A 72,089-nucleotide genomic window follows, 5' to 3' on the forward strand; every position below is an offset into this window, starting at 1 on the left:
TTAATCAGCATACTTCTCTGACATGGTATTTGTCTCAGAAATTGATAACTAATCTAGTACTTGCAGGAATTCTGAGGCAGGTCTCTCTAGAGAAAAAATCATAGAACCATATAATAGTTAGGGTTGGAAAGGACCTTAAGATCATCCACTTCCAACCTCCTTGCCTAGGGCAGGAATGCCTCAACTAGACTATGTCACTCAAGACTCTGTCCAACCTGGCCACACTGAAATTCATCCCATACTAAAAAAGATGCTGACAAAATGCTTTCCTGAATTTGTTTAGAATAATCAAAAAATTATTCAGGTTGAAAGAGACCTCTGAGAGCATCTAGAAACAGGGTTCTCAGGGAAGTGGTGGAATCACCATCCATGGAAGTATTCAAAAATCATGTAGATGAGGCCCTTAGTGACATGCCTTAGTGATGGATTTGGTAGTTCTGGGGTGGCGGTTGGTCTTGATCTTAAAGATCTTTACCAACCTAGTTAATTATATGATTCTAATTATATGATTCTAGTCCACCCCTCAGCTCAAGCAAGGTTAGCTAGAGCAGGTTACCCAGGACCACTTGAGTTCAATGTGTCTTGCCTACACATTTGTTAGCATCACATCAAGCAGCATCTGAGAACAGTCAGCACTGAGCAGCTTCATATAAGTTTCATGTCAAATGCCTCTGGGATCCCAAAACCAGGTACATGTTGTATATTATTGGACTCCTGTAGAAGTCCAAGCCTTAAAGACAACACAGCTAAAGATCCACTCTTTGTTTCCTCTGATTCGTCCAGTTCACCAAAATGTACTTTGGCTAGATGTTTAATACTTTCAAGCATCAGACAAGGGAGATGATGGAATATCTGTAGAAGTTTTTAGGTAAAAAAAAAAAAAGGATTTGAGATGGAGGCTGATTCACTTCAAGTGACAGTGTGAGGTGGCTGTGGTTACAACGCAATAGATCTATAGATCTGTACTTAGTGGCACAAGCATTCCCTTCAATACAGCAATCCTCTTGTAATTCTATGCAAAATTGAACAGACTCAGTGGAAGTAACTAAAAGACAAATAGTTCTCCCCTTCTAAAACTAACTAAAACATGGTGGTTAGGAAAGGCTGGCTTTGAACTTTGTCAGACAAAAGAACATGGAGAGGCTAAGACAGGAAAGACTGCAAACTCCACAACTTATAAATGAAAGGATGCACACACATCCCCTGGATACCTGAGGTTTGTAAAGGGTCTTGGTGTACAGATCATGGAGAAGAGTCTGCCCTGAAAAAATTGAGTTAACTTACTATGAGTTAACTTACTATGAGTTAACCTACTAAGCCCAAAAGGATATACAAAGAATTTTGCATCAATTTGCCAGCGTTATTGTTTAGCATGGTAGACATCTTCTTTTCATCATGCTGACTGTTGTAATTCACATCCTACGGCATCTGACTGCCACACTCACTCACTGCCTAAGACGCCTGGCCACCTACCACAGAGCTGCAGATTTCAATCTAGTCTAGTGGAGGGTGTCCCTGCCCATGACGGGGGGGGTTGTAACTAGATAATCTTTAAGGTCTCTGCCAGCCCTAACCATTCTATGAATTCATGATTTTACAAGCAATGCACAACTTAAAATTCACTAGCAATGTTCAGCATTTTTTGATTGCCTTAACCTGTTTTCTATCGTGCTAACTTCACTTTCCCTGCAGAAATGAGAATTTGTAGTGGCAACATGAACACCTCATTAGTGACGTGATATAAAATGACTTAGAGGTGTGCTTAGATCACTGTAATTCCTTCTACTCCTGCATAACCTGCAGTATACTTGTACTTACATGACTGAAAATAAAGGTTGTTTTTGTACAATTAATCAGAAGACAAATAATGAAAAAAAAAGTTCCATGCACTAATTCTGAGCATTCTTTGGCACCTAATGTAAATAACAGAAACCCACTACACAAAAATATTTATGTCCTACTTGTCTTGATGTATTACCTCTCAACATCTCAAATCCTGGCATCAGCACTCATAAAGCTTATCAAGGGAAGCTCATTGAAGCCTCTGTGTTACCCTCTGTCTTTCCCATCTTTCCCTGTGTTTGTGCACACATTTCAAAACAAAAGAGTATTTTTATGTATATCTGTATTATTGCATATAGTAGTACTGAATCACATTTGGTTCTTTCACGATTTATGCAGACAATAATTTTACAAAATAGGTACATAATGGTCTATAATGGAAGACTTAGATGTCTGTCTTGATTCTATCCTTAGATCATGGGATCTCAGAGAATAAAAATCGGAAGATATAATCAGTCTCTTTCATAGTATCTTTTCCATATTGTCTTCTTTAGGTCAAGACTACACTCCGTCTGCAGCAAGAGATTTAGGAGAAAATATATTTGTAAGGGTTTGATTATATATTTAATCAAAATGTGTACAACTCGAATTCCCTGGACAGAGTTCAAGAGACTATGAGCTCCACAGAGAGCTCAATACATCAGGAACAAGATCAATGTTAATTAGAGCAAGATATATAAACTTCTTACAAAGCATTAAGACATATGATAAGGGATAATTTTAAGAGACTGGTATAGATAACTTGAGTCAGGGGAATTGAGTCCCCTTTTGTTAGGGTTTCCATTAGTAACATAAACATTTATTCTGAGATAAAGCAACATCAGGCAGCAACTCAAATGCAAAAAAAGAAATTAAAAAACACTTCCATCTTGTTACATGCTGCTGTAAAAAAACAGTTGTGCTCCTGCTGCTGATGATTACTATAAGAATCTATGAATTGTAAAGAAATAGTTTGTTTTCTTTTTCTCATACAAGAAATAATGACCCATCACTGCAATACTGCAGTTACTTTAAAGACTTTTCACTCAGGGATGAAAATAATTTTTTGTAGAGTAATATTATCTCAAGACATGCTTAATAAAGAAAACACTCTGAAAAATGTGCTTAGATTGAAAATCCTTTTGGACAGGAAACTACCTTTTTTCTTAGGAAATTAAACACACAATGGAAGTAAGTAATAAATCACAGGTAAAGGCCAAAAGGTCTAAAAAACCCACAATAATCCTAAATGCATCATGAGTAACTTAATGCCAGCTTATTGACATAAAATCCACAATGATATTATATTTTAGAAGCTCCTCAGCAATGATCAAAATTCAAGCTACACATGGTAGTCCAGGAAGTCCCTAATCCTCCACAAATATTTGGAGTACAATAGAAAACATAAGAAGAAAAACAGTTTGCATAAAGTCATGAGAATTTACACAAGGTGACCTGATGGATGTAGGTCCACCTCTTTTGATACCAATTTTATATATTTTATTAGCTAGATATAGTTTTGTTTTATTGTTCTGGGGCTTACACACTCATAAGTCAACACAGGCATGTACCCAGAGCCACAACTCCTTGCTGTGCTGACTTTGAATAACTGCTACATTGATCAGATACCAAGGAACTGCACAATTACAGAAAAATTACAGTAGCTCATAATCTCTTTGTAACAATCCATCCTGCCTCGTAAACTTTATATGTTAAAAAGGGCTTCAGAGGGTAAAGCTCTTCTGGGAACAGTGTCTAAAAAAACATAAAAACACTGTCATTGGCAACAAAAAGCAAATTAGGTTCAGAGGCAGACGATGGAAAGAGCAATACTGAAGCTGATTTTTAAAAATGTTGGTCTGGATTCAACATCTTTTGGCAGCATAAAAATTCATTGTCTGAGCTGATATTTACTGTAAGCTGTTTTCTCTTCTTTTTTTTTTTTTTGACCTACCGAAGCATCAGTTCAGTTACAAGATGATGATCATTTTCATTCAGAGTTTGAAAAATGATGTCAAAGAGAAGAGGCGATTAGTTGGGTTATAACTTATCCTGAATGAAGTCACAACTTGAAGTAGAAATACAAGCATTTAAGCTGCAACCCCTTCAGTGTGATATATTATTAGTAGCGCTGATAACAGGATTTATAAGACCACTGCAGATCACCTCTGTGCTATAAATAAATGGAGATTCAAAACGGATATGCAATTCATGTGCTTGGTAATTTTAACACTATTGACTCTGCTTCAGGACAACATTATTGGTTTGGGGCTCTCAGATCACTTTTCAAGGTGTCCTGAGAAAAAGATGGCCTTCATTTTTATCCACTGATACTTATTATTTTGCAAAGCACATAAGTACTCTTTACCAAAAGAAGAAATGCTTTTATTTTTATTGTAAAGTATTTATAGCACTCTTTGTATATAACTGTACTCATTCAAAAAAAATTATAGAAGCTACTGAAATTTTAAACTGATATTGTTCCCTTATATTTATTTTGTGATTCAAGAAAATTTGTAAAAGTAAATTTAAATTATTATTTATATGTAAATATATTTATAGAAAAAATATGTCTTGCACTTATTTACAAAATAAGAAAAATCTGAGTATTTTGATAACGTTTGTATTATTTAATAAACCTATGGATTTTTTTCCTCCATGAGAAACATCAGTTCACCAATTTGTGTTGCTGTGATCTAATCTCCAAGACTTTATATTTATCATTACCAGAACTGACAAGTCAAAATAACTTCACCTAAAAGACTTGTCATAAGCTTTCTGGTAGTAACTTCTGGGAAAGGAGAAGGCCAAAGAATGGCACAGGAAAATTGACTTTAAATTAGAGTTGAAATATCATGAAGACTCTTCATTACCTAGCAGTTACAATCCTATTCCAAAACAGATCACTGAAGTGATAACCGGAGAACTTCTTAATTAAAATCTTATTGATGTACTCTATCTACAGAGATAATTAAATACAACACCAAGTTTTGCATACAAAAACATATTTATCTTGCCAAGAAAATAATTGAGAAAAATTACTTAGTAGCTAAAACTTGGTGTAGATATTTTTGTCAGTAGGCTTCTATTATCTGCATTACATGCTAAAGAGGTGCAACAACTGCAGATATCTTTTTTTTTTTTTAACTCTCTAAGCAACAAAATACAGAATAATAAAATAGATGTGCCCCTGTCAATAAATTAGTTCAGGGAAAGTAAGTTCAGCTGGACTGTGAAATGGTCTGGATAACTGACATTTTATGTGCTACCCATATTCATCAACAGAAGCTGTAATATGTTTCCCTATTTTAAGCAATCAATGAACTACTAAATGTACTTTTCTATTTTTAACACATTTCTCAAACACTGCATGCAGATCTACCATTGCTGAAATGTACATAAGCCTTGCAAAAGAACAAACAACCATTTGCAAAACACTGAGAACCAGCAGTATTTGTACCATTAGTTCAGATTTCATTTTCCCTGCTAGCCAGCAAAATTAAAGGGAAAAGATTCATTGTGGGATTAATCCATCTTTCAAGGGTTATTTTAAATAACTAGTCCCAGAAAAGTACAACATCAGGAAGCACTGAAAACATATTCAGCCCACAGAGTATTCATCGGTAAATAGGAAACAAAAGTTTAGCAGGAAACAAGATTAAACTACTGCTACACAAATGCATGAGTATCTAATTTAAATTAACACCAAGATGCAGACATGGGAACATCTCAATACTATTCATACCACATTTTGCTCTGATGACAGTCACACTCTAAGTTCAAATATTGGAGAATATTTCCTAACAGCCCTCCTACAATATTGAAGGTCCAGAAAACCCAACAAATGCAAACTAGAAGAAAAGCTTATGCTTGTATTTTAAACAGGTAGAGATGGAGGGGATGCTAAATCAAGTAGTTTTGAAACATTGACATTCTGCCTCAATACTGTGAAAAAGTATCTGGATCTGTAGATAACCTCACTGTGAATTTTACTGGACTGTTTCAAATATAGTCAAGCAGAAATCAAACACATTTCTTCCTTCTTGTTAGGGCTCACTGACTGTGATTATTTTTAACAAATTAATAATTATGCTTTATTAGAAAAAAGGAAAATAAGAAAAAATACAAAGAAAGAAAGCATGAATTTATTGGTGCAAACTAATTCACTCATTTAAATTTACAGCTGGTAAGTTCATTACCAAATAATTTTCAAGGCTTTAAACATGAAAGTCTCTCCTGAGAACTTCTTAGTGTTTCCAGCAAAATAATTTTCTTAGAAATTTTTCTGTCTGGTAGCGTATCCTGATGGTCCGTTATAACCAGAAAGAAACATACGGTATGATAGATATATAGTCAGAGGTACCTTTCTCTGGAGACTGTGTTTTGCCTGTGTCCTCAATCTTCAAAAATAAAACACTATGTGTTATACTACCTATTCAAATGTTGTAAAAGCAACCTAATTGCGGTTTCCAACATCCACTAATGATAGGGACGGTGAAGCAATTATGTGAAATCCCTAAATACCCATTGAAGCAGTGCCTGACATTCAGAAGTAGACATTTGGAAGTATATTCTCCAAGATTTTGAAGTAACGAGTCATATAGCCAGCCCATTACATATTTAAGTGTTCAATCATAGTTAGAAATCATCATCAGAAGCAACTAAGATCAGGTACTCCTTCCTAACACTTTCTTTTGCAATTATTAGAACTGTCACAGATGGAAACAATGAATAAACAGAATATTCTACCTCAATGCTACAAAAATATATATATATTATTCTACTTTACCTTACAATGAAGTAAAGATTTACTGACATCAATAGAACAATCATTTTTCAAAATTAAGAGAATTTCAATGTTCTTGAGAAACATACTAATATGTGTATGTATAATCCTACATCTGGGATCTGGAGATAAGAAGAACACAAACTCTCACATGGAAGGGAAAGCATGAGGTGATCTAAGAAAATAAACCAAAAATATGAAATCTTAGGAAAACCCCACTATATCACAAGCAGAAGATAGTATGTAATAATTACATAACAAAAGCTGCAGAAAAACAGACTGCAAAAAATATTCATACAAACTATCACTAGACAGAAACATCAAGACTCCATATAAAGCCTCCTAAACATGAAAGATCAAAACAGGGCTGGAGAAAATCACATGTGATCAAGTTAATATTTTCACAACCCCCAATTCTAAACTTTGCCAACGGCCATTTTAAAAGTTGTACAAAGGAAAATATTGCCAAAAGTAAGCAGAGAAAAGATGCAGACTGCTTAACCTTCAATCTATGTAAGTACAAAAATACAGATGACACTCATTCCAGAGCATGCCTAATCCTGAACTGATTTAAATGGATGGTGAAAATCACAAATGTGTCTGGGGCCATTAAACACATGCTAAGCTGTAATAGCTTTTAAAAGTACAGAGATTTATTTCATGGGGTACAACAATAATCCTTGGTTTTCCAGGAGAAACAGAAAATTTATTCATCCTACTCTTTCTAACTTTTGGAAACCCAACTAGATTGCAGAGTTAATTCCCTGAAGGCGTTAGCCTGGACAGACTATAAATAAGACTCCAAGAAGCTGTGGAGTATTATCTGGAGAAAACAAAAGAGGTTAAAAGGCTTTGTCTACTATCATACCTTCCTTTGACAAGATTCACACCAAACCCTACTAGATGCCTGTACCTGAAAACAACAGGTAAGTAAACTGTTCCCAGGTTTTCAGATGTGATGGACTTTGGTCAGCTTAGGTTGATGACAAAAGATCATTACTAACCACTCCATATATACCCCTGTTTTGGGAAGTGGTTTCTTTTGTATTTTTTCAGCCATTTCAAAACAAAGTGGATGTGCCATATGCAGTCCACCTGAAGTTGTTGGGATACTTTATTTAGTTGATTATTGAAGAAAATACTGAAGGATAGCTGCAAAGTATGAAACTATTCCTATTGTGTCACTCAGTGGTTAAATATTAAATTTAGTTAATTTTTTCAGCTCTTCATTTACATACCTCTTTCCAAGCACATCAACCATGGAATTAATGTACTGGTTCAAGCACTCATACATATGTGTTCTAATACACACAGTCCAGCAAGCACGTTTATTTGGAGCAATTCAAACAAGTCTGTGACATAAAATTCATTGAAGATTAGCAAGCTTTGGGCGCAGAACATCTGCATACACCAGAAAGATGGAATTCAGTGAGTACACACTGCATGACGCTCACATATGCATTTTTCTGAGAAAATCTTGAGAAACTTTAATAATCTCTGACACACCTGATGCTTTACAAAACTCCCACAGACTATGAACCCTCAGAAATTCTTTCCTCTGCTGTTGTTATATATGGACCTTCTTCACCTATGTATTTGGCGCAGTGCAAAAGGCTTACAATCTCTGGATCCAGAAAAATACTCCTAAAAGCTCCATGAGTATCAGCCACTCAAAGTTATCTGAGTAGGCATTATCTACCCTAGCTGAAGACCACCATTGTTAGACACTTGCAGCATGAATCAAGGTTCCCATACACTTTAACAGAGTTTTTTTCTGTTTACATGTAAAACTGGGTACAAAATTGCATAGCTTTTCTCTATTTCTATCTCCTAGATTTGTGAATAGTGAAGCTATTCCTGTGAATTTTCCTGACTAAGGAGTTTATTTAAAAATATTCAAAATATAATTCCTATTGCTGTTAGCAAAAGCAAAACGAGTATACAAATTTGGAAAACAAAACCCAAACATTTTCAACTACATATTAGAAATCAGACAGCAGCCTCAAGTGGGTTTTTACCCAGCGTCCAACACATTATACCTATTTCAGCTACTTTAAGCTGAACCATGTTTTCTTTATACCATTTCCGCACGGCACAAGCCATACCTAAATATTTTGTCCACAACTTAAGAGGAGTCACTACAGTTTGAGAAGAAGGCCAAATATGAAAGACTAATCATATTCAGAAATTAAACGTACTTTGTATCTATTTAAATATTTTTTCCCCCACAGCAGGAGTTATAGCTATGTGTACCTGAACTATGCAAGATTCATTTTTGCAGGCAATAGAAATAGCATTGGGTGAAAATGTAGACAGTTTGTCCCATAAAACTGGCCATTTTGCAAAACCATTTGCACATGGAAAAAAAAAAATCTGTGGGAAATGAGAAAAAAAGACTGGGTATTTTTCATGTCTTTCATCTTACAGAACAACTTTTTTGGCTTGCCTAATTTTGTTAAAGTACTAAAGATGAATTGCTCCTAAAAATCCAAGTGAGTGATTTGCCTTCTTTTCATAGAGAGCTGTTGAGGGTCTGGCAGCAATTTTTGGGTAATAGACTAGAGATGCCCATTTCTGTAAATTATTTCCTTAATGATCCTTTGTTTCACAGTTTGACTAATACTGCTGCTTTCATCTTCTAGTCTCTGCAGTAGCTTTTATATAACCAGGCATAAGTCAGGAGACCCTAGCCCTTCCATGCATTTTGATGGTGCATGCCCTAGGAATTGATAAATAGAAGTGAAATTTGCTTTGTGAAATTACTTTCAGAAAGACTAGACTCAGTAAAGCAAGGTCTTCCAATACACACTGAAAATGTGGAAATCTGTTCTCAAGAAAGGCTTATCTACTGAGTACTTGGTTTATTCTACTGTTGGAATTTCACTGAAAATCCCTAAAAATATTAAGCATAACAAAAATTTGTTGGTTTTCAGAAGTAGGAGAGCAGGGAGACTGTAAATTCATAGACTTACAAATTTACTAAACATTAGACATTTTTTCATACTTATACAAGACAGATATATAGAAGTTAAAAGCCCAAAAGAAAGGAAAGAAGAATAAAATACTAATTTTGTTGGAAGAATTTATACTATTTTCTGTTGTTGTCTTCAAAGACAGTGGACAATCAAAAACCAGCTCATTAACCAGATCCTTTAGGCACCTTTTAAAATAAAACTCAGTTCAAGTAATAATGTTCTCTGCCTTTTCTGTAGCCCATCTTAAAGCTGATTTCGTATACTTGTATTAGTCATTTTCACACATGGTCTTAGTTGAACTATTGTTCCATTAAGTTTCTCTTCTGAACCCTGTATATTTGGAAAATATTCTCTGAATGAGGAAAAAATGCCTTGAAAAGTTATTACTATACATAAGATATACATCTAATGTCTGTATTTGTTTTCACAGTTTTAGCACTCATTTTTAATTCTGTCTGTTTGGAATTTCATGAAGGGCTAGGAAAGAGAGATGCAGAAAAAGGAAAATCAGGTAAGCAGAGTGGTAAAGATAGTAAGATTTGGATTACTTAAGCTTCTGTGATTGCCAGTACTGCATGTCCTGCTGGATCTAGCAGAAGCACACACTAGATCAGAAACAGCACTTACAGCAAAGGCCTTTCCAAGCCATTTTTTCTGGTCCCAATAGTATCTCTCAGTGTTAAGAGCACATTCTTCATTCCACGCATCAATAACCTTTAGAGACTCACCCCAAGGAATCTCCAGCTGCAAAAAAAAAGAGCTTATTGTTTCCTCATGAACTTTTCATTGATTATACTCTGTATTAACAATTGATAAATCTCATGACTTCACACTAAACTTCCAGCTCTAGTTTCAGCACATTTCTGTTGGTCCTCCAGAATTTTAATCTGAGCTTTCTGTTTGCTATGTTGCGACAAGCCTTAATACTACTCTTGCAGTTAAAATAACTGAAATTTACCTGAATTGGCATTTCTATTCTCGATAGTCATTATGTTATTTATGGGTTCCAATTTTAAAAAGCCTGTAAACTATGTGCTGGACATTTGGGAGGATGACTACCTTATGAGTTCAATATCGGGCAAACATTGCATAAAAGGAGATAAAAAGCACATTCAGTCCATGTGTCCGGCAATTTTACAGATAAGAATTACCCAGATGTTTCACAATTTTAAACTCTTAATTTAAATAATTAATTTCAGCCTTCAACATATTCTGGTATCAAATTCTAATTTTTGCCTGTGTTCCTGTGCTTTTGAAGTTGAGCAAGGAGGAAAATATACAGGAAACAGTAAACCACTAATCAAAACCTTTTTCCCAAGCCAGAGAGGATGTGGAGTTACATCAGGCAATAGAGATATCAAAGTAGTCATTCATATGGATTTTAAATACCCAAGATGCATTGAGTTTGTTTCATGGAAAAGAAGTTTATTTTCTTCCCACACCTCGGTAACTAGCAACTTCTGCTGACCAGTACAAAGAGAAGGTTAAGTCCGTGGCCAAGTTTCAGTGTATGGTCCAACACCTCTACAGACAACTCACATGTCTAGGAGTACTCAAAAACTGTTCCTCACCGGCACCTTACCTTTTAACAATACACAAGACTCCAGACAGAGGTACCTGGATGACATGCCTGTGATCTATAGAAAGATAAACTAGATTCCCTTTTTAATCTCTAATGCTTGATTATTAAAACTTTCATACACTGCAGAGGGGAGTGGTAGGAAGAGGTAGAGGAAGTGGATATGTCCTTTGAGACCAACAAAGCTCAGCTGCCAGCTTCAGCCTTGCTGTGATGACAGATAGAAAAAGAACAGAAAATAAAATGCCTAAAGTCAAAATAGCTTGAAGCTTCTAGAGCTTAATGAAATTCACTTCTGAATCCTGAGGTTATTGCTTTTAACAAACTCACAGAGAAGCATCTAAAGAGGATTTCAGAGGTTTCATTAGTCCATAGACAGAGATTTACAATCAAGTCTCTTTTTAGGGGGAAAAAATTGCCAGTTGTGTAAGCAGTTCAAAAAAAGTTACAAGTAATAGCCACCACCATTTTTTGAGGGGAATCAATGGGGAAAGCTGATGGGTGATGGTTAGAACAGGGCACACCTAACGTGAATAAGATGACCAGGATTCTGACAGATTCCCCTGAGCCTCCAAAGCAAAGGTGGAATCCCTGGAAGGGCCGCTGCTTCTTAAAGAGAGATCCTTACTCAGATATACAAACTACCTGTTGAAAACTAGTCTTAACACCACTGACATCAAACCAGCCTGATTTCCTGACCTAATAGAACTGAGGCAACAAATGGAGGATATCTTTATATGTGCAAGACTTTTGATGCACTCACACATGGTATTTCCATATGCAGTGAGGGTAACAACTACATGAGTCCACTTTTAAACAGGCAATCTTCTTGTAAAAATGTTTTCCAGTCATTATGTATGTCCTTTCAGATAATGAATACAGAGAGAGTTTATTTGATCCATTTTTGGTCCAAAGACTATTAAATATTTTTATTAATATTTGGATAATAAATTATATGTTCAGATTTGGTAATCTGTTACTTTGAAAAATTGTCCCATGCTGAAAGTTCTGAAAGTACTTTTGGAGTCCAAAATTCTAAATGAAAAATTATGTTGATAAGTCAGAAAAAGTGCTCTGGAAAATAATCAAATATAATATACTCCTTGTCATGCTTGTCACAGTGAATCATGCAAGGTAAATTACATTCCATAAATGCAAAGTATGTAAATATGGAGCAATTTTGTAGTCAAAGTATCCTCCTTGCTGGTTGGAGAGCTGTATCTAAATAGGAGGATCCTACATCACCTTTCTGACACAGTCCTTAGTAGTGTAGGTGGTAACAGTGAGATTATATGACAATATATGGAAATCAATACTGAAATCCAGGCAAAGCAATTTAAAAAGAAACATCTATTGAACATAACTAGGAGTTGGGTCAGAGTATCCTCCCTGCCTTTCATGCTGCTCTACACTCACATATTGATCTTATAAGATCTACTTGCTTATCACCCTTGAGCCACCTTCTGTTTTGTGGAGGGACTTCACTTTTCAGAGATTAGTATTTCTTTCGACAATGAGGAAAGAGTTGACATGATGTTGATGCTGATACAAGCTAGAGATTACATGTATAAACATTGTGAAGGGTTACTGAAAATGTCAGCTGGACTAAAATTATAAAAATAAAACCCAGGCTTTCAGCTATCCTGGTGAGTATTCACTGAAATCACTATTAAAATTGAGTTCACAATTGAGTGTAGAAGAGAGCGTCTGCAGAAAATAAACAGAACCAAATGGTTCCCAGGCCTATTTGAGAAGAAAATTAGCTTTATTCAGTTGCGCCCTTTCCCCTTAATCTCTGCAAAATTTTATACAGTTCTTTGACAACAAATTCTGACAATATACAATCATATATTAGTTGTGATAACTCAAACTCTGAATTCACACTAAACTTAGATACATCCCATTCAATCTAACTTAACTCATAAATACAGGAGATATCAAATATACTTAAACTGAAAAACTGTCTCATTCATGTTGCTTAAGCCTGGAATCCCTCTCATCTTGACAACTTCGACAGAGTATCTTTTATCCATTGCTTGGAAAAGACAACAAAAAGTGAAACATATCTTCAGGTTAGAAGGTTTGAGCAACTGATAAAGAATATCATAAGATATGGCTACTTCCTAAAGGTTCAGTATTTCATCTTCATTTAGGAGTAATTTTGCCTGACTAAGTGAACATGAATCAATTTGCCCAATAAGTGAAGCATCTTTAGGAAAATAATGGTAGAATCCTGACAGTGGGAAAAGAGAGCATCTTTTAAAATTACTCTGCTGCTCAAGGACATGTGAATGTGGGAGCCAGAACCATTACAGGCACTGACAGAAGATAACACTGTTTATACTTAGAGCACTTATTTTTCCTATGAAGAACATGACTCTTTTTTCCTATTTTTCTATTGTACTTTTTTTTGACCACCCACATACACCAAAAACAGAATTGAATTTGACTAACTGAATTAATGCAATAATAAACACACAGCACCAGAATATGAAATACAAGAATATTGTGAAGCACCATGAGTACAGCCACACTGGTGGAAAGAGGGAGAGGTGGGAGGCACAAAACAACACATCTGGACTAGGAAAGATCTTCAGGGATAAGAAATTTTATCAGGCTAAACAGAATTCTTTACACACACACACCTTTTTTTTGTTTTTTTTCTTTTTAGCTGGATCATAGCTACAAATGCTACATCCTGAGAATTCAAAGGAATAAAAAAATTCAAGCAGCACTTGACTAAAAGCAGATAAGTTATGGGTACTTAGGTTTCATTTCAGAAAACAAAAAGTCCTGCAGAAGCTTAGAAGTTCTGAGCCGAGGCGATTATACTATTCTATCCCAAGATTTTCTACTTTAAAAATACCTAACAAACTGCAGCAAAGGACATATAAATTACAATAGGCTCTGGTATTTTCTACTCTCTGAGGAATTAGTAGATAATTAATAAGGAGAATGAAAACACTTCCAAGAAGTAACGTTGTCGATGAAAAACATGGCTACATTTTAGATTTAAGCATCTTAGGTTTTCTGAATATTTATGCAACAAAGCTATCACAAAACCAGTTCATAATGAAAAAGCACCTGCTTAGGCACTGCCATATCAGTATTATAAGGAATTTAGAGTAGAGAAAATCTTTTCAACTATTTCAGTGTCTTAAGAAGGGAACATCATGGTCCTCTGTCAAAACAGCAGCATCAGCACGAAAGGGCAGTGGGAAGAAATGCAGGATTCAGTTTGGTTGATATTCTGTGCAACCAAAACAAGAAAACATGCACCTGTCTGCCTGAGCAGACATTTCAGTATCGGGGCATTAAAGGCCATTGGTTCAGAACAGACATAAAGAACTCCCTTCTTTGCCAGGCAGAAAAAAAACAGCAATTATCACTTTGCAATAAAGACAACATGAACACTCTTATGTCAGTGCAGAAAGATAACAAAACAGAAGACAGCCATATTAAGAGATTATATATTCTGTACGTATTTAGGCATTTGGGCTTCCACAAATCAAAAAAGACACAGTTTAAGTTGTGAACCAGAGCTTTTCTTGAGATGAAAAAAGCTTAAATGACATGAAAACATGCCAGTGTAATGTTAGTCTCTCTTCTTAAAAAAATAAATAAAACATTAAAAAATTAATTCATTTTTCCATCTTAATCAACACACATCCAAGCAGGCCTCACATGTGAGTATCAGGCTCATTACAACACAATTTAAATTAAACATTTAATATGCAAAAGAACTAACATTAGATGTTGCATTAAAAAAAAACACAAAAAAAAACACCAAAAAACAAACCACCCTAGAGTAGGTTTTGGGAACCCAAACAAGTGAAAAAATATATATCTGAGAAGAAGCGCAGTACTGAAATTTCACGGAATTGGAAATTTTCTTCTCTAAACAGCATACATGGCAACAAAATTCCACCAGGAAGTTTTACAAGTTGAGAAGAGAATTTTGAATTTTTTTTTTTAAATCTACTTTGACAAAAACAATTGTTCTAAGACCAAAAACCAAGTTGGATTTCACACAAAATACTAGAATTATCTAAAACTAATAGAGCAGTTGGAACCAGGTGATCTTTAAGATCCAAGTCATTCTACGATTCTTTAAAAAAAAAAAAATAGTATGAAAACATTTACAGAAATAGAACTTATTTTAATAAGAACTTTTTTTGAGAAACCCATGCTTTCACCCAAAGATTGTTTCAATACAGAGTTTTCAACTACCCTATCTAATAAGAAGTAATCTTTGATGAAGAGCAATTTTTATATGTCCTCAAATAAGACAGGCTGCAGAGGAGGAAGAATATAGCAGTACACATCCAGGACAAAAAAAAATAGCAACTCAAAGGCAGTTCAGTTGTAAACAAGTATAAAAGAACAAATATATGTACTGGTGCCAATTTACACTACTTTGGGTCAATTGCTGAGGTGAGCAGCTCGAGAGAGGACGCCTTCAACACCGGAGCGGGGGGGAGATCAGCGTCCAGGAGCTGAGCTCAACTCAGAGCGACGAGAGCCACCGAGGGAGCCTCAAGTCCTCGACAGGACCTGCCCGGGAGCCGGCAGCTCAGCTGACGAGAGCGAGCAGCTGACTCACAGGGGGCGGAGCCTGGAGCAGCGGCACCAGCTCTGACTGGGTAAAAACCTGCCCCAGGGAGCGCGAGCGACCAGGAGTGCGGCGAGGCAGTTTGAGCTGGCAGGCGAGCGGGATGGTGAGCACAGTGGTGAGCGCAGTGGTGAGCGCAGTGGTGAGCACTCGTCGTATGATCAGGGCCCGGTCTGGGAGCTCTGCTCTGGCTGCCCCGGCGGTGGCAGCGTAGGCACCCAGACAGAGCCGATGAGAGGGGAGGCTGCAGTGCAGAGCTCGGGGTGTAGAGAGTGCCTGCGCCGGTCTGGTGAGGGGAGGGTGCGCAATGGGCAGGGCTGCACTCGGTGCTCCCTGGTGGAGGTCCTCCTGCAGCAGGGGCTCAGCTGCGGGATGCTGTTAATAGACTGCGAGATGTCAGGGAAGCTGAGAGGAAGCAGGAATGCTTGCTGCCGGCCCAAACTGTGCAGGGACCTCGAGCTTCACCTCTAGCTCATGAAGGAAAGAAGGAGGCCGTTAACCTGGGAAGCTGGGAATTAGTGACAAAAAAAAAAAAAAAAAAGAAGGAGAAGGACAACCAAAAGCGAGGGGCTTCCCCCTAAATCCCCTGTCCCCACGCAGAACCGCTTTGCTGTCCTGCAGGGGGCTAATGAGGAAGCACACTCGAGCCAGAAACAGCCGGCTGATGCACTGGTAAAGAAGATCTCTACTGGTGCTGCCAGGAAAAAGCGGGGGGTCGTAGTAGTAGGGGACTCTACACTGAAAGGGACAGAAGCACTTGTCTGCCGGCCAGACCCCGTCTCAAGGGAGGTGTGTTGCCTACCGGGGGCACGGATCAGGGATGTGGCAGAGAGGCTGCCTGCTCTAGTAAGTCCCACGGACTATTACCCACTCCTGGTGATACATGTGGGTGCTAGGGACATAGATAGTAGTGGCCTGGGGAAAATAAAGAAGGACTACAGAGCCCTGGGGGAGGTGGTTAGGGGCTCTGAAGCTCAGGTGGTCTTTTCATCAATTCTTCAGCGTACAGGGGAGGACCTAAAAAAAGCTAGGAGGATTAGCCAGGTTAATAACTGGTTAAAAGGGTGGTGTCATAGTCGGGGGTTTGGGTGTCTTGAACACGGGACCCAAGCTTGTAGGCCAGGTCTAGTGGGGGCTGGTGGAGCTGCTCTAAGGGAAAGAGCAGTTTTGGTAGGAGGCTTGCCAGACTGGTCAAGGAGGCTTTAAACTAGATGTGTTGGGAGAGGGGGCATCATTCCATTCCAACACACCCAGTCAGTTGCCAGAACCTATAATAAATGCTTGGAGCGATGTAGAGATGTCCCAGCCACTCCAGCCAATAAGCCAGCTTCAGTTGGAGCTCGGCTCAGATGCCTCTATACAAATGCCGTAGCATAGGGAACAAACAAGAGGAATTAGAGATGTGGGCACGTCTACGGGGGTATGATATAATAGGCATTGTAGAAACATGGTGGGGTGGCTCCTATGACTGGAGTGTTGGAAGGGAAGGTTACAGGCTCTTTAGGAAAGACAGGCCTGGCAGGCAGGGAAGGGGAGTTGCCCTTTATGTTAGGGATAGGCTGGAGAGTATGGAACTCTGTCTGGGGACAGGTGAGCAGTCCACAGAGAGTTTGTGGGTCAGGGTAAAAGGGAATATAGCTATGGGAGACATTACTGTGGGGATCTGTTACAGACCGCCTGATCAAGAGGAATCTGTGGATGAAGCACTCCACAGACAGATAGGAAAAGCCTCACGCTTACAGGCCCTTGTTCTCATGGGTGACTTCAAGCACCCTGACATCTGTTGGAATGACGGTATGGCCTGGCACAAGCAATCCAGAAGGTTACTCGATTGTGTAGAAGACAACTTCCTTCTGCAAGTAATGGAGGAGCCGACAAGGAGAGGTGCCATGCTTGACCTCGTGCTCACCAACAGGGAAGGGCTCATTGGAAATGTGATGCTCCAGGGCAGCCTTGGATGCAGCGATCATGAGATGCTCGAATTCAAGATCCTCAGGACAGTGAGAAGAGCATGCAGAAAGCTCACTGCCCTGGACTTCAAAAGAGCAGACTTTGGCCTCTTCGGGAACCTGCTTAGGAAGGTTCCATGGGATATAGGCCTAGAGGGCAAAGGGGCCCAAGACTTTTGCTTGACATTCAAGGATCACCTGCTGCAAGCTGAGGAGTTTTGCATCCCAACCAGAAGGAAGTGCAGCAGGAGGGCCAGGAGACCTCCTTGGATGGATAAGGAGCTCCTGAGGAAAATTCAGTTGAAAAAAGAGGCTTATAATAAGTGGAAGCAAGGACAGATGGCATGGGAAGAGTACAGGGATGTTGTCTGAGAAGCTAGGGACCAGGTTAGGAAAGCTAAGGCTCAGTTAGAATTAAACTTAGCTAGAGGTATTAAAGATAACAGGAAGGGATTCTACAGGTACATAGCAAATAAAAAACAGACTAGGGAGAATGTAGGCCCCCTCAGGAAGCTCTCGGGAGAACTGGCTACCCTGGATTTGGAGAAGGCTGAGGTTCTGAATGACTTCTTTGCTTCAGTCTTCACTGGCAAAAGGCTCTGACCAAACCACCCAAGACTTGAAAGGCAGACGCAGGGACTGTGAGAATGAAGACCTTGGGCCCACTGTAGGAGAGGAACTGGTTTGAGACCATCTTAAAAATCTGAACGTGCACAAGTCCATGGGTCCTGATGAGATCCATCCACGGGTCCTGAAGGAGCTGGCAAATGAAGTTACGAAGCCACTGGCCATCATATTTGAGAAATTTTGGCAGTCAGGTGAAGTTCCCAATGACTGGAAAAGGGGAAATATAACCCCCATTTTGAAGGAGGGGAAAACGGAGGACCTGCGGAATTACAGACCAGTCGGTCTCACCTCTGTGCCTGGCAAAATCTTGGAGCAGATTCTCCTGGATGGCATGCTAAGGCACATGAAAATCAACAAGGTGCTTGGTGACAGCCAGCATGGCTTCACTAAGGGGAAATCCTGCCTGACCAGTTTGGTGGCCTTGTATGATGGGGCTACAGAACTGATGGACAGGGGTAGAGCAGTTGATGTCATCTACCTGGACTTGTGCAAAGCATTCGACACTGTCCCACATGACATCCTCATCTCTAAATTGGAGAGACATCAATTTGATGGATGGACCACTCGGTGGATAAAGAACTGGCTTGATGGCCGCACGCAAAGAGTTGTTGTCAATAGCTCAATGTCCAGTTGGAGACCAGTAACAAGTGGCATCCCTCAGGGATCACTGTTGGGACCGGTCTTGTTTAACATCTTTGTCACTGACATGGACAGTGGGATTGAGTGCGCCCTCAGCAAGTTTGCCGATGACACCAAGCTGTGTGGTTCGGTTGGTACGTTGGAGGGAAGGAATGCCGTCCGGAGGGACCCTGACACACTTGTGAGGTGGCTGATGTCAACCTCATGAAGTTTAACCATGCCAAGTGCAAGGTCCTACACCTGGGTCGTAGCAATCCCAGGCACAGCTACAGGTTGGGCAAAGAAGAGATTCAAAGCAGCCCTGCCAAGAAGGACTTGGGGGTGTTGGTTGATGAGAAAATGAACATGAGCCAGCTTCAGTGTGCACTTGCAGCCCAGAAAGCCAACCGTATCCTGGGCTGCATCAAGAGGAGCGTGACCAGCTTGTCAAAGGAGGTGATCCTGCCCCTCTACTCTGCTCTCGTGAGACCTCACTTGGAGTATTGTGTGCAGTTCTGCTGTCCTCAACATAAAAAGGACATGGAACTGTTGGAACAAGTCCAGAGAAGGGCCACAAGGCTGATCAGGGGACTGGACCACCTCCCATATGAAGATAGACTGGGGAAGTTGGGGCTGTTCAGCCTGGAGAAGAGAAAGCTGCGTGGAGACCTCATAGCAGCCTTCCAGTATCTGAAGGAGGCCTGTAGGGATGCTGGAGAGGGACTCTTCATTAGGAACTGTAGTGACAGGACAAGGGGTAACGGGTTAAAACTTAAACGGGAAGTTTAGATTGCATATAAGGAGGAAATTCTTTCCTGTTAGGGTGGTGAGGCAGTGGAATGGGTTGCCCAGGGAAGTTGTGAATGCTCCATCCCTGGCAGTGTTCAAGACCAGGTTGGACAAGGCCTTGGGTGATATGATTTAGCGTAAGGTGTCCCTGCCCACGGCAGGGGGGTTGGAACTAGATGATCTTAAGGTCCTTTCCAACCCTAACAATTCTATGATTCTACTTACTACATATAATGACATCTTTTCCAAAGTTGTCGTCCTTACATTAAGACTAGATGCTTTCTGAACAACAGAATACTGAGCTCACTACCGGCACTACAGTGCTTGGAATATCACAAATTATGATGCAAGAATATCCAGCTGATGATGAACTGGTCCCTAATGTTCTTATTCTTCATTAATCTAGTGTACATAGGAACAGGTTTTGTAGAAATAGGTTTGTACTGTCATAATTCTGATCCTCTGATTTATCCTCAAAAGCTTTATTCCCTTCCTTGTAAGGATGTAGGTGGATATTTATGCTCCCTTGGTGATCTGGAGGTACTTTAGAGTTTGAAGCTCTTGCCCATCATGGTCTTTTACAAAAGTAACTATTTCTCTGAGCTGTGACTGACGAGCACCAGCAAATGCAAACTAAGAGGACCTTAAAATCAGTTTAGAGATTAAAAGCTAATTTCCTATATGGGTAGATAAGTTTATATAAAAACATAAAAATCATACATGCTGAAGTATAATTAATATATCATAGAATGGTTTGGGTTGGAAGGGATTTTAAAGATCATCTATTTCCAACCCCTGCCATGGGCAGGGACACCTTCCACTAGACGAGGTTGCTCAAATCCCTATTCAACCTGGCTTGAGCACTGCCAGGGATGGGGCAGCCACAGCTCTCTGGGCAACCTGTTCTAATGTCTCACCACCCTTACAGAGAAGATAACAAATCTCTCCTCTTTCAGCTTAAAGCCATTCCTCCATGTCCTGTTACTACATACGCTTGAACAAAACTTTCTTGTGGGCCCCCTTCAGGTACTGGAAGACTGCTATAAGGTCTCCCCTTCAGGAGCCTTCTCTTCTCTGGGCTGAACAAGCCCAGCTCTCTCAGCCTGTCTTCACAGGAGAGGTGTTCCAGCCCTCTAGTCATCTTTGTAACTGTCCTCTGAACTCGCTCAAGCAGGTCTACATTCCTCTTGCACTGGGGACCCCAGATCTGACCACAATACTGCAGGTGGGGTCTCGCAAGAGCTGAGTAGAGAAGAATCACCTTCCTTGACCCTTTAACCACAGTCCTTGTGATGCAGCCCAGCATACAGCTGGCTTTCTGCGCTGTGAGTGCACACTGCCAGCTCATGTTGAGCTTTTTGTCAACCAGCACCCTCAAGTCCTTCTCTGCAGGGCTACTCATATAATTTCCATTATAATTTGTAGGCTAAAAAGTCCTGCAAAGAAGCTGTGAAGTAAAATTTATTTATTACCAAATGGTTGCAGTGGTATTCAGCAACCAAGTTTACTGGTTTACAATACAGTATTTTGTTTCTAATAAAATGAGATGGAGGACTTTCTTAATCCTTGAGATTCCAGGACAGCCCTGAAAGAGGAAAAACTCTTGTGCCTGTATAAAAACCCCAAAATACCATCTGAATACAAGTTAACATACAGTTCTCATGTTGCACAACCAACTAAACCAACAAATATTTCATTGTAATAACCCAACATTTTGTCTTCAGTAACACAATCTCCAGAGCCTAATTTAAGTTCTGAAGAGTCTAAATTAAGTTCTATTTATCCTTTCTTATTTCTTAGCTTAAGAAAGGCATAACAAACCCATCTTCTTAGAATTTCAACTGAACAGCTGTCATGGTTTAATCCCAGTCTGCAATGCAGAACCACACAACAGCTTGCTCACTTCCCTCCCTTTTTCCTACCCCCACTCCTGGAGGGATGGGGAGGAGATTTGAAAGAATGTAACTCCCATGGGTTGAGATAAGAACAGTCCAGTAACTGAGGTATAACACAAAACCACTGCTGCTGCCACCAATAATAATAATGATAAGGGAAATAACAAAGGAAGAGAATGCAACCGCTCACCACCCACCGACCGATACCCAGCCCAACCCGAGCAGTGACCTAGCCCTTCTGGATAACTGCCCCCAGTTTATATACCAGGCATGATGTGGAATACCTCTTTGGTCAGTTTGGGTCAGGTGTCCTGTCTCTGCTTCCTCCCGGCTTCTCCTCCTCCCTGGCAGAGCGTGAGACTCAGAAAGTCCTTGGTCAGAGTAAACATTACTTAGCAATAGCTAAAAACATCAACGTTATCAGCACTATTCCCAGATTGAAAGTCAAAAACAGCACTGCACCAGCTACTAAGAAGGAGAAAAATGACTGCTACTGCTGAACCCAGGACAATTTGTTTTGTGTGTGTTTTGATGTTTAGGGATTAGAAGCTCCTGCAGGCATTCATTGTCAATATTGCTGTATTTGAAACTGGTCAGTGCTCTCAGCCCACTCAGGCTATTTTTATCTTCCAAAATGTAAACTGCATATCCAACATACCAAAGAGCTGCTTTATCCTTGTCCCAGACTATTTTTCTCGTAGATCTCACCTTGACTTTGAGAATTAAATTGAAGCACAGTTTTTGATTTGTTATTGTTAAGACAATTCAGTTATTTTTTTTATGTAGCAGGCCTCTTCCATACTCTCCCCAAATTAAAGTAAATAAAGAACTAAAAAGAAAATGCTCAAGCCTATATAAATAAAACAGCATTGATCAATAGGGAGAGAAGTGTCTTTTACACTTGATTTATGTCACATTCACTCACCTAGTCATCCCACATGCAACAAAAGAGTTTTATAGACAACAGAAGCTTCTGAAGATGAAGGTGAAAATGTAGTCTCTAATGGCTATCACTTCACAGAGCACCAGGCAACACGTTGCATGGTTTGGGGTGCCTATAAGACAGGGTCTTCATGCATGAAAACGCTTCTACAAGCGAGTATCAGCAGCAAAGTACTGGGAAACAAGTTAAGAAGCCTTTTCTTTGAAATGTGACACCTCCAAGTAAAAATGTTTCTTTCAAAATTCTTTTCTATCCTCTTTCCATGTGAGAAGAATAAATATAACTGAATGAAAGAGAAGGATTTCTATCAATTGCTTTTCTTGTCTTTGTTTATGCAGTATATCTGCAGTACCTCTCCAGGGAATGGGGAAGCACATAAAAACCAGAAAGGGTGAATTAAAATGCAAGAAAGCAGAACTGTACACTTTTTGAAAAAGGAAGAATGTTAGAATCTATGCAGAAGCTGTTGCAACTGTATATGTTAACATTACATTTTAGATATGCAACACCCAAGACCAAAAAAATGCCATATGTTTATTCAGCTGAACTCCCAAAACTTTGCTGTGAACGTAGACATGTCCTCTCTCTCTATACTGCATCCCACGAAGTTCCTACTCTGACTCATCTACAGTTAGAATCCAGTCCTGTGATTTTAGACCCAAATATACCTATTATTGATGAATCTGAATGAAAAGTTTTAGTTTAACAAGGTCTTATATTTACAGAGTGTTTCCAAAACACAAGCTAGTTTAAGCATGGGTTAAAGGAGAAGGTATAGAGTTATATAATAATAATAATAATAATAATAATAATAATAATAATAATCATCCCACAGCAAAACAGCCCAGGGAAAAAAAATCCTAGTGCAACCAAACCAGTCAGATAAAAAAAAAAAATGTAAACATCTGTCTCCAGTTTTTTCTTATATGGCAAATTATATTTTATTCTTGCAAGCAGAGCAACTACAGTAACCTTTTCACTCTGGAAACTGAGTATTATTAGCTAATTCATCTCCTAAAATTTGAAGACATGATAGAAAAGTTCATCCAGATCAAAGCTACCTGTAACATAAACAAACTTAAGTCTTGTAAAAGTCAGTCTGTCAACACAAAATATTCCCCATAAAAGGGAAAAAGCTGGAGATGAATTACATCTCTAGCTACATTTCCTCAAAGAACAATAAGGCTATGGAATATAGAATCGAGAATCTGAATAGGAGCATATTTTAATGTAATTGTTCAGGTTAATTTTGTACATAAAGAAATACTGTAATTTATATTTGCATGATATTATGTATACAGGGACACATAAATGCTTATTCTTCAGTCTAAAATAGTCTATTGCAGAAAGAAAAGTCAGTTCTTTATCTCTTGTACAATAAATGCAATAAATTGCTTGGTTATAGTCTGTCATTCAACTGCTTGGAAAAGCATAATAAGATTTTGTGCCAATATATTTTGATACAAAACTCTAACAACACACATTCTTTGCCTGGTGTCCCTTAACTATTCTGAAACTTTTGTTCCTTCTTTCCTTTCTGCATTAATATACCACCATTTATCTAAAATTTCAACCTCTTCAATAAAGAGTATTTTAAGAAGTTTTGTAAAACAAAGATTTTCAATATTCAAATGCTTTTCTAAATTAATTTATACTGCCATTTTTCCATAAGTAGTTGGAAAGCAGTCTTCATCACCAGTTTTCCATCATTTGAAATCTAGCAAGTTCTTGAATTCAGGCTAAACAAAGGTCAGACTATGACTCATTGCTTTTGATCTGGGAAATGTTGCTTTTTGACATATTCCATAATTGTTAACAGCTTTTAACAGAAGCTATCATGGTGTGAAGAATTAATAGCCACGTTTCTAGTGGTTTAGGATTCGTCAATAGCGCACAGTTCCAATGAATACACTATCCAATGTTTCTTTGTACTCAGTCCACAGTTGACAAAACAATGTTGCATTGCTTTATTTCATTGCATTTTTTATGTACTATGTAATGTCTGCTTATTTTCATTGCTTGTTCTGAGGTCATAGGGAGAGGTTATAAAGGAAAACTTAAAGCAGAGTACAGAAGTGCCAGTTCTAGATAACTTTATTTTGAATCGGAACAGACATTAATCAGCAGAAAATCCCCAAATGGGTCTGTAGGTAGAAGTGTGTGGAAACATAGCATAACAGCAGGGTAAAAGTTGTTCTTAGTAGTACCCCTAAAATAAGGAGAGCAGACTAAGGCAAGATTGATCCCCCACTTTCACAACCTCCCTGCAAAATGAAAACTTGATAGGTGCTCCACAAAGACGCAGAATGCATTCTGTACTTCTTGTCTTTTATTCTGCAGCTTCAGCTCAAGCCAATTTCTCTGTACATACTAGAGCAACAAATCACAAACCTGGCCTCCTACTTTCAGGTCCAGCATCATACTTCTGCAAACGGAGAACAAGTATGCCTCACAGCTTACATTCCCAGTACAAATGAGTCAGTAGAATGCTGTCTGGGTACGCTGTAAATTAAGCTCATTTTATCTGCACTTAATAGCCCTGAAATGGAAGTAGTGGAATAAAAGAAAGATAACCCTGACTTTTAAGGTTTTACTTTAACATCGTTGCCAATTTCCTAGATAACAAGCGTGCTTTGAAAAACAGCAAATCAAAGACTACTTTCATGCCTACCTGTAGTCTTTGCAAGACCCTCAACATCAGACTTTCCATGATAAAATACCTACCACTGTAATAATATCACAGCAAAACACCAAGACACTTGCATTTTAAGAACTGAGTTTGGCAGATTATCACAGTGTCGTATTAATTTGCCACCTCTTTAAAGCTTAAAGCGTCCTAATATGAATTGCTGCAGAACAGCCTTTAAATGACAGGGAGGTTTACATTTGTAGAAGCAAGCTGTCCCCTCGACCAGTGTACAAGCTTCTTCTAGAGGGAAAAATCTCTACTTTTAAAATATGCTTAATCTTGATAATGCCGGATTATCTCTTAAAGAATCATCAACTGAGACAATAAAGGAAGAAGTATGAAGAAAAAAATAAAGTACAAGTCTTTTACTGCTTTAAGATGGGGAAAAAGTTCATTAAAATCATGGGTGTTCTTGTTTGCTAAACAAAAGGAGAAAGATTTCTAGTATCAGGTTTTTATGCTTTTTCAACACAGCACTAGATTTCTGAAGTTTGTTGCTTTAATGCTTCAAAGATTTGTTCCATTACACCATTCTCTTAAATGCCATCATGCAAAGCTTAAGTGACAAAACACTTCCTCATTTTTATGAGTGTGACCTCATCAGTTACAGTTCCAGACTTACAGTTGTTTAAATCATTGAGTCATTAGATGTTACCGTGGAAGAGTATTTAGTGCAAGAAGCCTTACAGTAAAACAGATTGCCTTTTATTCATCCCTTTACATCCTGTTGCATACATTCTCTATTTTAATCACCTAAAGAAATTGATGCTTTCAGAGATTAAATGAACAATCTTTTGAAAATAAAAGCATATTAAACCCAGGAGGCCTACACTTAACTCCAATCTCACTGGGGGGACCTTATGCTTCAATGATTACTTTTTGAGCCTTCAGGCTTTTTCTCCTTCGTGACCATACACCTCAAAGACTTACCTCCCTATCTTATTCCCAGCCACACAGTTCACCAACTTCTGTGCAGATTTTCACCTACTGTTTTCCTCTTGCTGTTGGTGCCTGAGCATCGTCCTTTACCTCCTGTTCTTATCCTTCCCATTTCCTGACAACTGTGATTTTTTTCCTTTGTATTTTCCCCTCATGCTCCCTAGTCTTGCTCATTTGAGTCAGCCTGATCTTATTTCACTTTCTGTGACTAATGCTGACCCTTTGGCATGCCCTAGAAATCAAGGAACTTCAGGGAACCAGAAGAAATACCTAGGTATTCTGTATTTTTAAAGTTTTTAAAGAAATTTGCTATGTTCAACAACTGATTTTTTTTTCCTTTTTTAAGAAAATGAACACACAAAATGCCACATGCAACATGTATAGGCTGCATAATTTTTTAAGCAGAAAGAATACTGACCCACTCATATTTTAAGACTTTAAGAAACTAATTAGTTGCCAACCTCATTCTAGAAAAATTAGAGACTGGGTTGTGAGGAAATGAAGGTCTTGTAGCATTGGCAGGTAGTAATATTAACAAAAATATAACTCTACACAACAAGAGCACTGCTTCAATGAAAATTCTGTCTTTATTATCTAATCATTATTATAAAACCGCATTATTATGAATATAAGTAGATGTACTTAATTTGTCTCCTGGTTTTTAGAAAGAGCAGATCTAATCTTTAGCTTGAGGGTTTTTCACACTCCTTGGTTACAAATATTGATTTAATTTTTTTCTGTGGTCAGTTCTAGCCAAGATGAAAAATTAATTCCCTCTACCATCTCCTGTCTATTACTTTTTCCATTTTTCCCCCCTTCATATCTCCTCTTCATCTCACAAAAGCTCAAATTCCTAATTCATAAAGGACTTTAACTTACAAAGCTTTCACAAATGAAAAAAATATACACATGTAGACGTCAAACATATATAGATTTAGACACAAAACAACCAGGGAAGATCCCACTTAATCTGGGCATCCCTACGCTGATGCAAACACCACTGATTTTGTGAAGAGGATGTGTTTGTAACATCTGCTCGAGATAAGAGTTAGGGCAACAGATGACCCTGAATGCAAATAAAATCTTTAAAATCTTCCCTTCCAGGTTCTCAAAACACTCCACTTGGCACTGGAACCACCATCACCCACAAAATTTGACAAAACTGATGTAAAATTTTGAGAAAACCAGCAAATAGGATACATAGCACAAAGACAATCCCATTTCCAAACACTGTCAATCACTTTTCTAAACCAGTTTCTCTTTCCTCAGATGTCTGAGAAAATTCCCCTTCTTCAGCTCATCTGAGACTCCAGAGCTGTTTCAGCTAAATCTTCATTAAACAATTCAATAAATAATTAAATAAACCAACCAAAAATCAATCAAAAAAATAAAATCCACAAGAGTGATGTCCAGTTACAGGACCAGAGCAGTGGGTACAAGTTGAAACACACAAGAGACAATCTTAACATCAGGAAACACTTTTTTTACTGTGAGGTAGACTAAGCACGGGCACAGGTTTTTCCCAGAGATGGTGTAGAGTCTCCACCCCTGGAAATATTCAAAAGCCATCCAGGCATAGTCCTGGGCAATGGACAGCCTGGTCTAGGTGACCCTGCCTGGGCAGAAGTGCTGCAGTAGATGACTTCTAGAGGTCGCTTCCAACAGCATCTGTTCTGTGAGTGGTACCCTCCACAACGCTATCAAAAATATTCCAGGCTCATTTTGATAGTAAAGATGCAGAAGTATGTTTTCGTGAAAATTTTAGTTAAAATACTTTTCATCAAGACATTATTCAAAAGGATTTTGCAAGTTTAAGAAAAGTGTGTGTTGTCTTGCTCCTATTCCAAGCTGCAAGCCAGAACAGCCTATAGCAGCAAAATATTCGGGGGGGGGGGGGGGGGGGGGGGGAGGGAGTAGGCAGAAATCATTCCAAAGTACATATAACAGTATTGAAAACATCAATCTTTAGCATTGTTTAGACTAAAGACTAGATCCAAGTCCTTTAGTAAAGGATATGGAAAACAGTAAACCAATTTATATAAACAAATACATTGCCAAGATTTAAAACCAAGCAAAAAAACAGAAAGAAGTCCCAACAAACCACACCTGAGCACAGGAAAAAGCATATATTAGTCTCAAATTTCTGATACAACATATCAACCATATCTAATTTTCATCACTGGCTTAATACTTGTTTCAGAGCTGTTCTACACCATGTATTTTTTTCCTACAGATATACTGTAATTATGTACCCATGAATTAGGAACAGAGATTAGGGATCAGTTCTGTAGGCTACTAATCCTTATAGCTTTTGTTTCATAACACTCACAATATAAAGAGTTGCTTACATGGGAAAATTAACACTAAGGGATACAAAAAAGACAGAAAAGGTAAAAGAAAACTAAACTCTGGATATCTAGTTGTTCTAAAACACAATTCCTATTAAAAAAAATAAAATCAGAGTTCTGAAATTAAACATAGTTACATTAGATAAGCAACTACCTCTAGGACAAACACAGAGAAAGTACAATAGCGTTCTAACTCCCTCTACTGGACTGGATACATTGTATAATAACATAATTGTAAAGCATTTTTCTTCATCAGTTTCTTGGACAGATTGGGCAATTTCTTTCAATGAATTACTTTTCCCTAAAAGAACATCTGAGAAATACCTGAAATGCTAGCATAACTTCTGGACATCCTTTTTTTTTCTGAAAGAAACCCTCAAACTGAAAGAAAGTCAGCAAACAAAATCATATTTTCTGCAGCTGTTCAGAGTTTACAGATAAGTTTTCTTATGAACTGTTCTAGAAATAGATAACACAAGTCACTAACTGTTGTTCATAAGTTTTCTTATGAACTGTTCTAGAAATAGATAACGCAAGTCACTAACTGTTGTTCATATTTTTCCCCTATCAAACTTAAGCATTTCTTTTTTTGCATCTGCTAGATAAGCTATAGCAGAAATGGAAACTGAAAAATTTAGTAGAAGATGCAAGTCACCCTTTCTTATGAAGCAAAATCAGAGTACTGTTACATAGCTGACATTTTAAAATATGTATTTCTGTACTCTAAAAGACTTTCAAAAAGTCAAAAACAACAAGAAAGCTTCCATTATCTTCTCGTGTAAACTCATCCTCATCAGCAACCTAGATCATAGCCTTTTCTTCTCCTTCCTCTCTCAAGAATGAAATAATCATTTTCCCTTGTGCGTGTGCATTTTCCAACACAAACCCAATCTGACTGCAGCTTCTTTGAGATTTCCTCTAGGTGAAATCTTGATCCCTAAGCAACTGAAAAGACAGCATTGTGTTTTTATAACCTTCAGTTACTGTATGTTTCTAATTTAAATAATTGCTGATAGTGAAACTGCTTAGGGACAGACAGTGGAGATCCAAATTACCATCTCAGGAGATAAAAATCTTAAAGGATTCGTCCTATGATGGTTAGTCAAATTTAGCTCTGCACTTAATCCAGACCCACTTGTTTGTGGTACTTGAAGACTACAGGATGATTAGCACAGATGGAGAGATTCCTAGGACAAAGAGACAAAGAGACTGGTCCTTAGAAATTACCTGAAACTATAGAGTTTTTAATTTTGGAATAAGTGTTGAGGAAGCTTTAACTTCTAATAATAGAGAACTTGTTTCCATTGAATCTCTGTTAAACATAGAAATCACACACAACAGAACAGCATCTGAACACATCAGACTTTAGAAAACACATTCTTCCCAAGTATACCATGGTGTCTTGCAAGTTCTTTTTCTCTCTCAATTTGCTTTACTGAGGTTCATTTCATAACTACAGGAGAAAAGAACCTGGTTCAAAATAAATACATCATTTAACCAATATCAGGCAGAAAAAAGACTGGTATTTCAGCTAGCAGGGAAAAAGAGAACACATTGCTGTGAAGCAGGATTTTATTTTAAACAAAATACAAAGATTGAAAATCATTATTACAAATTACCCACTCATTACCAGCATGTGCAAGATGATAATGAAGATGCAGAGTTAGCCAACCCAGCACAAATACACTACTGAAAAAAAATGCATAGGGATAGCAAATAAATATAAAAAAATTACTAAATAAATTTGAAAGTTATTTTGGTCCATCCACTGGCACACACTTCCATCATTATTATACTCTTCAGGAAGGGGTAAAAAAGGAAGTGAAAGCAAAAAGCAAATTTTGAAACCTTACTGTCCATTCTTCACATCTTCTCATCAGTGTTTTCTATATATGAACACAAAATTGTTTCAAAACAAGTTTAGCAATGGGAGCTGGTGTTTTAAAGTAAATCAGAAATAAATGGCCTAAACAAACAAACACAAAATTCTTGTAGCACAGTCTTGAAAATTGTGAATGTATGGTAATAATCAGGTTAGAGAATCATTTCACTGCTTTGGTCTGTATACATGGTTTACAACATAGCTTTAAAATGTTTGAGTGCCTGATAAATGCATAGAGCAAAAAGATCAAAAAAGAATTGTATCCTGAGCAGTACCTCTAACACTTTAGAGAACTGAAAATATACAACACCACAAGCTTACATTATTATTAGAAGCTGTTTAATTATTCAGATACTGCTTTATGTTGGGAGGTGGGTGGAATGGAAGAGGGGAAGGAAAAGAAGGGAGAGAACTGCGAGTGGAAGACATAAAAATGATACAATACTGAGATTTCTCACCTTCACTTTTTAGAATTCTCCACTGCTTCTCATCCTGTAGATAAGAACAAAACATTTTTAAAGTTTCCTGGGAAAAAATAATAGAGTGTGTGTGCATTTATATACACGCATCATATACATTAAGAGAAAGGGAATATATCTCACTTTTTCAAGAGCCCTAATTACCACTAATAATCTATGAATTTAAAACAGCTAAGCTTCAGCTATGTTCTATTATTCATAGAGTTTGATAAAAAACACTGCACTTTCATTAAAGCATTTATAATCTGCAGTCTCCACTATATGCTCAATGGAAACAAATGGCAGTGGCAGAAAACCAGAACACCGTATTGTATCTTCGGGTATGTACCTTCAAATACTACTACATCAGCAATGTTTTCATAAACAGAAGTAGTTAAATAAGGCCCAATAATATATTTCAGCATGTGATTGAATTATTCTCTTTCTGTGGATGTATATCCATTCCTAACAAGCCTTTACACAGAATACAAAGCAGCTTTCTGAGATGATAGAGTACAATGTGAAGACTCAAAGCTTATCAACTCAAATGAACAGTGTCCGATTTTCAGAAACACTGTAGCAATTGACAATAACTACTACATTTTTATCAGCAATTGGTAAATTTTCCATACTTTTGAAAAATCTGAGTAATCACTGAGAATAAAATCTCTTTCCTTCTCCAAGGTCGTGTCTCTTACAAATGCATTTGCAACAAACTGCATTGCTTTTTAATCAGCACATCCCTTCCCATTAAATTTCTCTTTCCTTTTTTTTTTTTTTTTACTAAAAGGGGTGGGGGATGAGTCTCAGTCTCTTTATCCATTAGAGGCTCCCAGGAGTATTGCCTGAATTAATTATAATTGTTAACTTATGAAGAAGGAATGTCTCTAAAATGGGGTCAACAGGCGGAAGTTCCAGACAGGGTTGGCCTGGTTGCTATTGTGGCAGTTCATGATTTATTAAGTTTGTGTAAATTATTTCAGTTTGAAGACATAAATCGCAATTAATTTGTTCAACATGAGACGGAGTCCATGGTGCAGGACAGAGCTTTACAAAGAAAAGAGAAAACTAGACCAATGTTACGAAGGTTTGGTTTTTTCAAGTAATTTATTGAAAATGACATCCAGTGCAACTCATTGTTGGTGAGGTTTTGCTTTTCTTACGCAGAAATACAGATTATTCCAAACTGCAGCAGACTTATTTTTCTAAACTTGAAATAAAACAGTAGTGGCCCACTTTTCTAAAGTGACCTATTCTGTCAGCTTGCAGTCTTGTTCCAAGGTGAAGTCAGACATCTGTCACAAATAAGCAATATAAAAAAGGAGCTGTATCATAGTGACATCTACATAATAACCCTCAGGAACTAATAGCACATTGCTCCTTTTGTCACCAGCAGAGCCATACATGAGCAGATATGACATTCCTTTAGCTCAGAAGTCATTAAGGATATTAATTGTTCAGGAATCATCTTCTAGGTTTAAACATGTGTACATTATTGTGCAACTATGAAATACAGCCTGGCAGATGTGGATGATGTCTAACAGGAAGTTCTCCAAGTGTTTTGAGACTTTTCTGTCATCTGCTTCCATAAAATTCAGGTCAAAGAGGAAGAGAGGGCACACAGATTTAAATAAGTATCAGAAACATAGGATAGCAGATAAGGAAAAGTTACATTATTCATACTTAAATTCAGCCAATTACCAAGCTGCAACAGTCTTCCAAAAAAAAAAAAAAAAGAATTCTAATAAATATGGCCCATTAACGTGATGTGTATGTGAGTTTCATTCATGCACAAACATACACTAGCTTTGTAATTTCACAGCTTCCCTAAAACAACACAATGTTGACTCCTTATCTGGATAGAGTGCTCACACCTTAAGGCAGGAGACCTTCACCTTACTGGCATTCTACCAAGCTAATTACTGATATTTGTTCCAGAAGAGTTTCATCTGGGTAATACTATCCAATGGAAAGTTATTTTGAACAAGTTTTTGGTTTGGGGTTATTGTTTGTTTTTTTTTGTTGTCTCTTTCTGAAACTACTGGGATTAAAAAGCAAGAATTGAGGATGAAGTGTTAACCACTACAAAATTAATTGCATCAAAACAGCATTATAGATTTCTGGTCTATTTTTACTTTCCAGGTTTTCCTACCAGAATCCTAGAATTGTACAACTCCTGGAAGCTTTTCCTGCCACAAAAATATATCTGAGGGCCACCTCCTTGCCTTACATTTGATCAAATGCATTGTACTCATTTAGTAGGTAGAAGACCCTGAATCAAAGCAAACTGTTATCATAATAGCTGGGGGGTAGGGGGGAAGGGAAAAAATAACCACAGAAGATAACAACCTTGAGTCTGGGGAGAAACTCAGAACATTGTACTGACAATAAAAAGGAAATCATTTAGTTGTCTCTCTCTACTCGTAAGAGGACTGAAATTCTCACAGACCATCTACATCAAACAAATATTTCCTTCTTATCACTCTCCTCTACTCATAGTTTTGGTGGTGACATTCCCACCAACTCTAGGCACCGAGAAAAAATCAAAAATCATTTCTTTCATAAGCAACAGCAATCCACTATCTGTGGAGTGATACTTGTCCATGAAAGACTCATTCCTCATTGGTTTATACCCTGATATATTTAGGAGAAAAAAATTTAGGAAAAAAAAATTATTAGGAAAAAACTTCTAGCAGTCATTAAAGCCTGATATTTACAGACAGACCTGCCCTGCTCTATGAAGCCTGTATAGACCTAAAAATATTGCTGCCCAGGCCTCACAACCTCTTTAGTTTCCTGGTATGATTTATTGCTTTGTTGCAAAGTACAAATGGCTGCTAGCAAACCAGAACTAGATGCAAACAACACCTCAAGACCTAATGAGAATGATCTTGCAGACCCAGGAGACTGAGTGACTGAACTCTTTTTGGTAATTGATACAGCCACAGAAAAGAGAGAGCCCACGTAATACCTAACTAATTTACAAACATGGATGTGAAAAACATAAGGCAGATCTGAAAGCTCAACATATTCATGGATACAGGTCTGTAGGAGGCTATTATGCACCACAATTGGCCTTCTACCATCAACTCAGGAAATTCCTAACTCACTGACTGCCAGAAAAAGCAAGCATATGCTAACAGTAGGATCATTCCAAAAATACCATTTTTCTTCACAATTTCCCAAAGCGACTACTACTTGTCACCATCCTACACAGACATACATGAAAAGATTATTTATACTGTATGGTTCCCAGCTTCACAGTCAAGAGGATAATGACTACATGATGATGAGAAAAATCAAATCTTATAAGCTTGGTCATAATACTACACAAGTGTAATAACAATCTACATGAAAGCTCTGCAAGTGTCAGCACTGTACAGAGATAAAAGAAACTGTCTCTCTTAAGTATAAAGAGTTTTGTCTTGCAATGGCCTGTTCCATTATTCCTCATCTCAGCAGTAGCAACATCACAGGAGCCAGTATAAGAAATAAGCATTGTCATGATGGTATGCAAGACTGCCAGAGCCAACATTTGCACTACAAGAGTATGGTCCCATTCTTATGAATTCCTTGAAGTCTTTGCTCCCTGCAGCAAAAATGTGAGAAGCACAGCTACGTGACTCATTGAAGAGTCTGATGTCAGTATATTCTCTGGCCAGTGAACAGAGCCACCAAACATTTGTCACTGTCACAGCCTGTATTTTGTGTGAGATGAAGAAAGCAAAGGGGTAGACTATGAGGGTTGGCTCTGAGCTTTCCAACTGAACACAGACAGTAGAAACTAGCTGTATGAAGCAGAGGAGAAGATAAAGCCTTGGCTGCACAGCAGAGATTAGAAGATAGTAATAACGCAAAAAGTAAATAAAAAAAGAAGTATCACTGATGCCTAGTTTATTATTTACTTGAAATTCCTGATAAAATCCTTGCTAAAAATGCTGGCAAGCTCAAAAAATAAAATTTCCCTTTCATACTGTTATCTAATACAGTGGATTTAAATAAAGTGTATTTTCCCTACATGCTCTTTTTTTAAAGATACTCAGGATTTTTTGGTATGTGTAAATACTTTGATTGTATTTTTCACCCCTAAAGTGAAATAGAAAGATGTTTCCTTTAAAAATGTAACAACTTTTAGAAAAAATAATTAATTGTACCTAGCACAGACATTCTCCTCTTAATAGCATGGAGACTTTAAGCTTTTCTGTTAAGAGAGGACAAAGTTGTTTGGATCAAAACATTTTCTAATAACGTGCTTTTTGTCTGCATCTATCTTCAAAATTCATTCCAGTTTTCATTTCAGCTTCAATAAAGTGAACTTTTCTCTGAAAAGCAAGTTTTGCCTTTATTAAACTAATACTGCATGTTCAACATAAAATGTTATTTTAATAAGCAGATATGCTAGGATGGCTTCTCAATGAAAATAAGAAAGACCTATTTGGTCAGAGAAAAGATTAATCTACAACTTAAGAAAAGATAGATTGTCTTATGAGTAAAGATTTCAGTAACAAGTATTTTCAGGTTTTATTTTTCTTTTGAAAATGTGATGTTATTCAGAGAGAGATCTAAAACAGAGAACTCATTTGCTTTGCAAAGTCCTCCTGGAGAGAAAGGAGTGGGATTTTTTAAATTTTAATCTTTGTATTAATATGTATTTCTACATGGTTCAGAAATGAAATTTGAACAGCATCGCCCTTGTTGCTATGACACTCCACTGACAAAATGTTACACAAGAATAGGAACCCAACTGAAGATAAAAATCCTTTTTTGTTGCAAAAATTGCTTTGAAGACCTTGTAAATATCTGAGCGCAAACATCAACTCATGGCAAGCATTGCTTATGTTTCAAAGTGTTTGAAAACATTTACCTTCAAAAAGGTAAAATTACCTGTTCAGTTAAGCACTACTGTGAAATGCTAGTAGTATAACTAAGAATACTGCATACTTATCTAGAGCATGTGAGAAAAGTCTGGTATGCTGGGAAGCAATGGAGCAGAGGAACATGATGATCTTGCTCCTATGATATGAGCAGTTGTGCTGGGGTTGTCATGCTTAAACCACAATGATTCAGCTACAAAATTGCATGAAGTACTTGTCAATAAATATTGCTTAAATAGTACTAGCATAAAAAAGGTCCTTGTGTATGTGAGGAGCAAAAAACCAAAGACTTAATAATCAGCTAGGTTTAATCTTTAATAGCACTGGAACTGCCTAACAAATACTTGATGTTTGGCTTTTCCCACTGCATTATTCTTCATATGACATTGATTAGGCCAAAGATTATTTTAGAAAGATACATTGTTTTGTCAAAACCTCAATCTATCTCAACCTCACAAAACAGAGAAATTAAATTTCTTGTTTGAGTAAATAAAAAATGAGTGATATGCAACAAGATAATCATAGGCCGCATTCAGGTCTGCTCACTGAGAATGAAGCAGTACCTGCTTCCATTACTCCATAACTTGGGCTGATGTGATCAACACAATCACAATTGAGTTCTGCTTGTATCACTGATCTATCTGCTTCCTAAATCACTGTATAATTTCTGTAAGACAAAATCCTATTTTATTCTTCTTGGTATATTTTATACTTTGTGTAAAAAATACAACATTAAGAATCATAAAAAATAACATTACTTTCCCGTTCATTTTGGTCTATATAACATCTGTTATCAGAAACACTTTGCATGCTTTGGTTTTCATTTCAAATGTTTCCCATTACCTATTATACATTACAAACTAAAAATACATAGTCAATATTTCTATATATTGTGCATAAAGAACAAGCTAATATTTATAAATCCTGAAAACATTATATGTTATATTTAAAAATAAAAAAAATACTATTAACCACTCATACACTAAAGACAGTATATGCAACACCCCCTAGTGCTATAACATCAAAATGTTAAACAATTGGAACTAACAATCTTCTTCCAGAAAACATAGACCAAACAAATTTTCTTGCTCTAACAGCAATTCTAATGTTTCAAGAATATACAGATACAGCTTTTATCTACAAAAAAGGTGCATTTGAAAGGCAAAACCAACTAAACAGATGGCAATAAGTAGGAATATTTCCAACATGATTAGTAGTATTTGGTTGTTTTTGTTCCAGCAATATCAAAGCAAAACAGGGTAAAAGGCAAATTAAATATATTTTCACAGCTTTTCACTACAACCAAAACACGATTAGGTTCATTTCTTAGGATAGCTCATATCTAACAATCCACTAAACTGAAACTGGTTTCCACACTATAAAGCTTGCATTATACAGAGTACCAAGCTTTTCCTAAATATTTTTTAATGGAAAACCTTGAAGGTAAGGAACTAATGATGAAACCCTTCTCAAAATTTGTGGATGAAGGTATGACAGCAGACCAGAAAGAGAGAGTGGGCCTACGACTGGCAAGCAACAGTAAAAGCATCTGAATTCTAGTATCAAGAACATATGGAACCTGCAGCTGTTCACAAAATACAGAACAGAATCCTACTCAGAAATGGTAAACAAAAGCTTCCAACTCTCTTCATGGATCACTGGCCACTGAAAAAGAAATTAAGAAGGTCAGAAGTTACTGAATTTGTAATATTTAGGAAGATCAAGATTTTCTGGCACTAACTGAAAGAATTATAAACTCTAGGAAACAGAAAAAGTGTATTTGTGTTCACTTTGAATGCTGGCCGTAATATGTTGTTTTACAATCATTTCTATTTACTTCCACATACAAACACTGAAATATTACTACGTAAGAAAACAATAGTAAAGCATTTGAAGAAGTTAAGAGGAAAGAATAAAATAGAAAAACATCCCCAAGAAAATCAGACTAATCTGTTAAAAACAAAAAAAAGTATGGCCACAATCCAGTCAAACCCTGCAGCTCTCTTCACAAGTTTGCTGGGTTTTTTAATGCTGACAGAAAGATGTCTCATGACAGAAGTCTTTGGTTCAAATGAATTATTTCTATATACGAGGAAGATATGCCAAGATGTCTATCTGCATGGGGTTTGATCCCTACTGACTCAAACAAGTTTCCCTCTTAAATTCAAAGGTCTTCAAATGCTCTTGTAAATGGGAGATGTACTTGGATACTTCCAACAGTAAGGGAATAAATTCTGTGATTGATCTTCTTTCTGCAGAAGTAACACATTTTCTGTAGGAAAGAAAGTTTTGCTTCAGTCATGGAAGGTGTTATTTGGGTAGTTATTACCTGACCTCCCAGTCACATAGGAAATATAAAGACAATGTTCTTTCTCTTTTCAGAGAATCATTATAAAGCCTTTTCCAGCAATGCAAATATGAGTGATGTCAAAGGTACTAAAAATCTAAAACAAATAAATATATACTCAGAACTTAACTTCATTTACTGTATTGGCGTCTCTGTAGAGAGACATCTGGCATCACGGTGTGATTTATATAATTAAAAAATAACACTAATTTCTGAAAATATTCCTAAATACAAGTCTTAAAAGTACATGGGTCAGTAATTTATGCTAGCTTTCCAACTCATTATCATATACTCTTTATTTAAAGGAAATTTTTTTTTCTTTAAGCACGAATGAGGTATTAGCAAAGACTAAAATTTCCAATCACAGCCCCCCAAAATAATGATTTTTACTTCCTTATTATAACTTATCTGGAAAAACATTTAAGACTTTAAGTCTTAAGAAAAAAAAAAAATCTCACCAGGGGAGACTGAAGTTTTGCATTGAAAGAAGGCTTAAAGCTTGAAGGAGGATTTTGAGTAGAGAAGTCTGTGAGAGAAGACCCATTCTTCTAAGGTACCAGAGTTTTGGGGATTATTTTTCACCTCTGTTCTTGACCCATAACTAGGTAAAGACCCTGTTTATACCCAAAGAACACTTATTTGAATTTTTACCTCCCCTTATTTGTCAAAGGTGCTACATCAGTTCATTTACCATGGTTTCAGACCAACAGCTGAGTGCACACGACCCACAAGAACACTATTCACTCAAGCTATTCTGCTAGTACATTTACAGACATTTTCTAAGCATAATATTTATAATTATCATCATCATAAATTCAGCTATCTACAAATACAAATGCTGCCTTTTAAGGCTGTGCTTATTAATGCAATGGATTGCTCTCTGAAAGGTCTTTAATTGCTTGACTGCTGCCAATGATTACAAGAGAGTACTTGACTGGTCTTTCACCTTTCACAACTAATGTTGTCATCTTGCATCTCAGAATCCTTTCATAAATCTTATTTTATTACTACTGGAGACAGTAATATTTCAAAACATTATCTTTTTTTGCAGGGATTTCAAGGCAACCTTTTTAAGTCTTTCTTAGTTTACATGATCTAGGTAGTCAAATTTAGAGTTATTCTCTCCTACAAATATTTAGGCAAGTTTTGCCCTTCTCTTTCCTACTGTTGATCCCTGACACATTCAAAGATAAATATACAAATCCTTTCAGTGAACTAACAGGCAATTCATTAGGCAACGTTCTATTATTCCAAATTTTCAAATACTTTCCTTCACATACACAGCTTATTACTTGCTTCCTGAAAATATACTGGACATTTAGAACAGAATATTCAGCTTACCTATTTGATACCTTTTAATTCACATACCTTGCTTAATTTTCTTTTGCTTTGGTAAAGCAAATAATTTCTATTCTATAACACATCCAAAATCATCAAAGTAATAGCTAGATGTAACATAAACACATTTACTTTCATCAAAAGCAATCAGTAAATCTCTAAATTTTGTGGTGATTCATCCAATGTCATGGATCCTTACATTCTCTTGAAAGGCATATTTGACAACGGGACACATACAATGCTTCTTACATGTATCTGTGCTTTTCCAGAGATCTCTATATTTAAGATGGCACCAAATTCAAATCAGTCAACAACACTGTGGAATCCTACTGTTGATTTGGTGCATGTCTAAAGGGGCACAGCATCCTGAAATACCTTTCTGCCTTCACAACTATAGTAGCATCAGAAGGTAGAGTGCCATCTAAACTGCAGTAAACACACAGACTGTTATACAAAACAGCAGACAAAACATCTTAGTCTTCCTTTGACTTCACATTGGAAGTTAAACATTTCCACATGGATCACAAGAGTTGTCATCAAGGCTTATAGTGGCTATGAATGCATAGGTTATTATCAGAGTTCCCTAAAAAGATCGTCTACCTCACAGAAAGGATTTGAACGTTTGCTTTTACCCAAGCAAATGTCCTGACCACAGAGCCCTTAGAAATGAGAATGAAAAAGATCATCTCTGTCTTCTCCAAGTTTGTCTTCTAAAGGACAATAAGAGTATACAAACCTTCTAGAGAATCAGGCTTGGAAAATCTAAAGTACTAAATATTTCCAAGATCAGAAATGTATCCTTTTTTTTTTTCCCATGGTGTTTCAACTGTAATTCAAAGATCCTTTCTTAGTAACTGATTTGCCAGAGTCGTCATTTGGTATTAGTTTAGGCTGATTTAAATGGAATTACCATGCAGTAGAAAAAAACAAGCCTACTTACTCTACCTTACTACTCTCAGAGAATCCTGAGTCTGAGCTACAGCTGCTAAAACCATGAAACATCGAGAGCAGAATTTGCAAAGGGACAGGACACAGCAAAGACACATACAAACTGAAAAAAAAACAGACTCTGTTTCAATATCCACAAATTTTAATCCCCAGAAACAAAGACAGGGAAAAAAAAAAGAAAAAAAACCTTATGAGAAACAAAGAAAGATTACGTAAAAAAAAAAAAAAAGGCAGAAAACAAACAACAACAACAACAAAAAAAAAGGCAAAAAGAAAAACCCACACAGGAGAATAGAAAGTTACATCAAGGTTCTGTGAGCAAAAGTTGTTTTATTTTCTTTTTTCCCCTGGTATGGGTCAGAAAGAGATATACAAAAGTTAGCTTAGTCTTTATCCAAAAAGCAAGAGCCAGAACCTTAAGCCTTTGCTTTTATTCGAAACTTTAGCAAACATAATTTCATTGTTTTCTGAGGAATATTAAATTTTGTCTCCTTTAAATAAATAGCTATGCTAACGAAACTATTCAATCCTCTAACTGCAAGTTAAAGTTAGAATAAATCAAAAGTTTTATGTATTTCAGACACAGTTAAGAGAGTCAAGCATCAAATAAAGGCTACAACTCCTCTAAGACTTAAAAATTAACTGAAAGAAACAATTCTACTTTTTCATAAAGCCAGAGATTAGTTCCGGGCTTTTACTCCTAAGCAGTAGGCATTGCAAAATGTTATCCTATATACAGACTACAATAAATAAGGCAGAAGGAGCATCAGACCCTAAATTGACATACTTTGTTGGTGGCAAAGACAATAGTAAAGTGTTTTATCACTGAGAGCAGCCAGCACTACATATGATTGTGACATGCTCTCCTGCACTTTTGCTTTTTCATATTCAGACACTATATATCTGTCCTTTGAAGTAGACTATTCATCATCCAACTTCACATTCACAATTTTAAAGACACTTCAGGCAAAGGGTGTTCTCTCAGTTGATCTATCTGTTGTTGCAGTACCAGTACATTTTCTATGCATAATCCATTACTTAGAGCCAAGAGAATAATACCAAGGAAAAAAAAAAAGGAGATTGTACAACATCCTCCAAGATCTGCATAAACTCATCCAGCTGCATCATAAGCAGCTTTTACATACCTCAAAGACAACCCCAAATTTGTCAAAGTCTTAATTATGTTGCACATCTTTAACTGACTTATTCCAAAAAGTGGGCAAGAATGTTTCCTCTAACTTTACTAAGCAACATCCACAGAGTAGCTACAGAGCTCACAACTATTTTGTGCAGATGAGTTGTCCAGCTGATATTTTGAGCAGAGTTACTACCTTATTTTTGATGTTCAGGCTTAATAGTTGCATAAGGCCATTATTTTAGGCTACCCAACAAGGAATCTATATATGCAAATGTCACAGACTTTCATTAAAGAAGCAAAAGAAAAAGAAATTAATACAAATTTCCAGACTTTCTCCAAATTCTAGTTTGCATTTAAAAGAATGCATGTGTGCAAGTGTATTCACACGCACACACACACAGATAAAACTCATATTGGGATCCCAAAAACTTGCCTCTCAGGTTCTCAAAGTTATCAATTCAGTTTTTGCAGTTATACATTAATTGCAAAAGTGGTCCTGTAGTAATTTTATCCACTATGCAATTGCCCAAAGACAGAAACAAGTACTCGAAACCTTTCCAGACTTTGGAAAGAAAGCATAACACATATTACAAAATTAAATCAAAGGGCAATTTAGGCTTGTGAGATTAAGTAATTTCTCTTGACTGTTAAGCCATATATCTGGTCAAAGCTGCTTTAGTGAAAAATTGAAGTTTTCAGAAATGTAGCAACACAGGCTGCCCAGATCTGGCTTCAATCCTTTATTAAGTGAGTTAGGCATGATAGAAGCTTGGCTTGATTATGCAGAGGAACTGCAATTTTTAAGACTAGTACTAACAAACTATTTATGGATTGCATTTTTTATAGTTTCAGTTTTCCCATCGAAAGATTCAAAGAGAAGCACAATGCACACAATTGACATATTCAGAGAAAATGGAAGTGCATTTTACTGTCTGTTATGCCAATGAAGTTAGCTGCTGGAGAATTAACCTGTACAACACACAGAAAAAATACTTTAGTACTATTTTACCTACCCTTACATTAGAATCTGTGACACATTTCCACCACTATTACCAAGAAATATTTGTGATCCTGATCGATGTAAGTGTAGACAGTTTTGCAATATGGTAGCTTATCTCTAGACTAGGTTAACCAAGATGCTCCAACTCAGATGCTAGTTCGCACAGCTGACTTCATAATAAAAACATAATTTAAGAGGCCCAACCTAATGAAAAGACAGTTAGCTTGGTCAAGAAGTCAAAGCCCAAATCACTAAACAGTAGGCTTTTTTTCCAATAAACCTTCCAGGGCCTAACTGCATGCAAAAATTATATATTCCAGGGCCTGACTGCATGCAGGAATTATAGACTAGAGATACAGCTTTTCACTTTTGTGCATCTCAGTTTCCCCATTTTTAGAAAAAAAAAAAAAAAAAAGGACTGCAGGCAAGAAAATAAGTATACTACCATTATTTAAATATTTAGTTGCTTATGAAAAAAAAAAAAAGAAAGAAAGAAAAGGCATGGAATAACTGACACCATAGGCAGCTTTCATACAAATCCAAATATTTTATTTGAAGTTCTAAGACAGCAGTTAAGATGTGCGATTTTTTTCTTAAAAGCCAAAAATTTCTGCAGGTAGTTTCTTTGCCTAAGAATTTGCTCCTAGTCCAATAGCTACAGTGGCAAATTTATGCCAGTTTGTTCCACAAAATCACAACCTAAAAGACACTGTAGCAGTCTTCCAGGAAACAAGAGGAAGGTTGACTTCATTATTGATTTTTGCACCTGTTAATATGAGGGTAAAAATTCATGCTTCCTGGCACATTTTACCATTGGCATGTGTTTATTCTACTTTAGGAAGAAAAAATAAGACATGCAACATGAAAACAGAATATCTAAAATCAATCCAGTACTCAGTATTAACAGTTATTTAAAGTCAGACTAACTTGGCTTGCACAGGAAAAAGACAACCTTTTTTTTTGTGTGTGTGTGCTTTTTTAGCCAATTCCTGCTAAGTCATTACTGTCGGCTCTCAATTTCAGTCACAGTTAGCTAATACTACCAAATTTTCTGAACATACATAAGGAATTATCTGTATTCTGTCTTCAGCATATCATCTGTCATATTTCCTTGTTCTCACTGGAAAACATGAGATAGCAGTGTGACATGATTTTTTTAAATTCAACTTTTATGTCATTAATGGTAATTTGTTGTTTTGTGAATTCCTAGTAATCTACATGGGAAGAGTCTCATGAAAGGTCCAGTACAGTACTCTGTTTAGTTCAGTTAGGTTTCTTCATCAATGCTTTGCAAGTTTCAACTCACATCATTCAAAGGGCTTTAATCTTCTAGTTCTACTAATAAAAGTGAAATATAAATATAATTACATTCTTCAAAGATTTCAAGCTTGCAGTATATTTAAAAGAATTATTCATGTACAATTACAAAACATTCAACAAAATCTCATGATTTTGAGGAGATGAGCAAATTACCTTCCCTTGTTTAGACAGTCCCAAGCCAGGAGATTTAGCAATCTTTTACACCTGATACCACAAGGAATTAATTTTCCAGTGGGGTATAATGTGCTCTTCTATGAGCTATGAGGCAGTGTTGAACAGTGCATGAAATTGAAAAGGAGCAAGAACTTACTAATCAAAAGCAATGACAAATCTTGTTCCCTAGCTGGACAATTCACTACACTGTACGCTGAAACCCTCTGGCTTAAATATAACAACACTATAATCAGTTTTTCACAGCTACCTTACAGTCGGGTGTTCTTCCTCATATCAGCACTTTTTAACATTTAAAATTCTTTATCAAGTATTTTAGTTTTACTGACAATATTCAACAAAGAGTTTCACCTACTTCAGAAGCTCTGATTCTGTACCTCTTGCCTATGCATTCTGCCTTCCAAGATCTAAACAAAACCAACAAGGTAGAGCCAATGCAGACTCAGTACTCATGGCAGGAAATTCAGAACTATTCATTTTTTTGTTTGTTTGTTTGCTTACAGTAAATGCTAGATTTTATTACTGTTGCATCAGGTTTCATATAGCAATATACTGTCTGCGTTGCCATGAAGGGAATCCTGCTCGTTAGCTGTTTCATTCATGATGACGACTATGATGAAAAAGTTATCCTTTCCTAAACCGTCTCTCTAGCACAAAGACAGACCATTTAAGCTCTCATCTAGCACGCATCTTTCAGTGGATTCCCCTTAAATCTTCAGATTGTGACCTGATAGAAAAGGAAAGTAAGGTTCAAGTTTTTTGCAATTCCCTGCATGGAATGAGAAGTGAATCTAAAGGAAAGCAATATCCAAAGTAGCTGAGACAATTAGGACTCCCAGAAAAATAAAAAAAAAACACATCTCCTTACCACAAACTGATTAATCTTCTAGTGCTTGTGAGTAAAGACATAATAGCAGACAAAAACCAGGACAGATGAGGGCAAGGGTAACTGTCACCAGGTGAAAGAACTGAAGAGGGAACAAGGCTCTGCATTGGTCAGTTCAGTGTGACCAAGCCTGGCAGCTTACAGGTGAAGATTAATAGAAGCATGTTCTAATTAAGTCCATCCCACACAGTGTTTTTCTTTTTCAACAGTGGGAGTCAAAATTTCAGTGTTCTTTTCTTGACATGAAAAAGAGATAAGGATCATTCACAGCCTGTGAAATTTGATAGTAAGCAGTTTGCTAGGTTTGTACACATGCTGAAATCACTTTAAACTGGTTTATCTGTACATTTGCTGGCTTACAGAATTTGCACTTGCAAAACCAGCTATTGCTCTTATCTTGTAATGAGATCTGTGCAGTAAGCTCTCCTGCAAAGCATCTTATTAAAACTTAATTTCTGTGTAAGCAGATCTGTTTGCCTGAATAGTCTTCATGTTCATAAACTGTGCAAGGGAAAAACATCTGTAAATAAAGGAAGCTGAAAACTTCCCTGGAAAATTCAGAAGACACTGTAAGCTGTCCAGGTCAGTTATCACTTGTTTACTTCTTGCAAAACAACACAGAATGTTGACTTGAGCACAAGCATGGGAAGAGAAGGCAGACAGAAAATCTGCCATTTCCCAGTGATATCAGCTGTCCCTGATTGAGCCCCACATTGCTTAACATGAACATCTGCTTTGTAGCAATTGAATTCACTATAGAGACATGTATTCTAGAAATCCCGTGGTTAACAGCATGTTCCTAGTGGTTAACGGTTTGTTTACTTTAAGCCAAACACAGGTAAATATTTCTGGCTTATAAGGATGTCCTGGGTTCAGCAGTAGCAGTCATTTTTCTCCTTCTTGGTAGCTGGTGCAGTGCAGTGTTTTGACTTTCAGCTCGGGAACAGAGCTGATAGCGATGTTTTGGTTTGGCCAAGGACTTTGTGAGCCTCATGCTCTGCCAGGGAGGAGGGGAAGCCAGGAGGAAGCAGAGACAGGACACCTGACCCAAACTGACCAAAGAGGTATTCCATACCACAGCACGTCATGGCCAGGATGTAACTGGGAGTTGGCCAGAAGGGCTGGGAGACTGCAGGGTTGGAGGAGGTATCGGTCGGAGCTTGGTCGGGCTGGGGGGGCGAGTTATCGGTCAGCTGGTGGTGAGATGTTGTATTCTCTTCCCTTGTTATTTCCTTTATCATTACTATTACTGGTGGTAGCAGTAGTGATCTGTGTTATACCTTAGTTACTAAACTGTTCTTATCTCAACCCGTGGGAGTTGCATTCTTTTCGATTCTCCTCTCCATCCCTCCGGGAGCAGGGGGAGGGCAAGAAAGGGGGGGAAGTGAGCGAACGAATTACCTGACTGGGTTTAAACCACGACAAAGGACTTGTTTTTTTCAGTCACTTTAAACCCAATAGTTCTGTTTATGGCTTCCAAGGAAAAATATACGCCATACGCAATAGTATTAGCTATTACAAACGAGAAAATTGCAGAGCACTAGCAAAGGGGAAAAGAGATGGAGTCATAACCTTACAGGACTTGAGAAATAAAATTCATAAGGTGGAATGAATTGGAACTGTCTGAGACTGTACCCAGAAAACCAAGCAGGGAGGAGGACAGAGATAACTGGAGCTGAACAAACAGCACATCTAAGTTGAAAAGTTGCTCTTCCTGTCACTGAAGCTAGCAGCCTAATGCCATCCTAATTCATGTATTAATTTACCTTTCGTTATATTAAACTTTGTTATATTAAACTCATATCTTATTGTCATGGTGGAACCCAGTAGCTAAATACCACAGAGCCATTAGCTGTTCCCCATTACCTCCCCAGCCCTCTTTAATCATCTTGGCATCAATAGGGTTCCAAGAGTAGAGAAAGAAACAGTTGAGTGCAAGGAAAGGAACTGAACTACAAAAGATTCCAAATCTCAGGTCAAATTTTCCAAATATCTATCAGGCAAATAAAATAAATTCAGACAAAAAAAAAAATTATCTCCTCACTGAGAAAGCTGAGCTACAGAAAAGGAGGAGAAAGCAGCTTTAGCTAGCACCTTGGAAACTGGAGTTGTCACTTGGTGAAGGATTGCTTAGCAAAAAGTTTCTAAAATTACTATAATAATGTAAACACAGATGTTAAAAGAAATAAGGATATTGTGGATTCATACAAACACCAGAGAGAGAAAAGAGAAAAAGTACTAAAATAAGTAATCAAGAGTTAAAAGCTATGTAGCTACAAAGCATAATTTACATTTCTGTGAGCACAAAAAAAAACCATTGCGTTCAGGGTAACTGCTCAATTTCTATTAAGTTATTACTGAGGAAAAGTCAAAAACAAGAGAAATATGTTCTACTGCCCACTTTCCTGTAGAACAGAAAGGAAAAGATGCAAAACCAGAAGGGGGATGAAGCAAAGCAATGAACTGAACTGAGAAAAAGCAACACATACTGTAAAACCCAGGGGATATGTGCTGGCCCTGACCTTATGACCCAACATTTAGACATTGTTCCCCTGTGCTTTCTTCAATTACGTGCATTTGTATACAGGAAACATGAACGAAAATAGACTGCATAGTCCCACAATAATACTAAAACCATTCTATACTTTTCTGGGGGTTTTTTATCTAACTCCCAACTATACTTCTTAGGTAAACTGGAAACCCCCCCCGAGTCTACTCTAGGTTTTAACAGGCTGTCACATGTTGGGATCTCTTTAAGCACATCTGAAGAGTCAAACAAAACGTGCGTTCTGCATACAATGTCACTGAGATGCCACTTGCTCCCTAATGTTATGCATTTTTCATAAGCAGAAGCATTTTTAAATGTCCACTACTAGCACAGTAGTCAGAACAGAAAAGATTACCTTTAAAAATGAAGTAAAAAATTAAAAGCTATATTAAAACCCCAAAGAACAATTAGCATGTTCGTAAAGAAAAATCGGCAGATATATTTCTTAAACGGCTGACACACATCTCCTCAGAGGTATTTCTGCTGCACAAGGGCAACAGCTAGATGCCACTTTAAAAAAAGCATTATGTTAAACACAAACTAATGAATGCATCTTTATATCAAGTAGATTAACGTTAATATGCTTCATCTTTATGCAAAAATCACAATGAGTATCTGGAGATTCATAATTTCATCTGATGCATAAAACTGTTTGCAGTGTGCCTCAAGTCTGATTTCATAAAGAAAAAAAGCTGCCACTGTGTAGGATATTGGCAAATGCTATATACAGAAGGAGTTTCTTTCTCTTAGTTATGTATTATTTACATTGTTATCCATGTGTATACGTGTGCACATAGAAAAACTTACTGCTATCCATTACTGAGAATATTAACTGCATGAGAGCCAGGAATTATTCCATTGCATACCAGTGTCACCAATCCAAATTAAACTTGTTTCAAGTGACCTCAAATTTTCTGAAGCTTTAAGCTATCAGGTAACACTGATATTTATAAAGGAACTAGTTATTTTTCTTCAAGCCAAATAAACAAACGTAGATTTTTTTACCGTGACTTGTGAGTCTACCCAGAATTGGCCACAAAAAGAAAATTTTAAATTTCTGTCATAGTGAGGTAGACAGAAAACCATACATGAAAGAAGAACAAATATGTGACAAGATTAAACCCTGTTATAATACTCACTTGTCAAATATTTGTTCATATAAGAATATAAAGATATTGCTCATAATAGCAGAATAATATATTCTGCTGTTCCGTTATGTTAAAGTAATGGTTAGATTTTGGTCATCTCAAATTAATTTAATTCAAATTTTCATGAAAAGATATTCAATTTTACCACAAAGATAAATTCCCAAAATACAAACTATTACTTGTTTAAGGAACAACCGCTTTTATTATCTAAAGCTAACTGGTAATAAATGATGATTTGTAGACTATTTACACTGGTCTCCTGAGAATATTAACATCACTGACAAATTTTCTTAACATACTTTGATTCAATTGCAACATCTTTCCACTAAAAAATAATACACAAAAAGCTCTAGATATAGCAAGTTGAAAAAGGCTCTGACTGTGGACTGTTACAAATCATAAGCTATGAGGCAAGTTAAGCAATCAAGTCTCTTTGGTTTCATACATTATCCTCTAGGTAAAAGTAGGTGGAAATGACTTGCTGAATTACCATTTCTGGAAGACAACTTGCCTCATGTAATTTCATTAAAAAAATGCATGCAAATATAAATAAGATCACTTCAGCTATTCAAGGAAGATGTAAGAATGTCCTTTCTAGTATGCAGCTAAGCACAGTTTTGCTTCCTTCCCTGAACAGGTAACCTTAGCAGCAGCGCAGTCACAGCAGGGAGCACTATAGGATTTCCAGGTCACAAAGGGACACTTTCTGCTTTCCATCCATACCTTTTCCCTTTACGTTCACTAATTATGCAAAGCAGGAAATAGAACAAAATAAGAAGTGTTTCTTATGCTGAAAATGTGAAGTAATATGAGTTTAATAGTAGACAAAGCAAACCACTCTTTCCACATGCTAACAAGGCTCTCACAAAAACATACTAACTGCTAGCAATAACTCAGTGTCAAACTGTGCATTATCTTTGAAGTGAAGTGCACATGCTGCTCCTTTGCAATGGGGCTTTTCACTGTAAAAAAAGAATTAATATTTCTATACACCTGCTTCTGGGCTGATGTCAACAGGCATAGAATTATATAGTGAGAACATGCTTGCATTAAAATATGCCTAAGGAAAGCAAAAAACATCTTCATCTACTACAAGCACCCAGCTACTTCGGGCAAAATGGTAAAAAAAAAAAAAAAAAGAAATCTTTAAAAATATTTTATTAAGGACAGTCTCTTTAATCTTATTTCTGCTCAAACTACGGATATAAATTAGAGTAAATTATTCTTCCATCATGTTCCTGTATATGGAACTTGTCACTCAACTTTTCTCATATTCATTTTTCTTAATCCTTTTGATCAGAATTTTGATGAGGAAATGAACACACATGTGAAGGCATTAGAGAACAGGTACAGTAAGGAGCAATAGAGGAAAGAGGAGTTGCGGCTAGATGTCCCAAACATAATCAGGGTTCAGTTGTGCTCCTTGGTTCATAAACATAAAATAAAGAGCAGCCCTGAAAATCTTATAAGTCATAGTGATAGCTATATAACAGTTGACAGAAATGAATATTACCATAGTTTTATAGATGGGAAACAAACACAAAGTCACACCAGAATTTTGCATCAGAGTTAAAATATGACCCCAAATCCCCAGTGTCTGTCCCAGTGGCTCCACATAGGATGGAATATTCAAATAAATGCCAGAGAAATGCGTTTTTTCGTTCTTTAGGAAGAAATCACTTTTTAGGATTTGACAGGTTTGTCTAAATATGTTTTCATTACCATGCGGCTCACAGATGGCTATGTTCTACGAAGGAAACACTTTTATAAAACAGTATACTTTGCCAGAGGTGGCATAAAGTTCTCTCTCCAATCACAGATCATTAAATTTTTAATAACATAAACCACACTGGCTCTTCAGGAATATCACAATGATGACATCTTTTACAGAAAACACACAGCCATGTCTTAAATATATCTGGCTAGATATTGAGCATGTAATCTCCATATATAACAACTTGTCTCAGGTTTTATTTTAATAGTCCTACAATAGCATTGGATAATCATTACATTTTCTAATAAAAGTTTCATCCTTTTCCCCAATTATCGTATTTCTCTGAGGCTATATTCACACTTTTAAAAGCAAACCAAGCTAAGTATTACAGGCAGAATAGAAAGAATATTTTCATTCTTTTTTAAAGAACTCTGACTCTTATTTATATTTGTCCATTGTAGTAGCCTGATCATTTGTCAGCAATAATTAGGATGACAGGATTCACCTATTTGACAATTGAGAAATATTTTCCCCTCAAAAATCCTGAAATAGTCCCTGTAAATAGCTCAAGTGTTTAAAAAAAAAAACATTTAAACTGTTCTTCCATAAGAATTATGCTAATAAGAATACCATCAACAATGTAAGGTTTTTATAGTTTGATTACTAATGTAAAAGGTGGGACCCCAGGTTACATGAAACTTTCTACTACATTATCAACGATATATCAATTAGGCAGTTAGTTGTGTGTTAGCAAGTCACAGCTTCCAACACAAACACATACTTAGTAACACCAATTAGCAGAGTTCAGATTGGTAGCAGTTAAGATATCTTGCAGCCGAAGAAATGGAATATATAGCTTTCTCCTTTGTTGACAACAGAGCAGAGCTCATTATCTACCCAGGCTAGCATCAAAAATATTCTGTGTTTCTACCATTTAGTTCACAACACGGAAAGGGCGGAAAAAGAAAGGAAGGAGAACAGTGGAAACAGTGATTGCAGGCATGTTGGTACTCAGTAATCTCTTTGATATATATGTTTATAACAATTAGTCTGAATCTAGTTTGGTCTTTCTTGCTACATAGGAATCAGAAAGGTAGTCTCCCATGGTAACAGTAGAATGCAGAGTGTCATTTTTTGCAAGAAAATGTAGAGGAGTAAAGATAGTTACAGACTTCGATTTCTCACAGGGACTTGTGAGTCCTCCTTACCCTGTGGCAAGCCTCACTGATGCCTTTCTGCTATTAGTGCTTGATTCCTTCAAAGCCAGGGAGATGCCTCACCTGCAGCATCTCGACATGTAGTGTGTCAAATTTCCAGCCATCCCTCCATTAGAGACCCAACACTGCCACGTACATGTTCAATGTATGCATATGGCCCAACAAGAAGGAGAAGATGCTCCTTTTCCCCATGGCCTTTACAGCTGCTTCTCTCTATTGCCAGAATTTATTTCCTTCAGGAAATGTGCTATTTCTTGCTGCGCACCTTCCTAAGGCCCTTTTTTATCCTTTCAGTTAACAGCAGTGTATCACTCTTAAGTTTTACACACATCTCCACAGACACACAGAGTAAATCAAAGCTCTAAGGAAAGTAGCTCACAGTAAAATAAAGAATATTGCATCAAACCACAGTTTTCTTGACAGCTGAAAGTCAGAATGTTGTCAGAAATATGCAGAGAGAATGCATCCTAATCAGTAATTATTGGATTTTGAAAATAGCAAAGTTCTTACAGTAATCCTGCTAAGGAAAAATATAATTCCTTGCTTTGCACGTTATAAAATGTGAGTATTAACTATTGTCTTATTAGAAAAATGTCCTGTATATCATCATGCTCTCTCAAAATTAATTCTCTGTCTGTATCTCCCACTACAAGTGCTGTATGAGGTCTGAAAAAGACCAGGAGTTATCAAATTAGATTTTCAATGGCTAAGAATCAATATTAAAATTAGAAAGTCTATTTGTTTAACTAAACCACATTCTTTTGCTAGGAATTTGTAAGCCAACCAGTGTCCTAAATTGGATTTTGTTTAAATTCGATGTATAAAATTGGATTTTAAGGAAATCAAAAAAGGCAAACCTTAATTGGTTTAAACTGAATTATTTTCTTCTTAGATGCATAAAGCTGAAACAATATTTCTTTAAAGAGGAAATATTAGATGCACGGTTATTGTATTGTGCTGTCATTTAAAGCGTAAAATAATTGTATAGTGCTACACATTTAAACACCACTGCCTTTTAAGATGACAGTGCTTCGAACTAAACAATATTTCAAGATTTATAACAAAAAAATATGTCATAGTATTTTTGCTGTGTTCTAAACTAGAAATATTAAAATAGCCCAATATAGACTGTAATTCATGAACCTAGAATGTGATTTATTAAAGTCAGTCAGAAAGAACTTAGACACAAAGACTGAGACATAAAACAAATATATATTAAAAAGAAAAAGAAAAAAGCCTTTGTAAGTTATAGAATCTTGGGAGAATTGAAGAAGAATAAGTGGCACTGAAAAACAAATGGCAGGAAATGCCAGAGTGATGAATATCAAATCAAACTATTAAAGACAAAGGGATAATTGGCAAACACCATGAAATAAAAGACTAAATATGCTAGTGCCCAGGTATTTCTTACTCAATTACACATTTAGTGACTTCATCTAAATGGTCCTGGCACTGTAGGATTCAGTTTTTTATGCCATCCTTCTACCATGAGAAGTGCAAGATAGTGTTTTTAGTACCGCTTGATGCGTGTAATTGGTACGTGTGGACAAATTGGTTATAAAGGGATCCCAGGTTAAAATATAGGGTCTGTTACTGTCTTGCCTTAGCCAAATCACTTCAAATATCTCAGTTATTGGATAAATAAATGAGAGTTTATTAGACACATCTTTGTCCTTCGCAGAATTTATATCAATACAAATCTGAACCTGAAATTTGCAATACTATACTAAGTTATCATTATTTTCAAAAAATTAGCATTCACTTTATAAAGACCTGTGATTTGTACCTGTCGGAGTCTTCCTACAAACACTTTATTTACAAAGACTCCTCTGTTTCCATGCAAGCTATCATCATCTTCCTAACAAATAATACTTTCAATATATAGTAAGTAGACCAATGTGTATAATATTGCATCTGAAATTAGTGTTCTAAATAAATGTTTTCCAGAAAATTATGTGTTTAAAGCTGGAACTGGAACTGCTCAGCTGTTCAGTATGCTGTGAAAAGATGCAGGGTGCTTCAAGAGTTAGGCATCTTACCTGATTTAGGAGTAAATCTCCTGCCTAGATCAACAGCTGAGTAAAAATCAGCAGAAGTGTTGAATATCAAATCCCTCCACCAATAACATCCACACGCAAACACTGAAAAAGCAGATGATCCCAGCTCAATCTCCCTCCCCGACAGTCTTTTATTCTTTTCTATTAAAAGTTAAGCTTCATGAAAATATTTGAGATTTCAAAAACATTCCATTTTATATTTAGACACCCTCAAGCAAAACCTTTCCATAATTTCACTTAAGATATTCTGTAACTTTTTCCAGTAGACAGATTTATTTTTTTACATATATATAAAGCATAGCAGATCTGACATGACCTCTCCTGTTAAAAATAATCAATACACACTCACCAAAAGTAGCCAATAACTGGTGGTTGGACCGTATTCCAGAAAGCCAACTTTCAGGTCCCCTCACTGAACAACACAAATCATGGATTTGAATTTGGTTCTTCCTTCGAAGAGATGAACATTGTAAAATCTTATTATTTCAGGGTGCATATCTGTCCTGGTTCCACGACAATATCTTTTTTTGCCTTAGTTTATTTCTGAGACAGAATCTTTTTTTCATCTTGAGGTACTTTGTTTTATTAAATTTTTTGTCAAAATTTATTGATTCTTATCACAACTCTATGTAAACAGTGTCATAGAATACACAAATAGTTCTAATGGCTATAATTTTTCTTAAATGTCTCCTGAGCCTTTGAGCTACACAATTATCCACCTTCTACTCCAAGCAGATTGCCTACAAATATGCTAAGAATGGCCTGAGCTATCTTCACAGGCAGTATAGTAATGAGATGTGGTTATATGCAGCATAATACAGATATTGAGTCATGTGGTGTGTCTCTGACATCTGTATTCAAAGACAGCTCAAATTTTATTCAGAAAGTTAGTCATAAAAATGGTTACATTATCAAAATAAAACTGCAGTGTTTGGTAGACTTGTTTAGTGAGAACAGAAACATTGTTTTTCAGTATATGCACATGGACAGTATTTTAGAAAGGAAGCTGAAACTAATTACCTATAAGGTGGAACAATCCTAGTGTCCATTACTAATGTTATTAAGTTTTATCAGGGTTTGTATTTATCCAATACATAGAAAGAATCATTATGAATCTAATACAATGGCCATGTATATAATGTTTCTCATAGGATGTATAATTTTGCTAATGCACATTTAGAGAAGCCTGTTACAGTAGAAAGTACCCCAAAGGATAAAGTATACTTAATAAGGTATGAAACAGATATGTTAACCAAGATATTTTAATGAGGAAAGAAAGTCCCTACATTGTCACATGGGGTCCCAGTGTGCAGTCATATTAAAGATAAGAGTAGATGAGTGAGCAAGAAAATAGTTTTCCCAGTTCTGGCCATGTGGTGCTTGAAGAACTCATGTATATATTAATTAATTAGCTATAATAACTACCTGAGGCAGTAGAGCTGACAAAGGTCATTGTTTCAGTATGTGCACCCTGCTTCTTGTGATTTTATCTCTTTATATGACCTTCTGTTTGATTATTGCAAATCCATGTTTTTTAAAAAAAACAACATGCTCTATCTTGTTATAAAAGCTAGTTTTCTGAGTGATCTGACAGCCAACAAAGTATTGCATCTTTACAGAAATCATCATCCTAGTATTATTCCTGCAGGTATCCAGAGACCTGCAGGCTCCTGAAAACTGCAGGAGTTGACGTAAGAATTGGTAATACAGATGTCTTGGAGGGCAATACTAGCCCCAGGGGCAGGGTAGTGCATATTGTTGGACAAAGGGTCTAGTGGGAATACTCAGGTTGGAATAGGAGCTACAGAAACCAGAGGAGACACTGACTGCAAGCAGGGTCATCCTTCTCTTTCTCCAGAACTCATAAAAGCTTTAGTGCTTGTAGATCTACCAGAATAAACCCAGCAAGACTTCTATTTAATGAGCAAATGCAGTGTGTGCGGAGTTATTGCAGATGAACTTCAGCTGGCTATAGATTATTGTCTCTTAGTAAGTACAGTTCAAAGAAACCCCAGAGCAATTCCTTTCTCTCATCCTTTTTAGCATACAAGCTGCAGGTGAACCTTCCTACTTTGTTCTCTCCCAGATATCCCAGGCTCAATTTACACATAATTTCTACTTAGGGCTAATAAGTATCAATCTAGGTGAAAGTTTGACACAAAAAACAAGTGCTTTGCTATTTACAATTTTGTAAAATATTTAAAGCCTATGAAGAAATATTTCTCTCAGGAAGTCTTCTGTTCAGTGATAATTTCCCCATTTCAAAAGAAAATTTTCCTGGAGATATGGAAATAATACCTAATCCAAGATGAGGCAGTATAGCTTTATAGAAATCCTGATGTGCAACTGACATTGTTTCCTCTCTACATATCAATACTTGGTTCGGGATGCCAACAAATTGGTTAGATAACTTTCCCAATATGACAAAAAAGTCAGGATTTGGGAGCTGCCTGTGGCTATTCTCCTCAATTCCCCTCACTCCTGGGCAAAGGAAGTTCTTGACTGGGCCTTAGAACTAGAAACTTGATACAAATATAAGGACTATGGTCCCAATGATTGCAGAACTGTTTTACTTCAGAATCATATACTGCAGACAAAAGTAAATCACAAAATAGAAATAGTGAGAGGTCAAATACAGAGTAAATGAAAAGTAGAAAATTAAAAATGAAAGTCCAGTACAAATCTAAAAAGAAGGGATTGTGCAACCATTGTGACAGGGGAGAGATTATGAAAAGGAGTATTTTCTACACTGTAGTAGCTGAAATGCATGTGAACTTGAGAAAATCTCTCCAAATTTTCAGAAACCACAAACAACTTCTACTCATAAAGAAAGGAATGAAGTCTTAAGAGACATTTCAGAAACAATTATTGCCTGTGTTACTATGATCTGCTACCATGCTGGCAATAGGCAAATCAACATTCCATACCAAGTCTGACCCACCACCTCTCTCTGACAGTTAAAAAAGAGATTCACATACTGCAGCTTGGTCAGTTGTGTATCATGTATATAATTTGGTTTGAAATTAAGTTCTAGATGTTTCTCACTGCATTCCTTTAGGTTTTGCAAACAGTAGAAGTTGCCTGCGTGTGAATATCCTTAAGTACAAGAGGATCATATGCTGTGTGCTAATCCCATTCTATGAGCCATCAAATGGAGCATTTTAGAGCAAATAATCACATTGCTATTTTACTAAACACTATATAAGCCAGCAAATAGCTCCATCATTCAGAAAAAGAAGGATTTCTTCATCACAGTTCACACAACATCTCTTTACATTTCCAGAAACTAAATCACTAAATCCCAACAAACCCAAGATACTGGACTCCAACCCACTGCCTTTCCAAGCAGGAGCTAAAAAAGACATATTCTTCCCATAATTGGACTTCCTCAGCTAGCTTGTGGTCTTATGGCTGTTCCTAGGTCATCCAAGTAATACACAAAGACACGGTGATACTCCTGCGTTAGAACACATTCTTGGCAGTTCTTAATTCCAAAGCAAGCTACAGTGGAACTTCTCAGGAAGATGTTTTATTATGTCAGCAGAAACTGTCAAACAACTGTTGTAACCTTAGGCGATTAGAAAATCTCTAATGACACCTGGGTCAGAGCAATCCCAGGCACAGCTACAGGTTGAGCAGAGAAGAGATTCAGAGCAGCCCTGCGGAGAAGGACTTGGGGGTGTTGGTCAATGAGAAAATGAACACGAGCCAGCAGTGTGCGCTCGCAGCCCAGAAAGCCAACCGTATCCTGGGCTGCATCAAAAGGAGAGTGACCAGCAGGTCGAAGGAGGTGATCCTGCCCCTCTACTCTGCTCTTGTGAGACCTCACCTGGAGTATTGTGTGCAGTTCTGGTGTCCTCAACATAAAAAGGACATGGAACTGTTGAAACAAGTCCAGAGAAGGGCCATGAGGATGATCAGGGGACTGGAGCACCTCCCGTGTGAAGATAGGCTGAGAAAGTTGGGGCTGTTCAGCCTGGAGAAGGCTGCACAGAGACCTCATAGCAGCCTTCCAGTATCTGAAGGGGGCCTATAGGGATGCTGGAGAGGGACTCTTCATTAGAGACTGTAATGATAGGACAAGGGGTAACGGGTTCAAACTTAAAGAGGGAAAGTTTAGATTGGCTATAAAGAGGAAGTTCTTTACTGTAAGGGTAGTGAGGCACTGGAATAGGTTGCCCAGGGAAGCTGTGAATGCTCCATCCCTGGTGGTGCTCAAGGCCAGGTTGGACAAAGCATTGTGTGACATGTTTTAGTGTGAGGTGTCCCAGCCCATGGCAGGAGGGTTGGAACTAGATGAGCTTAAGGTCCTTTCCAACCCTAATTATTCTATGATTCTATGGTTCTATGACATGCAGATGTTTCTGCAGTTCTTGCATATACTTTATGAATTAGATTTTGCAAACACCAAGATATAAGCATATAAGCACTTCAATGATGCATAACTAAGGTGTCAAAACATGATCTTTAAAAGCTTTTCTAAGAAATTTTTATTAAGAAACATAATACTTTATAGTAATGGAATAACAGAATTATCTTCTGAATAGGTATGCAGAAAAACATGTATATTTTATGCTGTTTCCGAGCCTACAATATACAAGAAAGCCAGAAACATAGCATCTGAATTTAGACTGAATTTGGTTTTAGAAACATAAGTATTCACAGTTTTTAAGATGGGTAAATAAGGCATCTGTTGATATATCTATGGTGTTTTATACTGCAAAACAACATATATTTTAAGACCAATTGCAATTACTTTAGTACTAGCCAAAAAAAAAAAAACACGCTGTTATATTTTTGTCCACACTATAAAAAGCAATGAAAGATCGCAGAGATCAAAAAGGGGAGCTATTTGCACCATGTAACTGTAGGCATATGAGTGGCTAGTTCCCTTATGCTCAGTATATAGTTAAAGTGAAATAAGTTCTTCTAAGAAATGATTCAGAGCAGTTATCTTAGGTTCTTCAATTTATTTGTCACTGACAATAGAAGAACCCTATGGAGAATGGACTTCTAACTTAAGCTCTAAACTTTCAAATTGAACGTCAGATAAGACAAATATCTCAATCTCCTACATGAAAGAAGAACATAGTTTTTACCACAGAATCTCACATTACTTTTTTCAGTACATTTCATTTTCAAGGAATAATGAAGACCAGAGCAGCACTAAAAGAAAAAGGTATTGGGTTCACTTCACTCAAAACAAGTAGCCATTCCAGTGGCTCACTTGTACATAATCATATAATTTGAAGGGATGATATCACATAACTAAAACACAGAATTAGAGAATAATTTAGGTTGAACAGGACCTTTGGTCATCAGCTGGTCACACTTCTCTTAGGAGCAGGACCAAGTTAAATCAGCTTTTGACTACTGAGACAAGGGGGGACAAAATCACAAAATGGAGTATAGAAACCTTTAGAATTAGTTTTATGTAATGTTAAGTTTGATGGCTTTGTAACAGTAGCAATGGAAAATTTCTGAGGTCCATGATACAGAGAGAAAAAAAATAGAGTACAGCTAGAGAACATACTGAGAATTCTCACAAGATAAATTGTTATAGTTGTGACATAGTTTAAGAAAAACAGTCTAGAAGAACAGGACACAGGGATAAGGAGTATCTGGGAACGGCAGGTGTTCAGGATGGGTTACAGTTAAACTAACTGATAAGTAGGAGGATAGGAGGATTATTATGTCTCTGGTGCTAATGAACCAATTAAACTGGTATGAGCATCTACTGCGCATGTTTCAAAGGCTGCCAGAAGTGATGAAGATTGTTGGAAGAAGTAAACGACCCTCAGAGACCACCACCACAATTCTGTATGCATGGGGGGAACTTTCTGGAAAATTATGTAATCCATAGGTAGCCTCATGAATACGTATGAATGCCCAGTGGCTATAAAAGGACAGCTTGTGTGGCAATGGGGAGACACACGTTAGGAGGAGCTATCCCTCGTGCCTCCTGGCGCCACAATAAAAAATACCTGCTTGTTAGCTTGAAAACTTTGTTGGCAAGTTTGTTCCTGGAGTTTTCTCCGAATCACTACCAAGGACGGATAGTCAGGCCTCCCTGGGCAACATTTTCCAACGTTTGATCCCTTTTGTGGGAAAAAAAAAACAACAAAAAACAACAACCACATAAATCCATATATCTAATCAGATTTTGTTTTTTTCTAGTACTTATTCAGACTTGCTATGCAGTGGAAGCCCCAAGGCCTTTTCTACTGATCTATTTTCTAGTCAGCTGCTACTCTGCCAAGAGTAATACGCAGGACTGGTCTGTACCAGCAGTAAGATTTTTGCTCTCTCAGTTCTTTCTTAACAAAATTTCACCCATTATCTACTTACATGAACTAATAATCAGCTTTCTAAATTATTTTCCCACTTGTCCACTCAGTCAAAGAGTTCTCTTTTCTCTTGAACAGATGGTGAGTATTTTGCTAACTGCTCATTACAATCTGAAAGTAAACATTGGCTGGAGATCAAACAAGTTCTCAGTATAACCTCCCAGGCATATGGCTGATTGAACCATTATAAAGACAATTAAATACTTAGAATGTTAAATTAGTAAAACACACCTAGTGTAAGAAAGAATATTGAGCATGAACAAATATAGCCTGCATCTCCACCTACAGAGATAATTGTAGCCTACAGATAGCTCAAGAAATGTGTGCAAACATTTTCCAAGTATTTTTCCCCATATCAGTGTTCAGGGCAGCTCTCAACCAAAAACTTTGAAAAGTATTATTCCTGTATACAACTGTGGGGTTTTCTAAGATGTGTGTGACCATGAAGTCATTTACAGGGAAAGGAATATTAAAGCAAAAGACTATTTCTGTTGCTGCATAAGTGCTATAAAGACAGTGACTGAGAACTTGCAAAAAAACTTTCATGATCCATTGTTATAAAATAACGTAAGTTTTCTTAGATGAAACTAAGGAATTGCCCCATCATGTGATATTAATCCCTTTGAGATCAGAAAAAAATTGTTTAGAGACTTTGTATATGCTTGTTCAGAATGTGTGAGCTGCCAGACATATAGATTGTACAAAATGTATGCACATGATAAAAGACTCGACCACTTCTCTTGCAGGGGGCACAACACTTTTCAAAAACATTACTCATATTTCGTTGTCCTTTTTCTCTTTAAGAAGTGAAAAGTGAGTTAAAGCTTTATTCAATGTATTGATGCAGATCATGGTTCTCAGAGGAAGTTTATATAAATGTTTAAGATGCAACCAATCCTGCTTTATGGTTTTGGCATGCTAAGAACGGATGTTCCTAATTATTTTTATCTGAATCTGATTAAACACATTAGAAAACTGCTAACAGCAACACTGTTAGCAAAACATTTAATAAAACCAACATGCATTACTCTTACACTTAAAACTTCATTGTTGTTTTTTTTTCTTGTTGTTGTACTGCATGTCTGTATTATTTATTTGCCCTGTTAGAAAATATTCAAGTATTCATGAAGATTCTGCTTCATCTATACACACACTCCCTCCATTTTGAGAACCACAATATATTAAAATGAAAGTGTTATTGCATTAACTACTTCATATTTATATTTAGGAAATTGGCTAATAACTATGACTAATATTTTCATTAAAATATGTTGCTATACACACTCTTATATTCATACTTCAAAAGGTTCTTAGCTTTTCCTTGTAGTTACTAGGAAATAGATAAAAATTACAAGCATGATAAAGAACAGGAATAACATTAAGCTTTTATAACCATCTGGATTACTTGGTGTATCCAGAATGCAGTGAAATATGTAAAATCAGCAAAGGCAAATACCAGATCATATAGATGGGAATTGAAAGTATATACTTATGGTTAAGAAAGTAAATATTTTCCTCCAAAAATAAACCCTAACTCATAGATTTGGATAGCCTTCATTCTAAAAATCAGGGCACTCCATCCTCTATTTGCTGTTCAGCCAGAAACAAACAACAAAGCAGCAAAGAATTCATCTTAATTGAGATATAACTTCAAAGTGTATATACATTTCCAAAACAGAAACACCACAGTCTCTTCTAAGAAAGGTAATTATAGTACAGAGTCACAGTTAATCTACAGAAGTATTTCCTAAAACTACCTTTTGGCTTTGAAAATGTCATTGTCTGGCTGAAATTTCTGATACTTACACTCAGCCCAAAGGGTTATTTTGAAGTTTAAATTCAAATGTTAAGAAAAAATGAGTAACTAAATGAGTTTTTGAATTATGAAAAATTTTCTCATTTCTAGCCTGCTAAAATTGTTGCTACAGCTCAGACTAACTCATTTTACTTCCACACTGACATGATTTGACTGTTGAACAAAGCTTTTCAGCATGGACTCGGATTTCAGCTTAGTTTGTGCATGATATGTCAAGAACTCTGTATGATGTATAATAAATATTTGACTGTGATAGAAAAGCTGTCACTTCTAGTTACTGCTGTCTGAATTATTTGCCTTGAAGTCAAACCAGGTGGCACTTTTAGGATGAGGGAAGAGGGTAAAGGAAAACATGGGGCTACAGCAGTTAACAGTTCCAGTCTAAAGACAGGAGACGCTAAGTGTGTCCCTATGGAGGCACTGTATCTGACACCTGCTTAAAAGAGATGACCAAGAAAGACTATATAAAGGTCAATAGCAAAACTCATGTTAAATCAAAAACAGCTATGCTGAGAACTAATGACACCTCTAATGGAAGCCATCCCACAACTTATGCCATCCAAAAAGAACACAACTCTCATAATCAATATCAAAAAGATCTTGCAAGAATAAAATGTGTGTCAATGTGATTCTTCAAAAGAGAACTTGGATTTTAACAAAAATAATACTGTGCTGCTAACTTAAAATTCCATCTTATGACTTTTCATTTGAATTAAAAACTTTTTAAAGTATCTTTTAAATATTATTTCTACAATTGAGTCAGTAACAGTAGAAAATTTTTGCTTAACCATTATGAATTCATTTTTCCTTAGGTGGCTTCAGTGTCCATCCTTACCTCTCGAACACACAGTTGCTAAACCTGTTCCAAAGAACTCAGCATTTTTAGTACAGCCATGTAAACAGCTTCTGAGAACTGCAGCTTAACCAGTGCACCTTTGATTTTGTTTTAACAGAGGTTTTATTCTTATGACATATCCTCTCCTTTAAGCATAGTTTTAAGCATGTCTTTCAACCTGGTTTCAGAGTTTGAATAATATTTATTTGGTGTAGAAATATTCTGTGGGCTTCTGGAGCACAGGAGGTTTTATCAGTTATAATTTTTTTTAAGAATTTATTTCAACATTCTGTGTGCCCTTTAGAAATATTTTTAATGGAATACAATAGTTGTGGAAAAAGCATAGGATGAGTCTTAAATTCTGAATCATTGCTTCTCTAAAACTGACTACAGTTTACTTTTGTGTGCCAAAAGCATTGCTATGGCAGTAACAGAAAATTAGAGAACACTGATTTCATATTCCTTCCAGAAAATCAAACACTTCCTGATAACTGGAGAGAACATGGACACTTTACGCCTACCCAGCCCTCTTGTGTTCTGGCATAGATTAAAATTCCACTTAAACATTAAATATAAGACTTCCTATCATTGCCATCTGCTTTTTTTTTTACAGGAGTGTTTGGCAGATTAATAAATACAAAGGTTCACCCAGTTGTAATCCAGACCATCATTCTTCAAGCAAGTAACTACAAGTTTAAAATAGCTCAAGACATCTTTCACAAAGATGTCCAAACACAGAGATAGAGAGTTCACCATATCTTGTACAAATTACTCCGACAGTTCATTGCTCTTCCTAGACAAAAAGACACATTAACCTAAATTTGTGTGAGTTTCATTACAAGTCATTAGATAATGTTATATCTCTATCTGATATACAGCACTCTTGTATTTGAAATCTGGTTCCTACAAAAGTGCTTTCAGATGCTAATCAGACATTTTTAAACATCTCTCCTACATTATATAGATTGAACTTCCTTAATCAGGCCTTCACAGAGACATAGAAATACATCATGTTTGACATGCAATCAAAATGAGATAATTTATTTGTAGTCAAGAGGCTTACAAATTAAATTGAAAAGAAAATATTAAAAAAAAAACAAAAAAACCCCCACTTTATTTAACTAGGTCACCTTTTAAATGATTTTTTTTTAAATAAAGATTGAACTTCCTGTACAAATAGTAACCAGTGGAGATGGTTTTACTTAAAATCTGTTCTAATGTGGCCACTTGGTTTCAGAGGAGAAGCTACTGCTTCCAAGCATAGCAATGATGTCAAAGAAACTTACAATCAATGCTGCAATATGAAGGGGCAGAAAGAAGAGGTCGAATTAAGTATGGAATAAATAAAGCCCAGGCGTTGGTGAAGGTTGAAATGGAAACAAGATTTTAAACATAATCAAAAGTCAACAATATGCAGATTCATGAAGATGAGCATGAGGTTTTTCAATTTTCTGTGAAATATGGAATTAATTATACAGTGGAATAGCTTCCCTGTTGTATGAGAAATACTCAAACCTGACTCAAAACAAGAACTCAGGTATATAGTCAGTCAGTAACCCATATTTCTCATCCCAACACATGTTAAATATTTATTATAGTCAAGAGTATATTAAATTCATAATATCTACTTAGCATGATACAACATTTTTTAAAGTCTTTCATTTTATAGAACAGTGTAAAAACATTCTGTCCTGATTAAAAGAAGGTATATTTTAAAGAGAGCAGACATCTTTGTCTCAATTCCGTGATTTTTTTATCATTCATTTCCCTGCTAAACAGCTATCAGAGACACCTCCACCTTGATTTAATAATTAGAAATGGAACTTCATCAGTGGCTAAAGTAATAAGAACATCTTTTAGCATTCTTTCTCACAAAGATATTCAAGAGTGATGTCGATTGTTATGAAGACTGTAGCACAGCTTTGGCCTCTGGCAACAAACCTGGAAGATGAGAATGTCAAATAAATTCATGGACAAACCTTTAAGAAAAAAAAAACACAAAAAAAACAAAACAAAAAAAAAAAAACAACAAAAAAAACCTGTTGCTTTTTTTATTACTGTTCTGATTGCTTCCATGCCTTGGGAAATCAGCTTCACTTACCAGCTGAACCAAAAGTTTTTATGACCCACTCAGATAAAGGACAAACTCTTGAAAAATTAGTATTAGCACCCCTTCCCTAAAATAAGGTTTGTTCATTCCAAGGTACATGGAGTAGAACAGTCATTAAGAGCAGGATTACACTGCTTTTATTCACATCCATCACACTGAAATTCACATTTCTCTAAACCGGAGGTGGACAAGTATATTTATAAACTGCAGTTTTTCATTAGTGAAGATGAGGACCTAGATTTTTACACAGCAGAAGACAGCATTTGCTTCTGATATGAAAGAAGAGTAATGAGCATGTTCAATACAAAGAATATGCTGACTTTGATACCTATAAGGTCTTCCAGACTAGGAAGATGAAGTGAAATATGCAATCAATCAAAACATATACATGCAGTGAAGAATACTAGACTTAGGAAATGCGAGACTTTCAGCAATTTACTGAAAATCATCAACATAATATACTCATGACAGTCTTACACATTGTATAGCTTTTAAGAAAGCATGGAATAGTTTACCAAAAACTATATTTTGGATTGCTGTAAGATAATAAAACATCATCAATTTAAATTAACATCCTCAATTTACGCTAGTAGTATAGCACATCCATATGTTAGTTACATTTAGGGAGAGAAAGACCTGCCCCATTTCATGTAGCATAAGATTAAAGTTTTTATTGTTTAAAGAAGCTATGAAAATACAAAGGAGCCATTATAATAACATTACATTATAGAAGTCATTAAAATAAGCTGAGTCATAATTCAGTATGTGGATGATTTGGTCATTGTAGGAGAATTATAAAAAGGGTGGTTTGGAAATCCAAAGGAAATAGAAAACAGGGCTATAACCAAATAAAAGGCAACAAAACACAAAAAACAGGACCAAAATATCCAGCATATTAATATGTCACTCAGTTGAGATATCTGGAAGGATTCATGGTTACTATAGCATACAACATGGAAGAAAATTAAGGTGGGTTAGTACATATGAATGCCTGATACTTTCCCCAGAGGCAGTTTGCAGCTTTCTCTAAATAAAGCTAAAAAGACCCCTCCTGCAGTTAATGTCTCTTGCAAGTTCCACCCCATGCTGTCCAGGTTTGTGATCAATTAAGCAAAAAAAATGAAGGCTCACTGTTAAAAAATGTCTAAAATTTTGTAATGTGAATTATAAACAAATGCAAAAATATACCCTCAACAAAAGAGTGGGTTATGACAGGGATTTCTGGTGGTTACAACCAAGGAATGAAGAAGGAAAGCATCTAATACTCCACAGAGCAGGACCCTGAAAGGTTATTATTTGCATATTTTTAGGACTTCAAGATGTTAAGTATTCCTCATTAATAATAACATAAGAACAATCACATCAGGCAAAATCTTAGGTGGTCTGAAAGGCCTGTCATCTTTTTAACTCCACCAACGGCAGTTGTTCGTGCCACATTCAGCACAGTAATGACCCAGATCCACTCAGAAAAATAGACTGTAACTAACTTAGCACTTCTCTTCCAAACCGGAGTTTTTCTATTTACTTCAATATGAATCATGTGTTTATCAAAGTTTTCTGCTAAATGCAAGTTGCAGATGCTGATGCAGAAGCAATTTGCACATCACAATTTCAGGCCTTGTTTATATGCTGCAGAAATTTTTGGCTTTCATTCACATAAAAAAGTGCTTATAAGTTATTTGCAATACATGGAGTCCCCCAGATGTCAAAGATCAAAGACTCATTAAAATATATTAAATTACAGCTGTGGAATGAGCTATTAGAATGCTATTTGTGCATGCACAGTGCTGGGAAAGGAAGAACACTTCCTTAATGTATCATCGCTCTGATTCTCACTTAGCAAACTCAGCGTTTATAAAGCCAAAGAATTCCACATTATCAAATATCATTAAAGTTCTACCAGGTCTGCCTTGAGGGTAAAAATACACTTGGGGTCACCTACTGTGAATCTAATTGGGATTTTTTTTTTTAAGGAACTTTTGTTTAAATTTGCTATCATGAAATAAAAAGCACTGAAAATATCAATACTGATTCCCAGAACACCTCTCACAAAAAGGTTCTTCTCAAACTATGCTTACACAACAAGTCTCATCCAATCACGTTAAATTTCTCCTAATTAGTACAAACTATTTATTTCTTATTTACAATAAGAGTTATTTTTGCAGAATAAAAATCTTGCTGACCAATGTTTCCAGTTGGTGAAAAGTTATATTCCTATAAAGGTCATAACAGCATACCTAATATTCATTTTAAAATTAAATAAAGTGCTATTTTTATAATCTGACAAAAAGAAAAAAAACAACAAACATTATTTGTCTTTCAAAGTAAGCATTTAGAAGGACTATATCTTCAGTTATGTTGAACCTCAAAATGAGCATTCAATATTGGATTTTACAGTCCAGTACAACTAGAAAACTACAGTTAAAAAAGTCAGAGAAGTTTAACTTCAGCAGTTCTACCAAATTTCAGCTAGGTTTAGGATGGCTTGACAGATGGAATAGGTAGAACCCAAGTTTGACTACAATTGGATGTTCATATAATATGCAATTTGTTTCATGCTGGATTCTTTCAGTCTCATGCATCATCATCTCTCATAAAGGTGTTGCAGGGCAAATTAGGCTCTCAGTTAAGCTTGGAAGTTTGTAATAGCCCTACCTAAGATATTTAGACTTAAAAATAAATGGACAACCTTGAGCAGCAGATGAAGCAAGAGATAGGAAAATTATTATGATATACCTGAATAATCCCATCTTGTGTGGCATCATTAGATGGGTTTGCTCATTTGCAGTATGAGGTCAGCAGGTAAAATGCAGCCACCTTCAGGCCAAGCCCTTAAGGGAAAAGCCTTGCTTTCTTTCCTATCTGTTTATGGTTCCTTCATATCAGAGGATTCTCTTTTGCCAGTCCCCTGAGATTCAGCCACCAGTGCCTCTTGCTCTCCATCTGCATGTTCTGGGCTCTGCCTTCCCACATAGGTTCTATCTTTCCATCTTCTCACTAGACCTGTTCTCATATTATCTCTGGTCCTCATCTTATCCAACAAGTTCTCATGGATATGTTTCTTTTCATTTTCAATGACTTCATCTTATGTTATTTACTCATTGGCGAAATATCAGGGTGGTATGTTGTTTTCTTCACAAAAACTCAGAATCTCCATGCTTATGGGAGGCAAAGAAAATGGAGATGAAAAGTAAGTTTGTGACAGTAAGTGCCAGTGGCTGCTACAGTTAGCAGTAGCTTTGTCTTCCCTGGTAATTTATTATCAGGATCTGTGAGGCTAGTAGCAGCACAGTTCCCAGTGCCTCAGGAATATAGCAGGCCAGCACCAGCTTCCAGCATAAACCAGCTTTCGAACTGGAGAAGTGAACTGCATGTTATTCAATTCCCTGTACCAGCATCTTGGTGAAATATTAATTAATATTTTGCATCTGTTATCACAGCCTGTGCACAATGCATGCATTCTCATCTACATGTAACTATCTTTCCTTTCAAGGAATATTCCATAAGAGTATGCTTTGAGTTAGAAATTGCTTTTGTCGTTAGTGACATAGGTCAGTATGTCACCTGCTTGATGAAGTGTTTCAATTGTCATAAAGTTAATACCTACTATCAGCTGTATTAGCCATTTTTTTATTAAGTAACCAAATCTGTCTCTACAGTATTGTAAATTGTTTTCTAATTCACCAAAAGTGCTTTAAATGTTGCTGTGTTCACACAAAATGCACTGTCTGATTTAAAAACTTAGAACCAATATTTAAGTTATTCTTCTTTAGAAATGCCAGGCCAACTCCTAAGAACCAAGCCTTAACACTTCAGACCGCAGATGTAGAAACCAGCAAGGTCTCAGTTGCTAAATATGCTTTGCTCATGTAAAACTCATGCAGAAAAATAGCTGCTGTCATTCTGTCTTTCACAGACAGACCTTAAACTCTTTGCAAGTGACAGCCACCCCTGATCCCACAGTCCCACCCTCCCCAACCTTCTGCTGCATGGACCAGCACAAGTACTAATTTACAGTTCTTATACATACTATTCTCCAGATCATTCTTCCCAGCTGGTTCTGCAGATACAGGCAGTTAAATAAAATCACAGAACTGCAAATAGCACAACTTCACATTAGTTTCAGAGTACTTGCTTCAGGGGCTTGTTATATTTAAATAGTTTTGTAACATTTTAAAAAACTGTTGGTAGATTTGTCAGAAATTTATGATAGAGACAACAGAAGGAAAGAAATTATTAATATTAGCTTATTACTTTCCATCAGGACATGCTAACAAATAGTAAGATATAAAATTTTAGCACAGATTAGTAAAGCCTGATCCGAGAATCCTGCTCCAGAGTCTAAAGGCATTTTCATAGAGCCATCAAGGTCTTAAAAAGCCTCAAAGCTGCCCCCAGAAGTACCTGAAAGCACAGCTTGCCTTGAGTAGCTGTTTTTCATTTGCTCTAACTACAGAAAACATTGAGTGTGTTGGCATGCATTGGAAGGACAGAGAACTTTGCTTGCTTACTCACGTTCTTGTAAGGAAGTTTCCCAATGAAATTAAATAAGCAAACTTCAAATAGAAATACATGTACATGTTGTCTTGGTCCTGTGTCCAAAAAGCAGTAAGAATAACTTTTATAAATGTAAAATGCTTATACAACTTCAAGATAGATTTTTATCAGCCAAAATCCATTCTTGTCATTCACAGTTCATATGCAATAAATATAAGGGCCAGCAAAGCCAAGAAATTGTCTATTATTTTTCCTTTCCTCATATGTTAGAGTCAAAACCATAAAAGAGTCATATAGAACTGTTATACTGGGTAGCTCACAGCAAGCTCAACTAACACAGGAGCTGTAAAACTCCAGGAAGGAGGTTTACCTGAGTACAGACCAAGGGAAGACACACTGTACGTGAAGGATTATGAGCAAACAACGCCATGGGCTGGAGGCAAAAACAGTTACAGCTGCTCAGAACAGCCTATTTCTGAGGCTTGGTTCAACGCTCAAAGTGAATGCAAAGGCAAACACAAAATCCTCAGGGGTTTTCTATAAGAATTGTTCATTTTCTTTTCCTTCTGTAAGGACATGTTTATACCTCAAGTATTTTAACAAGCCTTCTCTGTAACAGCAAGTCAGCAAAACATAACTCCATTTATTTATTTTTAGGACTTCAAGCAGGAGTTTTCAAACCCACATGGGCAGGGCTTGTACCAGAAGGAATAAGAAAATGCAGAGAAGATGGAAGTATTATCTGAGGGCACCACAGCTGGATTTAAACCTTTGTTGTCTCCATCCATAAGAGCTACATTTTTTTTCCTTCTTATATGATTTATAGTGATCTCTTTATGGTCTTCATGGATCATTAAAAAGTGCAATAGCATCTGGTGGATGTTTTGTTATAAAGATTGATATCTCAAATAGTCCAACCATTTTTAGGATCTGTTCTTAGGATCTCAAAATAAACAGTCTTTGGCAGGTGGAAGGGATTAAAAAGGTAATTGGAAAAAGTCAATTCCAAGTGAGGCAGTAAGTTAAAATTTTTCATCATTTGTACTGAAATGATATACCTTAAGAACTAATTTTAATACAGAAAAAAATAGAATAACTTATTTTATAGATTTCAGAAATCACTAATTTTCAGGGCCCATTCTGCATTCCAAGATTTCCAGCAATTATTCCTTTCCTTAAGCCCTTAATCACTTGGGCTTAATATTGTAGAACTTGTCTAGTTATGTTTAATAGTAATATGTTAGCATTCTATCTACCCTTTACTTAGTACAAATGAAAAGATTAGGCACAATGGTAGCGACTGCTCTTCACAAAGACAGAAAAGACTACATACTTGCATGTTCACAAGATACAATACCAGATTGTTTTGGAAAGCATATTGGAACATACCCACATATATGAGGACAGGAGTTAGAGAAATTTAATGAATGAAAGGAAGAAAACTGAACATTATTCAGGAAAAATACAAGCTTCTGAAAGACATGTAAATGAACAGCATCTGAGACTTTTTCTGTTGACCCACACCCTAATAGGCTGTCAAGGAAATTAGTGGCTATTAAACTATAAAGCTGTGCAATATTAATGTACTTATTGATTAATATGTAGAAGCTATATTGATGATTGGACATACAGCATAAGTGCTAATAATTTATTATGATGTATAAATCTTCGTTTTCCTGAAAAACTGGATCAACCTATAGCAGAGGTTTTAAAAGCAGAAATGTTCACAGACTAGGTATAAAAAGAAAATTATTTGAGGAAAATAAGTTCTTTCCTCAGAGTTTAGCCATTTCAGAATAACGGACGCAACTCCAGCTCATGAATCAATCGTGTGAAAATTTTTAGTTTATGATATTGAATTCTACACTGGTTCTAAAAACAAAACAAATAAAAAATAAATAGTCAATAATAATAGAGTGGAAATTAATCATGGTTTATGAGTAAATCCTTTAGAATCCTCAAGAGAGCTCCTTACTGTTATGTGGAGTCTGAAAACCTGAATAAAAAAAAGGTTATGTTTCATTTACTTTGGCAGATATTTACCATCTTTAGAAAAATATAGAAAATTCAAGACTGGCTAAGAACCTAACAGGGACTCTGCATCAAAAGAAAATGCATTTATTTCTAAAGATTGTTACTGTCAACCATGATGGAAAAGACCGAAGTGTCAAAATATGCTCCCTGTGGTTTAAAGTAAAATAATTAAAATTTCAAGATAACACTGCTAAATGACCCTTGCAAATGTAAGCAAACATACAATAAAAATTCTACAAAGAAGGCCCACAGAGTGTCACATGTTTCAAAGAACTCAAATAGGCTTTAGCTCTCTGGACAGGGAGAAAAACCTTGATGAATAAACCAGGCACTGTGGAAACTACTTCTGAGCATGCCAACATACCCAAAACATAAGAAATGAGCTGGTTTTGAGCTTATAAGAAATCAGGGGAAGTAATAAACACATTCTAAGAGGAAATGTGACAGGGTAAATCACTGCTAATATAAGTTTTGCATTTGCAGCTCTTTAAAGACAGGTCACCAAGTAAGCCCAATCCTGTGCATCAATACTTCCTCACCTATGATTCCCTTTGGTCCTAGTGAATTTGTATGAGTAAACAGGACTCTATCATCTGACTTGGTATAAATCTTCTTTCAGTTTTAGTGAAGTAAAGGAACACAGGGAGGTTTGTGAGGTTCTTCTATTACTTGCAAGTCAACAGGCTTTGGAAAGCAAAGATCATCCCTGACACAGCTATGGCAACAAGGCAAGTGTGACTGAACAAACAGACTGAGATAAAGAAGATGGACCTAAGGAAAGCTACAAAAAGGACATGGGAAAAGCAGGCTGAGGATCCCCAACAGGAATAACTG

This window comes from Pezoporus flaviventris, unplaced genomic scaffold, assembly GCF_033815535.1.
Source record: "Pezoporus flaviventris isolate CSIRO_AGI_PZ_B2104156 unplaced genomic scaffold, CSIRO_AGI_Pfla_v1 ptg000002l, whole genome shotgun sequence".
Taxonomy (NCBI): Eukaryota; Metazoa; Chordata; class Aves; order Psittaciformes; family Psittacidae; genus Pezoporus; species Pezoporus flaviventris.